Below are 72,089 nucleotides of genomic sequence, written 5' to 3' on the forward strand. Positions count from 1 at the left end.
GCTCCTGGCCTGTGATATAACAAATATCTCAGCTTTATATCTACCTGTTCACCTGTTCTACTGTGTGACATTATTTCAGAAACTTGTTCAGAGATGTTGAGCCAAATGTGATATATGAACAAACAAAATATTTTTGAGAATATTATTTCAAATATAAAGTTATCACAGCTACAAAAACACTGATGTGTCCTTATAACTCTAGTCTTGCTATCTGCTCTATCTTCATTATAAACCAGGTTTCAACTAGATGTTAATTTCACAATTACTTATTTTAATTTAAAAAAAATAGAGAAAGCCAAAAGAGTTCCAAGCAGTCTGCTTTCCATCAAATTCCTTCTTTTCAAAAGGATGTATCTACTTGAATACATAATGGATTAAATAAAAGAATTCCCCAAATTATTTTGGCTGAAACTGTCCGAAGTGATTCAGTCTGAAGCAAATATTTATATGGATGCTTTCAGTCTGAAAATATAGAGTCAAGAAACTTAAAGAGACTTAATATCTGGAAGGCTTTTTCTCTCAGCCTATATTAATAGGCAGTGATACACTTGTCTTTGTATTAACTAGGACTTGACTATCATGAAAAATTAACCAATTCAAAATTTAGGGTTTATAAATGAATGCAATCTCAAAACTTTGTTCAGAAATCCCTCAAAAGGGAAGTGGAACTGAACTTTCTAGTGCTCCATTTTTCCTAGTCCCAAGGTGAACATCATAATTTTATGTTTAGCTGTGATCTATGGCTTCATCGAGAGCACTTACTGTTTATCTGTTTTCACTTGTCAGTGGGAGCATGCAGCAGGCAGGCACTAGACACGGGTTATTTGGTTACTCACAGACATACTTGCCATTCCTAAAATATTCTTCAATGGAAGTTTTGTTTCCATTTTTTCCTGAGGCTTTAACTCTTGTGTCTCTTACTACCTTCAGTTTGGAGTGGCTCCTTCTCCCAGGAATGTTTAGTATTGGTTCAGAATCTGATATGTTTACAGTTTTAACGTGCCCCCCACTTCATGACATCCTTGTTTTTAGCAGGTGTGTCTCCCAAAAACAATGAAGCAACACATTTCAGCGCTGCCTGTTAATTCCCATATTCAGCTTCACCCTCCTGCATTTCAACACAGCTGTCCCAGAGACCTAGGGGCAAAGCAGGTAGACTCCATTTCTCATTTCTTTCTATGCTTTCATGTGTATGCTTTGGTTTAAGTCTCTAAATATAGACCCAGAAAAGTTACATCCACAGGAGCTTTAGCATGAGGTTCTGAAATACAGTGCTGTATTCTTTTTCACTTCTTTCCAAGGAGAAATACGAGCCATTGTCTCTAGAACCATGATAGCGTTCTAAAAATAATAGCCACTTCCAGACATGTGCTTGAGTCCTAAGGAAGGAGACAATGACACCCTGACATAAATCTTTATATCTCTTATCACGCTTACAGCATCATCTTCACAAACCCCGTTCCTGTAGCCTGACTACCCAAAGGTGACAGAGCCATTTTGTATCAGTAGGGGGTTGCACAATGGAGGACACTTCACTTGAGTAATGAGTCAGTTTTAAGGATGCGGGCAGTGTTCTGTTTTATTAAGACCAAAATATTATTCTGAGTTTTATATTTCCTTCCTTTACAGATGAAAATTATAATTCATTCCTTATACACGTGAATTTTAGGTTCAAAGCAATTGCTTTTGAAATAGCTACAACTAATTTTCTTTGTCTCCCTGTTTGCAACTTTCAGGATACACAGAGTTATCTTCAGGGAAGGGACTGTGAGTCAGCGAGAATTTTGAGGTAGATATTGTTCTTACAGCAAGCATGCCAAAAAACATCCAACTAACTCTGAAATTCTAGTTTATTTTAGCTCAGACTAAAACAATGAACCTTTATAAAGAGACAAGTGAGGCCTGCTTAAGTAAGGCAATAAAAGTAAGATAATACAAAAATAAATCTTCCTTTGCCCACTGTATCCTTGCTTTTTTGAGCGTTGCTCTGAATCCAATAACTTTCAAGGACTTCTTGAACCAAACACAATGCAAACCTCTCTTGAGAAAAAGGGAGTTTTCTTTGTTTTTTCTTTCTTTTTTTTCCTCTTTTTTCTTCTTTCTTTCTATTTTTTTTCCCTTTCCCTATGCATCTTTAACCCTGATGTCCTCAGGAAGCACTGCTCTTGCTGAAGACTTTGCTTGTTGGGTTTCTCGCACTGCTTGCCCCACAGGTTTCATCACAGTTTTTTTCTTTTTTTTCACAGACACTCATTGCTCTCAGGTAAGACACAGAAGGCAGCCCCTTGACCCAGAGCATGCCCTCTGATTCATGTGAGTTACTGAAGACCAGATGAATTTCAGCTTGCCCCTGCTGCCAGTCATTGTGCTTTCTAGAGAGAATACACAAATTAAATCATGAACAAACATGGTACATGGTTGCATCTCTCCTCTTCCTCTTCTCATTCCATGCATAAGGTTCAATTTTATGCTGTCATCAGGGGCCTACTTACAGCAGGCACAAAATTCGCATTTCCCATAATGAATTAATACAAACCTCAAAGAGAAATTAAGTTCTTTCCATTTTCTGTCACTGAGGGACATAAGATACGTCAGAAGAAGGCCAAAACAAGTGCTTTGGAGGACATTTTAAGAGTGAAGCTGTAGACATGACAGAGTACTCTTGTATAAGAGCTAGAGGGTGTATTATTTTGCACTGATATTTCTGGGGTCTAAATTACTTCACTGCCAATGGTTATTTGTAAAGAAATGAGGTTAAATAATATTAGGTATGGTTTCTTGAAGAGTTTGATCTGACAATGAATGATTGATTCACTCAGTCTGTAATAATTGTAAACAGCTATATAGATGTGGCTAAAAGAGTGTAGAAAGTACTAAAAAAGTACTAAAAAAGTACAGTCCTCATTTGAGAATGTGCATGTATTATAGAATATGTTTATGTAGAAGTATAAATGCATGTAAACTCCTGCTAATTAGAGCTGGACTGCACTATTGTCTATTCTGAGCACCTGAGAATAAGGAGTCACATCATTAGATGCCAGAGCACAAAAATCAGAAACCATCTTAGATATTTAATATTATATATTGTCTTTGGTCTGGTGAGGTGAGACAAAATCTGAAGATACTGCCTAAATGTGGAAACCCAGACTTGAGGTTTAAAAGGCACCACATTAAAAATGTCAGGTAACTGAATAACAGCACAGTTGCTATGCACCTGGACTGAAAGGTAATAGGGCAAGACCTCACCCAAAGGCCATGGCATAGAAGAAACCTGAGAGTAAGGCTTAACACTATCACAGAGTCAGTACTCATAGGTATAACAAGATCTAAGACTGGCAGGCTGCTTACAGCCTAAAGGATTGCAACATTCCCAGAGGAAAGGAAGGAAGGAGTGAAATATATTGGTTGGGCAGCCTGAGAGGAGAGTTAATCATGATAAGTGGGCCTCTCTGAGATTCATGGGAATTGTGTGACTATTTTGGTGATGTGATCAGGGCATTCATAAGTTCAATGGTTCCTAAAACCAACTTATCTCCAAAATGCTTGTATACTAATCACTTTTGACCTAGCTTCCAGAAGGACTTGAAGATCCTTTGACCCAGTCTACCCACTTTGGACTACATCAAGTTTGACCTTGCTTTGATGATGGCTGTACTTTGTGGGGACTAATCCGAGTACAGCAGTCTGTAATGCTGTATGTTTGTGTGTATGAGCACTCACACACGTGCACATCTGGTAAAGAAGAGCCTACATGCAGGTGGATATAATGCAGAGGACGGGTAAGGTACCTCACATGGTGATCTAATATGACATGTTATATTCAGATCACTTTTGAAAGCCAAAACTAAACAATCAGGTTATTGTATAGAAATGTCAATGAGCTACTCTGCCTGTGTCTAGTTTGCTATCATTTTTTCATTATGGAGTCATAACTGCTAGCATACATGAAACCATAGATGTAACTTTTGATTATTCAAATTATTCCAAAGATAAAGACACTGGTACATGGAGCCAACACTTAGGCTTATATTTATTACTCTAATAAGGAGAATGTCAATCTCATAGCTCACAATTTAATGTGTAATACCAACATCTTAATGTACCATCAATTGGAACCCAAACCAAACTTCTTGAAATAGATCTCATGATGCATGTTTCCCATGTGTTTCTTCTCTCTTTTAACAAAAGCAAAAAGAAAACTGATCAAGAAAAGTCACAATTAAAAAACAAAACAAAACCAGGATTATTCTTGGAAAGAATGTCTCATTTTCTTCCTTCCTTTTGGCTGTTTTCTAGGCTGCTGTAGATTGAAGAAAATAGGAATAAGCATCTTTCGACCACAAACAGATGTGCTTGATAAAGAAAATGTCAGCAAAAATACTAAAGCAATGTGTCACAGCAGCTTTCTGACAGATAGAGGGAAAAGGTAAAAAATGTTCTATCATGTCCGACAAGGTGTTCTTTTTGAGATTTAAAGATCACTGTGCAACTTTAAACATGTTTGTCACTTTGGCTCTGACTGGAGCTATCTGGAGCTTCACAAGAACTTTATCAGCTCAGCATAGGGGGGAAGAAAGAAGCCCATTCCCATTTATCTCAGCCAGGTTCCCTTCAAAGCCAACAAATAAATTACAGTGTACATTTGATACAAATTGATTTCTTAACTCAAATAACAATGTTGTCCTCCCAGTCAGGCCATGTGTCACTCATTCGCGAGCCTGAGTGAAAGGCTCAATCTGTCTGCGTGACAGAAATAGGCCTGACGCATCTCGCCGAGGAATGCTAATAACCCCGGCCTGGCCCGGGCCTTTGTGGGCCAGCCGCGATAAGGAAAATCAGCCCGTCCTGTCAAACGCCGCGAAGGCCTGATCACTGTTTGTTCCAACAAGCTGCATGGGCCTCGGAGTCGCCATCCTATTTCATGTGGTAAATGAGAGGAAAATAAGATCCGGCTACCACAGTTAAGATGCCGGTGACTGTGATGAAGCTGAAGTGAAAGGAAACCCCATTGAATATCTTGAACTGATCTTATCAGCTGCTGGAGAAATGAGATATTGGCAGGGGCTGTTGAGTTTCTCACAGCTGAGCAGGTTAATAAGGTTGGGAGGTAGGCCACAGGCTAATTGGATTTGCCTTGGTTTGATAAACAGTGGCAGGCCCATTGCCAGAAAAACATACACAATGTGGCTTTTTCCCTTTGTTTCTCTTTAAGCCATACAGGAGGGGGAAAAATAACCTGAAAAAAGAAGCTGTTTTCTTCCCTGTTTTTTGAAGCTAAAGGTGTCTTCCTGAATTCCCAGATGAAGAGGCCAACAAAGTCACACTGTGAAACAGTAGTTGTTGGGTGTTCTGATTTTAATCAAAGACCATTTAACCTGCCTGACCTCACAAAGTCAGCTCACATCAAAACAGCACAACTGTAAGGGCTAACTAGAAGCAGAAGGAAATAACAACCTATTGAAGCTTTCCAAAGGCTTAAAATATTCAAAAGGAAACAATTTTGCAGCCTGATCTCCGGGCAGATGCAGCCTGGGCAAAGCTTACAGCCCGCACAGCCATCTCCACGCTGTGCCCAGTGCGGGCACCCACACTGCGCCCATGGCTGATGGGCAAGGTGCCAGCACCCCTTCAGAACTCTCTGAAGTTTGAACTCATGGTCCCTCAGCTCCTGCCATACCCCTGCTTCTTTTCCATGCTGTTACTTGGCAGGATCTGGGCTGGGATTTGCAAGAAGTTGAGGAGCCTTTTGATTAAACACTGTAAAACTGTGCACTGCTGGGCTGACAGAAGGCTGCTCCATTACCCCTGTGTTGCTGCATGGGCTGCTGCGAGCTTCCACCCACACTGCCCAACAAAACCTGCCCAAATGCCAAGACCTTTGCATGACCTTGGAAATATGATGCTTTGAAAAATGTTTAGGTGTTGAAGTTGCTACTGAATCCCACTGATAAAATCCGCTCATTACTTTTAGTTTCACGAGGTTTGGCTTGTATTTTCTCCACTGACTCTTCTAAATCTTGGGTCTATTTTCACTTTGGATTGGCATTGGCAGGGCTGGTGAAAGGAGGAATAACCAGATGCGAATGGTGTTGCCTTATTCACTGCAGATACAACTATAGCACCAGAGCGAGGTAGGAATTACTTAGAGAAACAGAGAAATACACATACTTTAAATATGAATGTAAGAACATGAATACATGTTCAGTGTGTACAATGCTCCATACTGTGGCATCTGAACATCAAAAACTTTTTACGAACATCTATGATTATATCTATAAAAGTTATCAATGGAATCAATAACGAATGAGAAATGCATGCGTTCCCAGTGGAGAGCTTCTAAGTATCTTAATATTTTTTCTCTTATGTAGTTTCTGGTGCCTTAAGGAAATATGTTTGCAAGTCATCAGATTCAGTGAGTCAGACAAGATGAGGAACTAGAAGGAAACACATCTAAGCTTATTTTGTATTTTATTTATCTCCATTCAGAATAAGAACTTCTTTGTAATTTTTTAAAAGAGATTAATTTCTCTGAGAAAATATTGTTTCTCCATTATATGAGAAACATAAGTAATGTTTGAAGTCTTTGTTTAAATATGACCACAACAAAGAATTTCCACACTCTTCATCTCCATTCTTTAGAAAAATAGTTGTATTTATGGCTTTATTATTTACTCTAATTTGTATTTCACTACTTAAAACATAAAACTTTACATTAACACAATATATTTTACCAGACTTTTCAGAAAACTATGTCAAAATGAATAATATTGTACATTTCACTTTTTTGATACATGAGCAGGTATTTCCTGAACAACTCTTTCCTGCTTAAAATTTACACGTTTCTGAAAGCAAAGCACACCACTTTCAAGAAACATTGCCTGTGCAGATAGCTTAAAATTTTAGCAGGTTCAGAAGTATCCTTTTTTGTGGCAGTTTAGATTAGTCTCCTAGGCTGATTACTCCTCTTTGTCCTTTGAGTTTTCTTTATACATTTACTAGAATAGAATCAGAATATAACTTGCCCAGTAAAGGAGATATATTTGTTTAGAAATAATATTTAACTTTCTAGGAAACAATGCCAGTCCTCACCTGAAATGTGTGATGCTGACAAACCTAAGACTACCTCTCCCATCTGCTAGCTGAACTCTGCCTTACTGAAGATGAAATTCCCTTTCATTCTCTGATCCAAAGAATATCTAATTTGTAGGAAGTGAATTGGTTTGAACAGAACAGAAAGTAGATTTTTTTTTCCCCAACAAAATGCAGCTAAGGACTGGTCTCCCACCTGCTTACCACATGTCACAACCGTGGGACTAGCAACTTCTCTAGAGCAGAGAAGGTCCAGACAGTTCAGAACTTACCACGTCCTTTGGCTCTGGAAGAAAACATAAGAGAAAGGGAATGATTTGCCAGCAGAAGAGTTTCTCAGATCAAGATAATCAAAGAGATTTTCTTTATTTTTTTTTTTCTTTTAGTTTTGGGCCTGGAAACATTTAAAAGAAATTTTGTTTCATGGTAAATAAGAACAAAACCTGTAAATAGAATTGTAACTTAAAAAAAATGAAACAAAACCCGATCCCTGTATCATGACGGAAATGAAACCATTCAAGGAAAATAAAGAAAATAATTTGATCTAAACATTGCTTAAATTAAGCTGCAGGTTTGTTTTAAAAGAAAGAAAACTCTTTCCTCACTTGGAGTATGTTTCTGGACACCATCCCATGATACAAAATTGTCTTTGTACTTGCAATGACTTATGCATAATAGTTTCTTCCTTTCACATTTTGAGTGTTTTATTATTTTTGGATACACATCAATACAACATGTAGCACATGTATAAGGCAGACTGGGATAATGGAAGAATATTTTCTGTGGTATAAATACTGGTTAGAATTAAGCTCACAAAACCTCTTGCCCAAAATCCAGGTTCACTACTGTTAAAATTAATAAAATTTGCACCTTTCAATAATAGTAGGATCAATCCTCAACAGTTTTCCAACCTTACATAAAGCTTGGAATAATGTTCCTATATTTGCTGTAAGTACTATTTGGAATCATTACTTGGTCTAGTTTCCTGATATACCAAAATAGCAATGAACAGATGAATATGAAATAATATCTTTCTAAAATAATTAAATACAGCAAATGAACTACATTTGGGCTACTGATTTTAAAATTTCATCAAGCTCAAGTACTTAACATAGTACTAATTTTATTAGTTTGCTATATTTCAGGAATTATTTAAATAACTTGTGAACTAATGTTTTCTATTAAGACTCAAAATTTATGCTCAAAGTTTATCTTTTATTCAATTTTAATTTTTAAAAAATAGACAATACATAAATCAGAGCTAATAATAGCAGTTCCAAAGATATCTCATAAAGACTAACATGTGCTTTTACCTTTAATCTCAGTGAGAAGCCCCTCGCCTTTAATGGAAGAATTCACAGAATATAAAATTGAGCAGATGATCACATCTTTGAAAGATGAGGGCCTAAAGAAGCACCTGGTGATTAGTACTGAGTGATACAATATGTATAGAGCTCATAATAAAGGACTAAGGTTTTAATGGAATCATTGTACTACTATTTTTGGAAGGAAATAGATGAATCCAGAACTTGGAAAAAGTAACTGACTCAAAGCACAACCAAGATATTAATAATTAGCAAGTACTGTGGAGCAATCTGACTGAAGAATATTTTCTACTCATATGTGGCAAAATTTCTATGATATTTACTATGATATTATTGCATTTTAGTCTTGGAAAATATGTTCTTCAGCTTCTAGTATAAAGGCATTAATATTACGTTATTATGATTTGTACATCAATCTTAAAAAATGCTGACTCATGCACACTTCTTTTTCCACAGTCACATCACTTCATTTTCTTATACTATTCCGTGATGAAATAACATAACCAAAGTTTCTACTTCCACTGATTGCCAACTGATAAATCTCCTTCCTACAATGTAAACCTCTGCTATTCCAGCTCCAAGTGTTTCAAAGACTGTTCCTGCTTCACAAGATACAACTACACAGTGCTGGTGGATCTGTATCACAGAGATTTGGTGCTCAGACTCCACTGTCTACCCAAGACACATAGCAGAGGCTTTAGTTCAGACTTGGCTAGTCTGATCCTTTGTAGTGACCACCAGGCTTAAGATATATACTGTCTTAGGCCCTAGGTTTCAGTGTAATTTTATCTAATAGGAGTAGAAAACATCATTTATAACTCCCTAGTGAAAATAAATAAATAAATAGTTATTGAGTCTACCTCTACATTATAAGTCTACATTGTTGAACAGCGTGGATTAGTACAGGCGGATCTGTAGAGTAGAGTAGCTGGTGCTAAGGACATGATGTCCACACATTTTGGGGCAAGAGTTTTTTTTAACTTTGGTCTGGTACAGTGAAGCTATTCGTGATTAAAGAGCTTCAGGTACATTTCCTGATAGAGCAGGAAACATCTTCCAGCTGCTCTTTGAGACACTTGTGCTCTGAGACACAGGTGAATAGGTGGGGAAAATCAGCAGACTGAAGTCACAAGTCCCCTCCTTCCCTGAAATAAAATGCTAATGCAGACACATTCAATTTCATTCAATTCTTTTTTTTCTGTTGATAGCATCGCCATATGTTATGTCAGAAAGATTTTCATCATCAGGGTCTAACTTTTAGCACTGACTTCTTCAATGAAAACATTGGCAAGCATCTTTGTGCCAGACCATTATTTCCCCTTTCAGGACAGTCTGGTTTACCTGTTAGAAAGTTGATTGCTCATTTTAGGATTTAGTTATCATCCCTATCATCTTAATGAGCAGCTTCCTATTTAGCATTACATCAGATTGTCTCTATGATTCTTGACTAATAATTCTTTTCCAGGAGAATATCTGAACTGTCCTTACATGTTATTTCTATGACATCTATGATATTTTTCTAGTGTAGAAAGACAATTATTTAATCAATGGAAGAAAAATTAGTTTGGAACAATCTGCCTTCTCTTAATATGTATTTTTTTTCTCCAATTTTTGATTTACATCTATGTATTATCATACTTTCCTTAAAATGTGTTCTGATATTTTCTGCATTACTTAGATCTAGTTGATAAGTCAGTTGATTTTTTCTCTTAGTCTAAAACTATATATATATATATATATCCATATATAGATATACAAATATTCATTATCCTACATTTATTTTGATGCTTATCAATAGACTTGCATTGCAATATGAGAATTTCAACTGGATATAAGGATAGCAAAATAGGGGAACAGGAAGGATTTCAGCCTTGGAGACACAGCTGGATGCAGTTTTGAAGAAGTTGATCCGATCTCATTGCTGACTCTTCTGAACCCCCGGCTGAACAGAAAGTTGGGCTAGATTACCTCTTGAAGTCCTTTTCAATTTGAATTATTTTGTGGTTCTATGGTGATGCAAATGAATATTTAAATTATGTTCACAGGATCTAATCCAAGGATACTCTAGAGACAATAGACAGTTCTAGGACTACAAATATTCCCATAAAACTAGAGATGTCTTATTATATAGACAGATTCCATGTCCTAAGTGAAAAAAATCTCAACATACTAGACATTTATTTCCACATACTTTCACAGCGACAGTATGACATACTTCATCAAAAATCATTAGGCTACTTATCATCAACATTTTCATTTTCCTGACTGTTGTTCTCATCAATACTAAGCTTATTTCTTCTGATCATCAATCTATCCTTTATTGGTCAATAACAACAGAGGCATCATAATGTATTGCTTATTCAAAACAATTCTGAACTTTTATTACATTTTCAAAGATCACATTATATACCATTTTTTGACAATCTTCTAAAAATTGTCACAACCATCCTTGATCTGTGGTGTCTGCAGTGATGTTTACCCATCAGTCATAAGATATTGCTTGCTTTCTTAGGATTCCTCTGAGACTTAGATGTAAAGCTCTACTTTTGGCAGACGGCATAGAACTCTGCTCTGCATTTTTTATCAATGAAATATTACTTGTGTTTAACAAGGGGACAAACATCCCTTTTCAGTGCTACGAAGCTGCAGCCCCTTCTGAGATTTACTTCTTTCTGTGTACCAATGATCCTATTCTTTGTTCTACTTCCCAGTCCAAAACTCTTACGGCCTGAGCTAATTATAGTAATTTTATTTAATTGCTCTTTTTGAACTTTTACTGCTGTGCTTGCAAGAGGTAGTGGAAAACTCAGGAGAGTTGGGTAGCATGTCAGTAATAACTTTATTAATCTGCTTATGAATAAAAGCAAATCTGTTTTCCAAAGAATTCCAGCCCTATCAAAAAGGATATCAACTGGCTAAACAGGCCAGTTTTGCTACTACATTATTAATACAAACTCTTACTGCATATTCTAGTTTGAGGTAAAGTCACTATTTCCAAAAAGATCTGAAAGCTTCTTTTGTCTGTGCACATCAATAAATAAATGTTAATTGGTATAGGCAGCAGATTCAAATTATAGTTTCAAATGAGATACAGTAAGTATGTAAATTGGAAAAGGCGTGAGAAAAACACATCAAGTAAATTAGGTGGATACTCAACCACAAATATTGCAAATTAATATGAGAGAAATAGTGGCATTTAAGTGAAAATTAGAAAGCAATTTCTTTCTTCAGCAAAGTTTTCAATTCTCCACCTCCAAATTCCATGTGATGCGATTAAAACACACCAGATTGCTCATCATATTTCAATCCAGACATTCAGGGTGATAAAATATCTGCTTCACTAATTGTTCTCCACAGACTTTAACCATCCAACCATTCTGCCATACTTTCAAGTTCCAACACCAATTTTAAACCTGCCTTGGGTAGATTTAACTCAAGTTCAAAACATCAAAACCCATAGTCTTCACTACGTGACACATGAATATACCTCAGGATATGTGAGGATATGTGGGGAGAAAAAATTTGAGTTGCTCCAGAAATTCCTTCATACTCCCTGGCTGTGAATCTTCAACTGATCATTCTAGATAATTCATAACCTTAATGTTGGAGGTGAAGGAGTTCATGAATTTGATAGTCAAAGGTGTTAATGAACAATAAATTAATTCAGTCTTTTTTCTCATTAACTCACGTTCATTTCAGAGAAAAAGCCTCAAACCATGGAAGTAAAGTATTCCCCATTTTCACGCTGCATGCTTCAAGTATTGTAAGACATTGCCACAATGCTAGGTTAACACAGTTCAAGACACAAGGTCAAATATGCATACAGAATGTGTTTTCCAGAGCTGTACCATATAAATTGCATCAAGTTTTCATTTGATTCCAAATCTGGGCTGATATTTGAGATGTTGCATTGAAACAGAACAAGATTTGAAAGCAAATTTCCTGATTTTTTTTCTATTAATTGCCTATTGAGTGACTCTTGGGGCCAATTTTGAGACATGCAAACTACCTTTTTGAGAAAACAGAGTCAGAAGCTTCACTCCAAAATCACTCCAAATACTTGACATGACATTTGATTTATGTAATTCATAAAAAATTCAGAATCAATGTGGATGGCTCTTCCTGCAGATCCATGGTACATACTTAGAGTGCAATGGTTCTTTTTGCAGTAATCTATATGTGCAGCAGAGACTGCATTTGTTCAACAACCCACTTGAAAACAGACATAAGGGAAATACAAGAGCCTATTGATGCACTTCCCTTGCTGTAAGTAGACTTGTAGCAGAAGTCTAGTTCTTAGTGAAATATTGTTCTAAAATGGTTGCAGTACTTCAGTGACAGCATCTAATGTATCTTGCCAAGCACTAACCTGAGATATTCCCAAGTGGCATGAAAGTATGCAAATATTTTTATAAAATGCTTAAGGAAAAATAAAGTTTGGAAATTCATAGTAATTTATTGAATATTAAGTAATAGGTTTCTTTGCAGTGATAGGAGGACAAGAGCTTCTGCCTCTTTCAAAATATTTCTGGTGGTAGTAAAATTTTGTTCTGGTTCCGTGACATTTTCTTTCAGAGCTCTGCAAAAGGCTGGGTGGCAGCAGTTCCAAAATTAAGCAGATTTTTCCAGGCTCTCATACCACTGAGGAGAAAAGGAGAACTCTCAAGCAACTATCAAGGTACTTGGCAAGTACCTTGGTATAAGCAAGGCATATTAGCAAAAAATGAGGTGTGAAATGAACAAACTTACCTAGAGATCTTGCTTTCTTAGTCAACAGTCGCTGTTAATTAATAGATAACAGGTAAATAAATATTTAGGCAATAACATGCCCTCTCCTTTATGTTGGGTGTTGAAACTGTAATACAGTGATAAGCTTTATTGCTGTCTGTATGGTCTCATCTTGTACAGCATCTGGAGTGAGAGGTAGGAGCATAGTGTGAAGCTGTGATGTGGCCTCCAGCCAGCTGTACACCAGTCAAGTATCATGTCTCAACACAGAATGAGAGAGGCTGTGTAGTATGGTTCAAATAGAGTAAACTACCCCATTCCCTCACCTGAATCTCTGACCCTATTTCAAAACACTGAAGTTGTCATGGAAGTTTGGAAAATAAGAAAAAGGTGTTTTATTTGCCATGCCTTATTTTATGAATGCCCTAATTTTGTAATTCCAAATATAAGTGATGGTGTGATGTTCTCTTGTGCTTGTAAGCAGACAGAAATGGTTGTTAGGGGGGAGCTCAAACTGCTCTCTTTGATGCTGATTTGCTCATCAATCAGTTTTGACTAACCATTTCTCAGAAAGTCTGTCCATATTTCTACTGAATATATCTTACTCTTATTCTGGTACTCTCTTCCTTCAGATATTTTGCTATTACTAATATAACTGATAACCTAAAACTTTACTATGGATACTTGCTTCCAAATGGCACCATCCGAGAAACATCGTAGCTGTCATGAAGGAACAAACACTTAACCTGTTGTGGAGAGAAAGTAAGCAATTGAGTATTGCCAGAAGGAAAAAGGATATTGTAGCCCCTGTATTAATTGTACGAAGACAACCAGAAAAGGAAATTATCTGTTGAAACATGATAACCCAATTCTAGCCAAATATGCCAGTTTTCATAAAATGAACTCCGCACATTTTGTGTCTGTGAAGAACTTTGGCATTATTGCAAAAAAAACCAAACCAAACCAAACCAAACCAAACCAAACCAAACCAAACCAAACCAAACCAAACTAGCAAACAAACCCAAAAAACCCCCCAAAAACCCCCAAAAACCAAAAAAAACAAAACCCAGGAGGAAAAAAAGGTATAATTCAGCCTAAAATGCTAATTTCTCAACATGAAACACATTTAGAACAGATAGTATATTTTTACCCAAGAAAGAAGAAATCATAGGAAATATCTACAATTGAGAAAAGGTGTAAAATAGTGTTAGAGTGTTCAGGAATATCACTAATGGGAAAAAGAATGAATTTTGTGTTTGTGGGTGAGTATGTCTATGTATGTGTGTGTGTGTGAGGTTGGTATTTAATCTATTCTTCTTTAATACACTAATGTGATCTTTATGGATAATCAGTTATCCAGTTCAACTCCCTGTGACCCAAACTAGTGGAAACCTCTGGAAAACATTCACTAACAGCTTACACATCAATTAACTATTATCAATCAGTACAGTTTTACTTTCTAGCTGCAGCTATGAAAAATGCATGAAGGCAGAGATGAACTCTGGTTTGTGGCATTTGTTGTGAAGCCCAGAAGCAGCAGTAACTCGCAACCCATCATGCATAAAAGCAGAAATAACTTTTATGAGCCCAGTCATGTAAAGCTTGAATAGTCAGATTCATGAAATTCACTGAGATTTGGATTAAATTTAAACCATTCTATACAGTTCTACTTTTGATCAGAGTTCTGTGTGCAGTGAAAAAACTCCCATTTGAATGGAACTTATATTTTTAAGAAGTTTGAATGTGCTAGAATTTAAATTGAGTTCTAAGCTTGATCTTAAAATGCACAGTAGTTCAATTTAAATTCAGCATTATGAGGTGGGGGGGAAGATAGTACTACATTTTAAAATATTTTAGCTATGAATCAAAGTTTAGAAATATAAGGATCAAAACATAATGAGTTTTACCATCTTCTTTTATGAAATTATGAATCTTGAAGTGGACAAATGAAGAATCCAAGCTAAATAATAGAAACTCTACAATGTTCATTATTTTTACTTTTGAAGAAACAACAATAAAAAGTATTTTCCATTTGCATTTCTCTTTGCTTCACATTAAAAATTATTTGCATTGTATTATATATATTCCACTCATTTACCTTTTCACTTTTCACATGTTGTTCATAAACTATACCACAGATTTAGCAATTAGGGGAAGAAAAAAAAAAGCATTTTGTAGATCAATTCACATCACAAACTAGTAGCATTTCATGTTTTGTATGTTTAAATTCTATATAAGTATCAGCTACTGTGGTTTTCATATATTTTCCGTAGATGCAGAATAAGAATCACTGAGGCTTAGAATTTATTTCAATATCTAAATAAACTCTCAGCTCATCATTCAGGTGACTTGTGGACTGCAAATAAAGTCATACAATGCATGAAGAGATTAAATCACACATCTGGACTCCTGCAACGTATAAATATAAATACATACATACACACACACACTCCCCAATACATACAGCTAAGGCTCAAATCCAAATACTTTGATCTGAGCCTCTCCTTTGGCTGTAGTACAGACTAGATTAGAATAGCTTGGCTTCTCTTCCCCAGATTTGCAAGCTTAAATCTCAAATTTGTAGGAAGACAAAAGCAGATATTCTCATAAATCTATTTAAAGAAGAAATGTCTGGCAAGGTTCTAAAATTTGGGGCCAAACCCTTGCAAAATAGATAGCATAATGTTAATTTTACAGCCTAGGCTTACAGTTTAGAAGTCTACTTGCATAATGGAAATTGGTTTTTTTGCAGGATCAGCACCCAGCTGGGAAACACAAATCCTAAAAAGATCCTGTCAAGTGTTTAATTCATACGTCTACAATTTTTTTTACAGTGTAAGTTTATACATTTTTCTATTTTTTTATGTAAAAACCTATTAAAAATTATTATTATTATTATTGTTATTATTGTTATTATTGTTATCATTACTGTTACTGCTATTGTTATTATTATCATTATCAGAAAATGCAGTCTTTTAAAAGAGCAACATTAATGTTAACTTACTTTTAAAAATAGTGTTTCAAAGTAAAGGCTTAGACCTTTTCATATCTTTATGATCACTCATTTGTTAGAATACATCATTAGGTATGATTTGATTGGAGTGAATACAGGAATTCATAACTTATGGAATTCTGAAATACTAAACAAAAAGCCCCTCAACCCCTAGTCTTTTAAAATAGAAGTACATAAATTTCTTTCCTGGCATTTGTAAACTTTTCAATTAATGTTCTACTTTTCAATAATATCAACTTTTCAAAAATTTTAATATATTAAATATGGACATTATCTGCTAATGAAATTAAATCTGTAGGAATTACAGAGGAAACTTTCTAAAGACAATTTTGGTGCTATTTTTGAAAAGTTCAAAATTATTTTGCAACTGTTTGTAAAGAAGGATTTCTTTTTCTTAATGAAATTTAGATCACCCAGAGATAGTCCACATAAAAATCCCTCTGAATTTAGTATTTAGAATTTTCTGCAGTTACCAATAAACGAATTTATTTTATTGTCATATTTGTCTTTGTTTTCAAACGTGCCTGAAAGCCCAATTTGTATTACTTTTCTTTCAGTAGTTGGGGTACATGGATCTACATACGAAGTTTTCTGCTTAGGATATTTTTCCATAGGTATGTTTTTGTTTTTGTTTGTTTGGTTTTTGTTTTTGTTTTTGTTTTTTTTTTTTACCTAGATTTTATACCTTTGACACAGGATTCCAAAGAAAATGTTCATGATAATATTTTATTTTAAAATTTAATGCACATATAATAAGCAGTTTAGATGGTGTATAAAAGTTGAATAATATATACCTTTTCTCTACAATATGGTCTTTCTCTCAAACCAAAAGCTTGCTAGAGACACAAGGGGGATAGTTGTAATTACAGTAATTTCACGATTATAAGCCGCACCATTTTGACTAAAGTTTTGCTCCGTACCGGAAGTGCAGCTTGTATTCCGGAGCCGCCAATATATGAAAAAATGTTCAGAAATTTGTCAACTGGAAATGCGAGCACACAGCAGCCCTGAGCCAAGCTTATCCTGCGTGGCACCGAGCAGGGCCAGGGCTGCCCCCAACGGCCACGGGCGAGCGGGGCCGAGGCCGGGGCTGGCAGGGGAGGGGAGAGCCATACCGGGCTGGGGCCGTTCTCTGGTGGGGGAGGGGCAGCCGTGCAGGGCTGGGGCAGCTCCGCGGCAGTGGCGGGGGGGCCGGGCCGAGCACACATGGCCCCAAGCCAGTAAACCCCGCATTCCCGTGATTCTGTTACTAATTGGCCACTTTTTGAAAGTTGCACGCGGATCCTTGCTGCGAATGAAAGTGCAGCTTACAATCCGGTGCCGCTTGTATATGGAGGAAAAACGAAACATTGTTGACACCCTGGAAATGCGGCTTATAATCGGTGTGGCTTGTAATCGTGAAATTACTGTACTGCAAAACTGTTTATCTAGTGGTCATTGAAGGTTTGTATTCCTACAGAAAGAAGACATACTTTGCAACATTCAAGCAACAAGGTTGCTATATTTATGTCTACTGGTACTGAGGATGAAAGTGTCTCATTAACAGCAAAATACCTGAAATTTGAAAAGAATCAATATGTTTGTATGTTAAAATTTAACATGTTTTTATAGAGAACATCCTTTCTACCCAAATATACAATGTATAATGCAATGGGATTTGGGGAGAATTTTGACACATTCTAAGAAATCTCAGTAACTTAGAGAAAGTATAAGACAAATTACAGTAATTTCACGATTATAAGCTGCACTGAGTATAAGCCCACTTCTGGGTGCCAGCAACTTTTCATTCTTTGTCCATACATAAGCCGCACCTGATTATAAGCCACACATTACAATACAGAGTGTGATAAAAAGTATCTATTCTATCACCATCTGTTGAGGGTGGGGACAGTGATCCTTATCTCTGAGGGAGATATTCTGCTAATGGGCCATTGAGTCCCACTGTGTGACTGATAAAATTACTGCATCCCATTGGAAGTTGCTCCAGACAGGGGGAAGAGCCCAACATTTCTTACCAAGATAAAAACAGAGGTTTTGGGACACTAAGGGAGCCCCTTTCTCCACTGGACTCCAGAGGAAAACTGGATTTCTTCACATCACCACTGGACCTCCGGAGGGAAACTGCACCTTCTACAGGAGCACTGCTTCAATTGAATCACATCTGTCACTGCAGGAGGATGCAGTCACCATTTAATGGGACTGCTACCAACACCCTGCCTGACGAGGTGTCAGGTTGTACTCTGACTTTGTCAGGGTTTGGAGTTTGTTTCGTTATAGCACTGTATATCTATTTTAATTTCCCTAGAGAAGAACTATTATTCCTAATTCCCATATCTTTGCCTGAAAGCCCCTTGATTTCAAAATTATAATAATTTGGAGAGAGGGGGTTTACATTCTCCATTTCAAAGAGAAGCTCCTGCCTTTCTCAGCAGACACCTGTCCTCCAAACTAAAACAGCAACTTTTCATTCTTTGTCCGTATATAAGCCGCACAGGATTATAAGCTGCACTTTGGGTTCAGACCAAAATTTTAGTCAAAATGGTGTGGCTTATAATCGTGAAATTACTGTAGTAGATCTTCTTTCTGTAAAAATGAATTACAGGACCTTTATACATTCTGCAGCTTAATTTCTTCAAAAGTCCATTGTCAGTTTTAATGAATCCTGTGAAAAAAGTCTGTTTCCCAATGCTTTTTACTTTTCCCGAAGATTTAGTGATGAAAAGTATACCAATATTTTGTATGTGCCAGCAATGAATGAAAGAAATCCGATTAATTGAGCTAATCATATCATCCAATGTGTGATTCCTGCTCTTGTCAATGATAGCATGTGTTTTCTAGTCAGATTCTTATGAGACTGCCTTAATTGCGTCTGCTTTCTTTCTTAGATTTTGTTTGGTGTGTTTTTTTGGATCCTCTTTTTTGTTTTTGTTTTCTTTGTTGTTGTGGAGGACTTTAAGTTGAACCTGGAACACAGGAACAGTGATTTAGTTGTCATTCATACAAAACTGGTACGTGAAATATATGTCTGCATTTTCTACATTTTGTCAGTGTAGGAGCTGATGAAGAAGTTAAGGAAGTGTGGACTCTGCTGTCTGAAGAAACTAGTAGGAGCTCATAGCTGCACCAGGGATTACAGGCAAGATATAAGGGAGATTTAGGGCTCTACTGTACCATAGTAGAAATATTTGGACAAGGAATGTGCATGAAGGGAAAGACAAAACAGCAGTTGCACAGGGAGTCCTAAAAATTGTGAATGTCCACAGCTGAGAAATTACAGGGATATAGCAAGACAAAAACTGGCATAAGGAAGAGAAAGGGGTGCTGGCACAGAGGCAGATTGAAATGTTTATCAAAATGAGGCAAAAGATTAGCAAAATTATATAGGAAGAGAAAGGGTCTTCAGTGACATGGGATGTTCAAAAGTGGGACATCTACCTACCTTTCCAGCTACTAAAGTTACAGCTGGAGTAAATTCTTACCTTCTCCAAGTCAAGAAAAGTCCTTACCCATATGAAGAGAGGCTGAAGTAATTCAGCTTGTTCACCCTGGAGAAGAGCAAACTGAAATAGAAAAGCTCCAGACATCTCCCACTACATTCATGATACTAATTTTGGACAACCAACCTGCAACTGTCTAATTCCCTCCTGTAACTTTCCTTGACCTCCTTTGAAAATCATGCTATATAACACTTTAAATACTTACCAGAAAGTGTGGGATAGTACAAAGGTCAAGCCACATTCAAACATACTGTTTAGTAGCATTTTAATTTAATAACAAATAGCAGAAATAATAACAAAATGCAATTTTAATATCAAGTAATAACAGCAAAAACTGCAGCAATCTTCCAGCGTGTTCTTAACTGGCATCTTTGTTATCTAGACAGGACAGAGAGTATGAGACTATAATAAATTACATGAATCAAAGTCTGATTGTTTTCACCAGCTAATATTTCTGTGAAGTAATATTTAATCTCTTCAGTGTAGATTCTCCATTGATTTATTGCATTATAGGCATCCAAGAGAAGTTATTCCAGGGATGTAACTAAGAAAATGTGTTTTTAAATTTAATAATTAAGGTTGCTAGATGGCAGAGTACCAAGAAGTAAATGGGTGGAAATATTTTGGAAGCAATGCACCTCATGGATATCAAGAAATCATGGAATTCCACTATGAGGATGACACACTCTAAGACTACAGTAATTTCACGAATACAAGCCGCAGCAATTTGACAAAAATTTTGGTGGAAACCCGGAAGTGCGGCTAATAGTCGGGTGCGGCTAATATATTAATAATTTTCTGACATTTACAACCCCAGACGTGCCAGCCAGAGTGCCGAGTTAAGCACCGGCCAGTAAAAGCCGGCATTTCGCAATTGTTACAGTGTTACCGTGTTGCCCTGGCTCCCTGCAGGCTGCACGGGGGGCGGGGAGAGAGGCGGGAGAGCTCTCTTTCCTCCTCTGCTGCAGCCCAGGGGAGGGGGGGGGGGTGCCGCCATTGCCGCGGCCCGGGGAGGAGAGGTGGGGGGGGGGGGGGGGGGGGGGGGGGGGGGGCGGGGGGCGCCGCCATTGCCGCGGCCCGGGAGCCGACGGGGGGGGGCGCCGCCATTGCCGCGGCCCGGGGAGGACGCGGGGGGGTCGCGCCGCCATTGCCGCGGCCCGGGGAGCCGACGGGGGGGGGCGCCGCCATTGCCGCGGCCCGGGGAGGACACGGGGGGGCCGCGCCGCCATTGCCGCGGCTCAGGGAGGACGCGGGGGGGCCGCGCCGCCATTGCCACGGCCCGGGGAGCCGACGGGGGGGGGGCGCCGCCATTGCCGCGGCTCCGGGAGCCGACGGGAGCCCTGCGCAGCCATTGCTGCGGCCCGGGGAGGGGGGGGGAAGTGCGCGCCGCCATTGCCGCGGCTCGGGGAGGAGGCGGGGTGCTTTGTCCGCGCCCGCCGCCGGCGCCACGGGCGCGGGAAAGCTCCGTCCCCGCCCGCCGCCGCTGCCGTAGGAGCGGGGGAAGCTCCGTCCCTGCCTGCCACCGCGGGGCAGCGCCGACCCGGGGTGACCGAGCCCAGGGGCAGCGGCGGCCGGCCCCGAGCGGCAGCACCGGGCTGGGCCACCTGGCGCCGTCAGCGGCCCCTAGCGGGCCGAGCCTGCACAGCCTTAGCTCAGCCAGTAAACCCCGCCCTCCCGCGGTTCTGTTACTAATTGCACGCGGGTCCTCGCTGCGAACGACAGAGCGGTTTATATTTGTGTGTGGCTTATCTATGGACAAAAACCGAAATATTTGCCAACACCCAGAGATGCGGCTTATACTCAGTGCGGCTTGTATTCGTGAATTTACTGTACTCATTTTCAAGTAAACTTTACATGTATATCAAAGTCTATGAGATTCATTCTGTTTGAGGACACTCTTGAAATTATTTACCAGAATGTAATTCCTATTATGTTATCATCCTGCCCTAAATTCAACAAAGCTTACACAAGAAAAAACATGCTTGAGTCCAAAGCTTTGGAGTTCAACCACATGGCAGGGAGATGAATTAAGTAATTGCTGCGCTTGCCTGTCTTTTTCATCCTTTTGCCAGACACTGCCAGCCTTACATCAATAAATCTCTGATTAACCTGCACTGGTTTTAGTTCTTTTTTGGGGGGATTTATTTAGTCTGATAGGGCGAAAAAAAACCAACCTGAAACCAAGCCAAAGTAACCTGAATTCAGCAGTGGCTGTCTTAATGGTCTAGACCTCAACCCTGCACATAAATGGGTTGTTAGCAGTTCAGTAATTACTGCTGGAACCCTGGGCACATCTTTGGATACAGAAAAGCTGGGCATCTGCTACTTTCTCTCATGTCATCACTCAGGAATGAATATCTTCATTTGAATTGATTGTGTCTTCCCTGTTGAATCCTAAAATTTATGGACCATTTCTCACACAGACTTAGGGAAAAAAGGGAAGGAGAAATTATTATAAAAGTTGATGACCTTCTAGTACAGACTACCATTTATGCATGGTAAAGTCAATTTATTAAGGTATCATCAGAGACACAAAATATTTCCACAAAAATATGACTCTATCTCATAATATTAATAAGTATTTCTGAGAACACATAAAAATGGAATTTTTTGAATTAGAATTACTTTAAAGGTGTAGATAACACTTGGATCTTGAATCAGCCCATCTACAATCATAAATAGGCACATATCTACTATAGAGCACCTTACTATGCTCCTGACTCCCTCAAGCAGGACAACTTGCTTACAAACGATTTCCACAAACTGACTGAAATTTTTGTAAATAATTTGTTGTTAACAAGGCAATAAACAAATTTTAAATAAAAGAATTTTATAAAAATATTAATTTAAATACAAAAATTCAAAGAAAAAGATGTCTGACAAAGAAAATGGCTCTTGTCCCTCCCTCCCTTCCTTCACTCATTTGAACAACTAAATCTAAAATGCCTGCCAAATGAAAAAGAACTGAATCCACAACTTCGTCTTATGTGGGAAAATGGAACTGTCTTATTCAAACAGCTAACTTAGATACTAATATCAGTGGTTCAAAGGAAAAAATGTAATATGACTTATTAAGAAAATAATACCTATTATATGTCCTTAGAATTTATTTTGCTGGAGAAAAGTGGTTTTTTACTGGTAGAAAGATGCCAATCTTTATTGAACTTTAGGCATGAGGATCCTTGTAAATTGAAGTATTGTCATATATGGAGTAAATGTAAGTACTCAAGCCGATTTCAGGCAAAGGAGAATCAGAGATGGAAACCAAACACTTAAAACAAGCCAGTCAGCTTAAATACTAACAAGAAAACTTCCACTAAGTTACATATAACAAAAGGCTTTTGCCAGAATAAACTAGAAACAGTGCTATGCATCCTAACTTTTTCACCAATTCACAGAATATTCTGAGTTTGTGTCTTTGCATATTACAGTTATATCTGTAGTTTATAGTATCATCTGTGGTGATGTAAGTAGGACTTTGATATGCCTTGTTCATAGCTGCTACCTTTAGAAAAGTAAAAAGGGCAGAAAATGTGTAGGAGTCAACACATTCTACCCAGGATTTATTAATTTTAGAGTATTTGGCCTACAGATCTGTGGGTCTATGCTAGATAAAAAGAAAAACCACAGGCCTTTGGCAAAGTTTTCCTTCAGTGTGGTAATCACGCTTAGAGGATTTCTATTAGTGCTCCCCCAGGTATTTGTACTGCATCACACTTAACACAGTATCATGGATTGTTTGAATCATTGTTTGAATCTGATCATGGATCAGAACTGATTTCATGCAGTGAACAGTTCTTAACCCTTCCATTGTTTTGGGTTGTTCCTTTAAAATTGACAGCTGTTTCAGAAAACTGACTCATGAGATGTGCCATTCTAATGAGAAATTGAAATACATTTTTTTCCATTCTTTTCCCTTTTCTTCCCTCTGCAAGTACCAAGAATTCATGTAAACAGCTGTTTTCTTGTTGGAAAAGGACAATGAGGAAGGAAAATCAACTTTAAAATGTTATTTTTCTGTAAGTTGCAGAGCTTCTTGGTATTTAAAGGCAGAAAGCAGGCAGCTGCATTCTGTCCCAGCTTGAATTCATAAACCTAACTTGATCACCTTCTGAAGAATTTACGAATCATGGTTAATAATCAGCTTTAGGCCCTTCTGAGGAAAGAATCACATTTTGAAGCTACAAAGGTCCACTAAATAGCCCACGGGAAATGACCCTGCATCCCATTAAATATAAAATCTCACTATTGTAGGACTCTGTGTCAAAGGGAAAACATTTCAGCCTCTGGTCCCTTCAAGCATCAGAGAGCTCCCTCTACCTAAATTAAGATTGACGATACATACCAGATCCCTGCTTCTCCAGGAAAACTGTTTTCTTCTTCTTGAAAAAGTGTTTTCCCTTTTACTTTAGGCGAAAGAAAACAAACCATTTCCTTTCTTCATTCCCAAATATTCATTATGGTCCACCTTTTTTAAAGCCCTTATCTTTCTTTTATCTATTTCATATGCCTGTGGCAAACACCATAGTTGTCTTCTTTCTATTCCAGGAATCTGCTATAATGTATTCTTTATCTTAGTTAAACCAGGTTGCTATTTTCCTATTTAAATGGAAGATATAGATTGAAAGTCAGATGTGAAGGTCAGAGAAGTGGTTCTTAGTTTATTGTGATTTAAGTATTTGCAGTCCACTTTTTGCTTGATGGAAGGCAAAATCACAGGTAAATTATTGAGAAATAAAGTGAAATTCACATTTCCTTTAATAATATATTTAAGCTTCCCAGGCATAAGTGACCCCCCATCTGGTTTGCTGTCTCTTCAATTGCAATAATGATACTGGCCACAACTTCTACAGAAAAAGTAATTTAAAAGTCCTTCCTCAAGTCTTTTTAGGGAACATACATATAAGGTATGTGAAAGTGAAAAGAAGACAAATAGAACAGGTAGACCAGTGCCTGGTGATTCCCCTTGTGTGATTTAAGAAGTAATAGCAACAAGTTATGATAGATAGGATTATGTTGTCTTTCTCCACTTATGAAGGGGAAAGTTTAACCAAATTATTTTCTGATGCAACCATTCTGACTTAAGTCAACTTCCCACAACCTATAAGACCTTTGTTATAAAATTTCTTGGCATAACTGGTGATTGCTCAGAAGTTCCTTAGGCTTTGTGTATTTGACACAATGTGAATAGCACCCAAGAAGTTATAATGATTAGAAAAGTCAGTAGTGCTAGTAAGTTATCACCACCACCAAAAGACATAAAGTCTAATATCAATATAAAAAACCGTTACCTTCAATCACTTGAGGTATGACAAAGAATCTTCATTATGAGGAAAGGAAAATGGAATGAAAAAAGAGGAATGCCAATATTGCACACTCCGGAAAAGAATATAATTACATTCTGATTCCTTTATCTGAAAAATCCAAAAGAAGAAAGATCTCTGGAAAGTAATCAGAGTGTGAGAGTCTTCAACAAATTTGACATGATCTTACAGTATTTTAGCTACAAAAACCAGTGAAACAAATTTCAATTGCCCACACAGAGATTTCATTTGTGAAAGCGGAGGAGTATCTTTTTATAGCTGCCATGCAGCCTTACTTGGAATATTCCCTGCATTTCTGGGTATGAAATTTTAAGAAAAATGATAAAAATTTCCATGAACTTTGAAAAAAAAAAGAAAAAAAAGAAAAAAAGTCTTACGAAAACCCATAAAGGAAATAAAGATAACTGAGATGGAGAAAAAAAAAATCTCAATGGCTTTTCAGCTGATAAAGAGTTAAGCACCACATTCTGGCCTGTCAATAAATCACTTATACAAAATAAAAAATAGGAAGATGAATTGTCTTATGACAATGTTGAATGTTTGAATGTTTGTCTTCCATCACAGAATGAAGGATCTGTCTGCTCTGGAGATGTGCAGGTTTCTGAGAATCTCATAAATCTCATAAAATATGCAAACAAAAATGCTTGTTTGTAAAGCACTTCTCTCCATGCATCAGCTTCATGTGATTTTTTTTTACACAAAGTTGAGTTTCAACTATTTTTGAATGACCTGTTGGTCTTGCTCCAGTGAACAGTCACCTATTTTTCCAGCCTGCAGGAATAATGTATTATTTTTAAAAGGTCCAGATGGTATATGTTTGGTGAATAAATCCAAAGCCTGTTTTGTTTTGTTCTATTAATATTTCTTATATTAAAAATATTTTGCATTGAAATTATAGACTAGATTGTAAGAGTGTCACACTCTTGACAAGTGGAACATGCAAAAGTGGGAATTCACTGTTAGAATAATCCGGTGGTAATATTTAAAATGCTAAAATATTAAAAAATGAAGTCTACTGAAACAAATATTAGTGTAGTTGCAATGATTATACTTCCAAATATATTACAGCTAAAATATTATATATACAAAACTTTCAAGTGTATTTCAATGGTGTTGAATGGCATTATTCTCATCTTTTTTGGCATTATTCTCACCCTTTGTTCCTCTGATTTCCTAAGGCCAATGGCTAAAATTCTGGGAGGGGCAATTGTTACAGCAAGCCATCAGCATGGCAGGAGCAGTTTGATGGTGATGTTGACAGTGTCATCCTCCTGATAATAGCATGCTTAGAGCAACTTTATGTGCTTAATAACAAGCTCTACACCTTGTTCTATCCTAGTCGTTCTGAAAGTCCAGGTTGCATCCAATCTTTTTACGTACATATGGGTTTTACGTACAATGGATATTTGTCCTGTGCATCCTGCTTCCTTTTTTACGATTAAACCAGGTTTCATTCAGGTGACATTCCTGTGAGGAACAGTATTTGGGCATAGGTCAGTAGCTTAAAACTCTGGAGTCTTCAGTCTCCATCTCTCAATTTTCAGGAAGTTCTTGATCATTCCTTATCTTTAGTCATTTATGCTGCATTTTATTCCATGACAATGGATCCCTTCCACAGTCCTCATTCCACATAAATATTTGTTACTATTTTGTATTAATTACAAAATGTACAGAACTAAAACATCTGTTCAAAGTTGACCAAAAGCTAAATCAATGCAAGCAACTGTTACCTGATCATTAAATCAGCTAAAAGCTTCACAAGCGAAAACCTTAATCCAGGCAGGCTAAGACAAGTCCAAGTCCTGAGGTCTAAAAGAAGCCTGTGGCTTCAAGGAGTAACAATTCTGAATTTATGGGGCTAGAAGGTTACACTGAATAGTAAAGAGGGACCAGCTCATGAGCATTGAGCACGAGAGTTCACAGTAGATATTGGCCAACAGTGCAACCACTACTTACACCTCTTAGAGCATTCAGTAAATCACAATATCCACTTAGGAGAGGAGAAAAAGTATGGGATAGATTCTGGAGTCTCTCCAGCTCCTTCTGGAGTATGATTTCTTGGAGACAAATCTGGTTTGAGACAAGCAGCACAAAAACTGAATAAACTCACAAGCTTTTAAACTATGTCCTCACCAAAAGCTCTTAGTTTCTTCTTCTGTTCATTTATTTAGGTCATCAGCCTATCCTGTGGATTTAGCTTGTACAAAGAAAAAAAGTGATTTGTTACTGCCCAGTAATTACTCCAGAGAGATTCTGTTTTCTCATAACACAAGGCTGCAATCATTATTAGCCTTCTGTGTTATGTACAAAATGGTTGAATCCTATCTCGTTGTACCTTATGCCCCTCCTGTAGTGAGGACAACCTCACAAATATGTCATGTACTCTGCAGGACAGGGCAGAAGTGTCATTAAAACTTCATGGAAACAGACATTGTGATTTCGTGTGCAAAATTCTTAAGTGCTTTCCTGGTGCCATATATATTCCATTATAAACTATTAAAGACATAGCTAACTATTGAACAACATGTACTGTATAGTAAGTGTATAATACAGAATCGATGCATAGATTTAAAACAGAACTGGAAATAAAGTTAATTTTATAACTTGTGTTTAGCTTCTTTGATTAAAGCCAAGCTGTTCTTCAGTTTCTGTGTCCACACATTTATGTTTGGACCAGGGAGGATGCACTGGTGTGCAGAACAGGTTTGCCAGGACTCTGATAAAATATGTACTTGCTTGTTCAGTTCCTCGGCTGCTGGTTCAATGTCTTTGGAAACTCCTTCTGACAGTAAACATCTTATTAAACATATTTAAACTATCTTGTGGATACAGTCGGGGCCAGTGTATCCAACAACAGCAGAAAATCAAAGCCATATACTGAGAATGGGTCACATAACTTGAACACGAATATTTAGTTGTTATTCAATTATTTACACCTCGAGACCTCATGATGCTTTCTGACAAAAGAAACTGAATCGCAAAATGATGGAAAAGTTGTACAGCATGAATGCATTTTAAGATTTAATAAAGTTTTTGGAGCAAACACCAGGTTTTACTTCCGGCTATAAGGATCCAATAAGACAAAAAGTATAACAAAAATGCCTGTTATTGTTTTCTCTGATAGAGAAAAATGAAATAGAAATTATATTTTATTTCATCCAGGAGAATACCTGAAAGTGCTACCTTTGGTTCATAACACTTGCGCAGATTTCTTCTTCCTATATTTTGAGTTCAACAAGCACAAAAGCTTTAAGAAGAAAACTGGAAAACTCTTAACTATTAAAATCAAAAAGTATTGGTTTAAGCATGTCTACAGTGAAAACATTTTTAAGACTCATGAGTCCTTTTCTACATCAAAATAAGTTTTTCAAACATTTCTCTGTGTAAAATCATAATATTTTATGATTTATTCCCAAACACTTTGAAGTGAAAAGAAGGACCCTCAAATTTCCCACACGTGAGGAGGAGGTGAAAGATTTTTCTTCAATCTGTAAAACTATCTCCTTGAAAGACATACAGCTTATTTGCTTAGACAAACACCTGAATGCAACTCTAAGAATAAACTGAAGCTACTGAAAAGAAAAAAATATTTTCTACATAAAAGGTTATTTATAGATCTCACCTGGGATTAGCCAATAATTTCTTTCAAATGTGAATCAACTGCAAGAAGAATGGAAAGTAATTAAAATACGATATATTACATCAAAAGACAGACGTTTAGAAGCACATCTGCAGCCTACCTATGGGAAAGACACAGAGAAAACTGACACAAAAAATGCCTCTAAATGTGAACGGAGCAAGTAGACACATGTTACTAGTTCAAAATGTAACTTTCATTTGACATCTGGATTTTGTGAACTGCATTAAAAATGAAAACAAAATAAAAATATGAAGTGATGGAGTATAGTTTGGAGCTGCAATTCTATATCTCATTTTGCTTAACTTATCTTAGGTGTTACAAGAAGATGCTCATCATTGCACTCCTGACAATGTCATCGAAGTGAATTGTGCAAATATGTCTTCCTATGGGAGTGAATCCTGTTGAAAAATCAGCATGTTTTTAAACTTATTCAGCGCTTTTGTATGAACAATTCTGGACATACAGAAAAGATTCTTTCGGAGAAGAGAGTAAACAACAAAGACTACTGGATTTTACAGTGACTGAAATGATCAAGTCCCAGTTAGAGGAAACATTTAAAAATACATAAAATGATGGTGGTGCACGGTACCGCCATGGCTCGTTTGGCCTCTGACAGCTCTCACATTTCTCTACACAATGAATTTGCAGTATATAACTGGACTGCTCTAGTCAAGATCATGGGAATCCTGTCTGCAAGTGGAAGCCACTCATACTTGTAAGACAAGTTACATGTGAGACATGATTCTATTTCGTCAGAAGATTAAATAATGCAGTATCACACAATGCCAAACTATGTGAGCCCTCCAGCACACTGCAAACAGAGAGATATAAATGGTTTTTTTTGATCAGATGTCCATTCTGTGCTAAGGTTGCCATTTGGAAGCAGACTAAACAACAAGAAAGCTCCAGAGTGAAAAATTGAAAGAAAAAATTAATCTAGAAATACTGGATGTTCAGTGGGTAGGTAGTTTGGTACATTTTGTCATGAAATACACAAAGTTAAGAAAACAATGGGTTTTCTCTTTCAGGTAAAGATCCATAGTTTTCATACACTGTGTCTTTATTCTTTGTTTGTTTGTTTTGTTCGGGTGGGGGGTTTTTTTGTTTTGTTTTTTGTTTTCTTCATAGATATATTATCTGATACAGGAATGGAAACTGAGAAGAAAAAAAAAGTTATATACTGTTATTTCCCCTTTTTTTATAGCTGCAAATTTAAATAATAGGATGCCCTTTATGGCCATATCTAATGTGTAGCTTTTCTACAATGGCAAGATTCAAAAGATTTGGCAATCTTCTGTATAGTAGTTTAGGAATTCTGTTAATATGAAAAAGACAGAAAATGTGTTTTATATCAAGTACACTATACACATTTGATATTTTTAGATTAATCTGTACATAATTGAATAAGAATCTGTTTTAGAATAATAATTTCTTCATTGTTCCTTAACTTCACAACAAGAAAACATCTAATCTGAGAGAAAAAGTAAACCACATTAAGTTGGTAAGATTTTTTTCATCAGAACATTTAAAATTTCTTTTCACACTACACATTAATGAGACAGATTTAGAAACCTTCTGTCACAAAGTGCCATATCTTGTTCTGTGGCTGTACCAGTAGTAGCACCAGTAATAAAAATACTATATCATATTAAATCTTTATTGCTTCTATGAGAGATCTGTTCCTCCTTTCCAAGCCATTTCCCATGTCTAAACCAAAATGTTAACTTTGTGGAGGTCTCTGGATCTCCTGGCTCCACCCAAGTTCTGAGACATTGTATTTACCCACCCATCCCCCTCTAAAAAGGTGGAAAACAAAGATTTTAAGAGGACCCAGCCTATCCAGAAGGTAGGCAGTAGAATTCATAAAGCATTTTTAGCAGAGGGTCCCTTAAGCTGGCAGCAAATAATCTCCAGTTAAATATGCATTAATAAAGACAGAAACCTACAGTGATATTTGCACCATCTTCTAAAAGAAGTAAAATTATATATATCTATATATAATAATACTAAAACAGAGAAAATTTGAAGTATATAAATGTTCATATACAATAGACAGAATATACCTCTTCATTGTGCTGAACTCATGCAAGAATGAGCTGATCCATGACAAAGTATCCATGCTCATTGAGGAAAGAGAGGTTTCACCCTTCAGGAGATCCAAAAGTCTAATTTATTTTTTTTATTTATTTCATTCTCACAAGTTCAAAACATATTTTTGAGCCAGAAGAATACTGGCTGCAGTATTTATGCTACCATCTAGACATAGAAATAATAGTCTAATTTTCACTGTACCAATTGTGAGTGTCTGCTAGGTTGATCCTGTCTGGACTCCAGGCATCCACTAAACCAGACTTATCATTCCCCTCCTCATCTGGACAGAGGAGAGAAGATATAATGAAAGGCTTGTGGGTCAAGGTAAGGACAGGAAGAGTTGCCTCACTGGTTACCATCATGGGCAAGCAGAATCAGCTTAGGGATAGTTAATTTAATTTATTGCCAATCAAATCCAAATAGAATAATGAAAAAAAATGGGGAAAAAAAAGGCAAAGAAATAACTTTTCTTCACCCCTACCTTCATCCCCAGTTAAACTTCACTCCTGATTTTCTCAGCTTTCTCTCCAGCAGCACTGCAGGAGGATGGAGAATGGGGGCTGCATCACACTTGGTTTCTGCTGCTGCTTCCTCCTCAGAGGAAAATCTCCTTACATTCTTCCCCTGCTACAGCATCGGGTCCCTCCTATGGGAGACAAACCTTCATGACACAATGTGGGTCACTTCCATGGGGTGGAAGGAACAGGAACAGACTGCTCCAGCATGGATCGCTGACAGAGTCACAAATCCTGTCAGCAAACTTACTCCAGCTTGGGCTCCTCTCTTCACAGGGACAGAGGTGCCTCCAGGAGCCTGCTCCAGAGGAGACTTCCCATCAAAGCCTCCTTTGGACATCCACCTGCTGTGGTGGTCCTCTCCACTGGCTCCAGGTGGATTTCTGCTCCCTTGCGGACCTCTGTAGCCTGCAGGGGCACAGCTGCCTCACCATGGTCTGCAGGGGAATCCCAGCTCCTGCACCTGCAGCACCTCCTGCTCCTCCTTCTTCACTGACCTGGGTGTCTGCAGAGATGTTTCCTTCAGATATTCACACTCCACTGCCCATCTCAAGGTGCTTGTTTCCCCTGCCCTCTCAGCCTTTTATAAATCTGCCCTCTGCCGCTGTTGCTGATGAGCTCATCCTTGGCCAGAATCAGGTTCACCTTGGAGTCAGCTGTCATTGGTTCGCTGGGATACATGGGGGGCTTCAAGCAGCTCCTGGCTTCAGCCACCCCTGAGGTTAGAGAACACTTGCAACATTTATAAATGACCATAAAGGCATTCATTGTATAATGACATTATTATACAAGCAAGTGGTTGATAGACATTGATTTACATTCTTATAATTTTTCTATAGCACGAAAGGATACTTCAGTTGAGGAGAGGTATTGAAATCATATAGAAAGCCTTGATTGAAACAGGAACATTGTTCCATTTAGCAGGGCCATGCCTGTAAATTTCAGAAGGAAATAGCCATTCATATTGTTTAATGCAAATCTATCAATATTTATCTTTATAAAGAATATGAAAGACACAAATAAAAGGCTGTTATTTACTATTATTAGCATAATATTATGAAGAACAACATGTAGTCGGACTGATCATAGTCTTTTTATTAGCACACATTTCAGAGATATCCCAAATTATCTTTTAGTTGGTTTCCTTATTAATTCAGCTAGACAAGGCACATCATTACAAGATTAAAATGGCATTATTATTGCTGGGTAAATATGAAGCTTACTGGAAACAATAGTTGTTGTGACAACAATCACTGAAAAAGAAAATTAAATATGTCTAAAAGTACTACGGATAAGGCTGTAGTCAGAACTCTCTTTTTAATCTACTTTACAACAAGTAAGTATTTTTTCTTTTATGTCGCTAAATTATATATATAATAGACTAAATTGCACCAACATTTGTACATTATTGCAATTCTTCACTTACTTGAAGGTAGGAAATATTTACAAATTTTCCAAATATGATATACCATGACTTGGAAATACTCATCTACATGATTCATGAAAAAGTTGTTTCCAGCAGGTAAGAACAATAAAGACAAAGAAATATTTTGCAATGCAAATAAAAGAAGATGAAAAAACCAAGCACTTCCATCAGTCTGACTGTAAAATCATAAGACTGCAGAGTATGATATGCATTAAGCATAATTATATACAAATGCATACTTTGAAAATGAACATCAAAAGTGTGTTTATATTGCAGTGAAATTAAGCACATGTCCCAGTTAATATTAATAACTTCCTTGTTATATGAGTGTGTTTTCATTTTAAGAGCATTTTACTTGTAGTCTTTGCCACTGAGTTGGATTCTCTGTTGCAGTTCTTACACAAAAACTACATCAGTAGACCGTTGCTGTGGGCAAAGAGGTTTTTTAGCTTGTCCGCCACTGCCACTTCCAAATGGGGTATTAGAGAATCATATATGTGATCCTATCTAAAGTCCTCTTGTATGCACTCTTACAGCTGACAGGCACCTGTACAATTGGAGGAAAAGATGCATCAGAAAATACAGTAAAATAAATCAGTGGGAGAGTTAGCATAAGTTAAAAAATAGGGGGAAATGATGCAGAAATATTGCTCTGTGATATAGAAAGCTTGGAGTTCAGTGCTAACAAAATTTTTTTTCCCCAATGATTTCTGGACAACCAATGATTTCTGGGCCAAGCCATACAAGAAACCTCCAAGGAGAAATAATTCTCCTGATCCTGAGTCAGTCTATATGAAATTGTCATAACACTCTTGTCAAGGAGACACTCTAGAACATACTTCATCTCAACACTTTTGTGTGAATACTGAGATGAAAAGCCTCAACTGTCTTGCAATATTTACAAAAGAGAACAACATGAAAGTAAGATAGATACTTAAAAAGAGACTAAAAGGAGCCCCTGTAAAAGCAAAATCTTCAGCGGAAATTTGGGAATGATTTGGTTTGAGTCACAACACAAATGCATACATTTTCAAAGAAGGTTAGAAAAAGAACAAAAGAAAGTCAACGTGGGCCTACACCAGAGTAAAGAAGTCAATTAAAGTTTAAAATTAATCCTTAAAATACGTGGAGTTCAATCTGAATAAAGACCAGAAGAGAATATGTACTTTGGTAGCTTGTATGTAAAACCATATTAATGCCAGACAAAAACAAAAACCTAAAATCTTATCAGGAAAATGAGTGCTTGGATGAGATGACAACAAAGATTACAACATAGCAAAAGAACTAAATATTTTGAATCTCCCTGCATCAGGTAGGTGTTTGAAGACTTTTTGTTTGTTTGTTTGTTTGTTTGTTTGTTTGAAGCCAGAACTGTTTTTCACAAAGAGCACAAGAGACTAAAAATATCACATTTAAATGTCAGGAGCACAGCTCGTAGGAGAACTTGACAAAATGAATGATTATACATCATCAAAGCCAAACACATGCTTTCAAGAGCTTTGCTGAAATTCAAGGAATAGGTGTCTGAATTATGGACTGAAGTATGTACCTCCACACTTAAAACTGGCTTTACACCAGAGGACTAGAAGGAGACTTACTCTGGAAACTCACTGATCAATAACCTGTACTGTGAATGAAATAGAAAATAAGACAAAGTCTAGGCATCCACAGAGACTCTTAAGAAAACTAAGTAGCCATGGTATAAGAGAAGACTCTACCCTGCATAAATAACTCACTATAAATTAGGATGCAGTGGAAAAAATGTGGTTTTTTTCATACAGAAGAGAATTGACCAGTGAAGTTCTGAATAAACTGTCATGTAAAGATCAATAACTTTATAAAAATTGCTGATCATGATGATTTATTTGGGATCTTAAAAGGAAGAGTTGTCTGTAGAGTTGCGAAAGGATTACATAGCCCTGAGATGCAGGATGATAAACTGGAAGATGGGATTTAATACAAAAAAATATGATGTGCATATGGAAAAACAAATACAGTTTTGTGACTGGTTCTATAATGATGGGTTGTAAGATGAGTGTTAGTCAGGAATGAGGTCATAGATTATAATATGTATCTTCACGTAATTATCACTTCAGTGTTCACTAAAAGAAAAAAAATAAAAAAACCCCAATTGTTAAGGCTTAACAGGTAAGGAACAGAAGACGAGACAGAAAATACTATTATTTGACAATATAAATTGTCAGTACACCTGTGTACGTGTGACTCTCTTATCCAGAAGGAGATAAGATGGAAAGTCAGAAATATGCACAAAAATAGTTTCCAAGGAGGAAATGTTAAATAAACTAGCATGGTTTTGAGGATGACAGAAAAAAGGGAGGTATGATGGCATCCTTAAGTTCAGAAATGGTGTGGTGTAGAGACCACATTCCCTTCAGTCTTAGAACTATCTGCATTCAAACAGAACCACAAGGTGGCAGGTTCAAATTTCCAAACAATATGGAACATTAGCAGTGGTAATATCCAGTGTGAAAGGCAGTGGGACATAACTACTTATGTGGATTCTAAAAAACCTTGGAAGAAAATATAAAAAATGTCACTGGAGTCTGTAAGGAATGGAGATAACACATCTACCTCTAAAAGTTTCCTAAATGTGCAACTGCTGGGTTCAGGGGAATTTCACAATACGCTTGTCATCTTCTTCCACTTTTTTCCAGGCATCTGCTTTTGCCTACTGTCAAAGACAGGATACGGGACCAGACAGGCTTTTGGTCTGATCTGACACAGCTGCTCAGATGCTCTTAGTGATAAAACTCACTGTTCTTCATTATGAAAAGGAAAAATATTTGATTTTTTTTTTTCTGTTAAACATTCCACATAATAGTTATGAGTGAGTGCTCTATTTCTTTGCAAGTGTGTTTGAAAGCCTGTCTCTTGATCATCATATACTGAATGCAAAAGAATACTGTAGTTTGTGACTCAACTACACAGTGCTGTTATTTATTAAGAGTACTATAAGACCTTAAAAGTGTGTTCATTGTTGTGGAAATCTTTAAAACTTAGGAAGAATTTCCAGTGCAGTTCTAAGGGATTTCTGTTTTAATGCATTTGCAAATGTGTTTTGGTGAACACTCAGTACATCAAAGAAAAAAAAAAGAAAAAAAGTAAAAAAAGTAAAAAAAAAGAAATCTTTGCAGGACCTATATATTTAGCTTTACAGAACAGTGAAATGTTTTTTTGAACCTTAATACTCAACTGTACGTGTGCTCCTGGTCTGGGAAAATTGTAAGGCCCAGTGTTTTCACTTAGTTCTTCCCATATAGGTGTTAGCTGTGTGACATTTACTCCATTCAAGTCAAAATCCATTTTTATTTATATAGAAAGCTTCAGAAAATATAAAATTTCTGCAACCAATGATTATAAACACTTCTGAAATAATTCCTTGTTTTAGTAATTCATTCTTCCTTTCATCTTTTGTGTTTGGGGAGATGACATCTCCCTGATGGAATGTAGTAGCTCCCTTAGTTTTAAGGAGACGCAATGCGCAAGAAGATAAAAACGCCACTCAGTGCTCTTACTCTTATTAGGAAAACATTTCAAGGCAACAGATTTATCACTCGTATGAAACTCTTCATATACAGATCAAAATTTTCAAATTTTGAATGAATTTTCTAGCATTTTCTAGTTGCATTATTGTCTGCTTTTAAGTGACATCATTGAGGAAGACTGTATGTGGAAAAGAGGGGACTGTAATGAGGACAGAATATATGATATTGGAGGGGTTTTAATTGCATGGTTATTGAGTGTGTAAAATGGATATGCAAAACCCAAAGGTATGAAATTATAGTGCACAACTGGATACTAATGAGCTTACGGAAGTGTCTGTGTGGGAATCATTGTCATAATGTCAGGGAATGAAATTCACACAAAATTGCATAGAAAATTTGTAACATATTTTTAAAAATTTGCTTACTATGGGAAAGTCTTTGCAATTATTCAGGTTTGGATGGATAATATTCTTCTGGAGAAGATTGTAACTGCCTGTCACTGGCTGAAATTTCCTGGAAAGCATCTTAACTTTCAGATAATATCTTTAATGTCTTTACCAGATATGCCCAGCAAAGGTAGTGGCTTTCAAGTAATATTCTCTGAGGCACTTGCAATTTGGACAGCAATAAAGTCCACAAGTTTTGCTTCACCACCTGATGAGAAAGTGAGTAAGAAAACTGCTCTATAAGGAAGCAATGTAAGCATCTTGGGTGACCCATAAACTCCATTCTGCACTACACCTCTTCTCAGCCATAGAAAACACTACTTTCAAGAGAAAACAAAACAAAACAAAATTTGAGAGGCTGGAAAAAATATCAAATAGAAAATTCAGGGTTCCTATATGTTATATGGAATCAAGACTACCTTAAATAGTAGATTAGCATGAATCATTCTGCTACCAACCACTGTCAACCACTATACCCAGAGCTCAGATTTGAGAGCAGAAGGTACTCTTTATTCTGTTATGAGGATTGTCATAGAGATAGATGGAGTATAATGTCCAATAAAGAAGGGGGAAGAGGAGAAACTCCAATTTATAGAACAGGAATACTGTCATGACTTGCTCAAGTTGACATGCTTAAGACTTGGCATGAATTCTGCCTAATTTTTCTTTATTTTTTATAATTCTGTGCACCCAAACAGCCTGAAAGCAGTAATCATCTCACCATTGGGAGCTGGAAAACTTCTCTCTAGGTTTGATTTTTCATACCTATACTGAAATAAACCGACATGTTTCAGATGTTTCTGGATTGGGACTTTGTTTTCACTACTAGAAAGTCTGCTGTTGTATAACATTTCCAAAGAGATTTTTTTTTTTTGTTGTTCTCCAATGCAGAGATGAGCACTATGGATGAGCAGTGGGAAACAATTTAAGAAATTGTTGCAGACCTTGCAACTGAAATTCATTTTGGCTAAATCTAAACAAGGAGGAGGGTTACAGAGGTCAAATGTATTTATGTAGTATGTAAAGAGTAGAATGAGCAAATAATTGAAAGGCTTTTGAAAAATATATAAACAGTCTGTAGAAAGACAGACTGAAGAGAGTTTATACAAATAAGCAGAAGAAAGTTAAAAGGATAATTAAAGGAGCAAAGAAATAATATTGGATGTCAAGTTGTATGGAATATTTCAATTAAAAGCTCTTCAACTATATCTGTAATAGAGACATAAGTTCAAAGGTTAAATTGTCCCATTAAAAACAATGATGGGGGATTGAAGACAGGGCATAAGGAAGCGGCAATTTGTTAAATGTTATTTAACTTCTGTTATTACAGCTGAAGAAGAAGAAGAAGATGGAAAACTACTTGGTAGAAGAATTTTGTTTCCCAGAGAAATAGGCCACATCTTAATAAAGTGCAGGTAAAATTGGAAGCAAATGAGTTATTTATCTACAAATGCACATAATCCTGGTGTCATAAACACAAGAGATGTATGAGATTTAGGAAATACACTCTAATTTGCTATAATTTAGGGAGGTTCTAGCTTATTGTCAACATTTTTTGTGTATAACCTTTGTGCAATGTCTCAGATAGCACTGGAGTATCTTGAATGCCTTTACAATTATTTTCCTCAACGCAGTTCATCCTGGGCTTTTAGAAAGTAAAGTAATAGAAATTACCCTGGTTAGTGGCAGATTATATACCAAGGCACACCAATCAAATATAGAGGTAGGAACATACAATAAAAGAGCAGAACAAACCTAGACCTTCACTAAAGAACCATATGAAAATAAATGTTGGGAAAACCTAAGAAGATTTTTGCAAAATATACAGAAATATATTTCCTCACATCAGATACCAGCACTGCAATGAAATATTAAAGCTTTGAGGTGGAAGACTATCACAGCATATAAATGAATACATTAACCAGCTCAGTTTATAAACTGTGACTAAAATTCAAGTAGACTATCGTATTCAAAAGAACCGGAAATGTTCATATGGCATAAGTTTTAAAATCACACTACAGAACAAAAGAAGCATATACTGTATAATGAGATGAATTACAATATTTTTACAAGAGAGACAAATAGGAATAATACACAACACACAGTGACTATAAAGACTTAAATACGAGATGAGTTCTCTGTCATTAAATAAATCTTGAAAACAGAACTTCAGCATCTTTTATTTCTAAAATTCAGCATTCAGTATAGTCCTAAAGATGACTGCTCATTCAAAAGTGTTTCCTATTAAACCAGACAGAATGGAGAGTTTCTAGGAGTTTTGAATACCTGGCAGTTTGAGTGCATCACCTTTCTTAACACTATTTTTTACAGTGAAGAGTCAGATCTATGTTGCCTTCGACAGCCCTGTTTTGGCATTTCCACCTTTTATTGCTTACAGGCAAGATTGACTTCATCAGCCTCTTCTCCATGACAGCTAATATCAGCTAAAAGAGTTTTCTTTGGTGAATCCCATCTCCTCTTTATATTTTTGCACCACTGGAAGCTATGAGCTTCCATAGAAGGGAGGAAACTTTAGGATGCAAAATAGAAAGTGGATAGCCGGAAAGCTGTCCAAAAACCAATCTTTCCCTAATTATAGGGGTCTAGACAGGTAGAATAGCAGATACAGCTGTGAATCAAAGAAGTGGAAACAGTCTCATAGACACTATGGGAAAACTTTCCATTAACCAGCTCTGGGCCTTTAGGGAAGCACTAGAGGAAAGTAGAGAGCTCTTTTGTAATTTGATTTTTCCTTCTGTGAAAGTAAGATGTAGAAGATTCACATTAAGAATCTCAAGCTTCATTTTTGACTAAAACTCTTCACATCTCAGATGCAATACCGACAGATTTATTTCTGCTTCAGTCCTCACAGACTATATATCCCCTATATATTCCTTGCCAGTTTTACACAAAATGTACCTGTTTCATCATGAGAGCTGATTATTGTAATTTCCTCTTTAAAAATTTCTCGGGTTTGTCACATCAGATCTGAATATAAGAACTCAACTGCTATATTGCTATTCAGATGAATTGAGCATATTATGCTATTCCTCTCTTTTGTACAGTAACTGCTTCTTAAAAAGCTGATTTACTATCAAATGCCACTATTTTTTAAAGCTGTTACTAATGTGGGCCCTGGTTCTGTTCTTTAATCTCATTTTGACAGGCATCTGTGCCATGTGTATCTCCTATTATTTAAATACCATACTGTCACCTCTTTGGAAGGTAAATGTCTTTTGCTTTGTTTGCTTCAAATTTATGATGGTTCTAAATTATGTCAGAATGTATATTTTTATATTTTTATGGTGTATTAAATTAAAAATGTTCCCATAGAATGAGAGGGACAATATGAAATTGTTACTACCATCATAGCAATCATGTATTTCAGTGCTTTAGATGCAAAGAGAATACATATCAACAATATCCTGTTATAATTATTACACCTATGCAAAAAGTTTCTGTATTTCAACAAAATTCTCAATAGGAACAATATATGCTAAAAGGTAAGTCTTGAGACTTAAATCAGATTAGTGCACAAATCTGCTTTTATCATAAAGGAGAGGGAAAAAAAGACCCTGAATTATTTTCCTTTTTCTTGCTACATATCTCAAGCCATTACTGCCAACCCATCAAATGAAAACTGCATCTTCTAGAAGCTAAAATTGCGAACACTACAAGTCATGTTGCAGTTGACATGAAAACAACCATTGCTGGCATATCTTGTATTTTTACAGCTGACTATTCTCTCCCTGACATTTTTAGTAAAGTTGAGCAATATCCAGATTCCAGCCTTGATACCAGTCGGCACAGCAACATTCATCTTAAGATGACATCTGTTGAGAATTTTTCAATAACTTAATGGTTATAAAGCATGTGAGGAGGGGGATAATAGAGGGATTATGACATAAAAATGCTAAAGCCCTTGTGGGGGAACTGCTGCACATAAAGTTTTGATTTGGTAATTCAAACTAATGCAGTTTGTAGTCCTCTAGAGAGAGGGCAATAATGGTGCACAATATGCTCTTAAACACTGATGCATAACACATTGTGCTAGAGCCAAAAGGCACTGTACAATATCATTATGGTGCAGAGAGAAGTAGCAACTTTGGGAGCTGCTTTTACAAAGATCTGAATGCAAAGGTAACAAACAGCATTATTCCTCTCCTTTCTATGCTCCTTAATCTATTCATTTGGGCTTCTTAGGAAATCATGGCATTTATTGTTAATAGAACAAAGGTATAAAATTAAAAATACAAAGATTGTGTCATGCAGTACATATAGGCTTACCTTCTTTAGTTTTATTTTTTTTTAAGGTGAATTAGGCAGGATTCAAATTTTTCATTGTTTGTCTTTGAATGTGCTGAAATACGGAATGGACATATTTGGACAAATCTAGAAAACAGACAAAATTAAAGATCTGTCTGTGTAATGGACTCAAATTAAGCAACAATGATATTTTGAGGGGATAAAAAGCATGCAGAAATTCTTAAAATGGAATAGAGAATTATTAAAAAATGTATTAAAATCTCATGGATTGTACAAATAATATGATTTTTTATTATTTTTGCCTATTTTATTATTGTTAAAATTGATTTATTTAATTTACATTGCATGTGCTGCTGGATGTAATGTCAAACATAACATTTAAATGAGAACAGAGTTTTTTGATTACTTCTCCAGGACTTCTGGCAGCATGAATTTAAGGAGACAAAACCAATATGCTTGAATGGTAAATTACCTATACTAGGACGAAGCAAAATAAATAAAAAAGCTCCATATTAGCTGATTTTCTAGAAAATAGATATACAGATGACATTCTGGTTCATGAGGACCCTATCAAGGTTGAACAACTGCATCATACCCTACATGTAAACATGATGATAGCTTTTTTTGATTTTTTAATCTGAGTCAAAAGTTTAAGAAAATGGTCTTGTGTCATTCAAAACACTTTTTATTTTGAGGAGTCCTGTAAGATAAGTATTTTTGTGACTTTTGCATAAATGGTGATTCATCCCATCTTCCTTTTGTATCCTCAAAATGAGTTTTCCAGTGGAGTTTGGTTGATTTGTCTAGTCAATACTTAATGCCATCAATCAATCACATCCCAATGTGCTTGTCCAATTGGATGGGACTAGTCAGCTTCCTTGAACTGTCTCTGCAGAAGCAGCCCAGACAACTGGCTCACCTCATTCTGTGTGACTAAAGTAGACAGAAATTCTGTGTTAGGGACTGAGTACAGAAGTTGTGGGGAAAAAAACCCAAAAAAACAAAAAACAGAGAAAAAGATTTGCACTCCTGCATGCAGGTGTCAAGTACCATTTCAGGTAGTGAGATTACATCTCCTGGCTACCTGCTGCTGCTCCAGACAGCTGTTTCTTTTCTGTAAATCCCAGGTCATAACTGACCTCTCTCAAAGCTGATGTGCCAGGCAACTGAGGGTATGTCAAATGAGTTGGAGGCTGCTGTTGGTCCCTCTTTCACTCATCCCAGATCTGTGGGTCCTCTGCTACAAAGGAAAAACCAATCTGTCCTCACCAAGGGATCAAGCTCTGAGGTGCTGCCAATTTTGAGTGTCATATCTGGTACTACAGGTTCTATCTCATACTTCACTGCCGGTCTTCCAGATCTCTGCCTCACAAAACCTTGTTTCTCTCCAGTGGGCTCCACAACCACAGGAGTCTCTGTAACAGTACATCATTGGCTTATTGGGCTCAAGAGGCTTGTGCCTTATGTGCAGAGCTTGTGACAACAGGAAGCTTTGCAAAGGGGCCCAGATTTTCTCAGAGAGAGTTATTTATGTGCCATGTGATTGAACTTAATTTAAATTAATATCTTTTTGGTATCCTAGTGAATATAGTGGCCAACATCTTCTCTTTTTCATTCAGCTTCACTCTGGCATTTTTTTCTCACACATTACTGATGACACTAATAAGTTTTTAATCTCCTTTCCTTTCCAGTTCTTTCCATATTTCCCATGAGTCTGATCCCAAAGATTTTAAGCAAATGGAAGATCTTTTTAATTTAAAGGCAAAATATTTAGTGGGAATTTTCAGCTGAGGTGTCTTTAAGTTTAATCATGCCTCAATGAATTAGAAGCTAGCACACAGTGGATACCCAGAAATGAAGACATGGTTCGGTAAGGTATTACAAAACAATAGAGCAAGCAGGACTCTGGGGCTCCCAAAATCAGTATTATAAGGCAGGTGCATGATTTAAATAGGGGTTGATTTGGAGTAAATTATTTTTGGGCTGAAATGTGGTGATTTGAATGTGTCTCACACAGCTTTTTCCTATCAGGTTCATTGTTGGATTTGGTACTGCCCATCACAGTGTTCTGTTATCAGATGTTTACTTCTCAGATAGAGAAGAGCACTACTAGCACATTTGTCTGATGAAGCGTAGATCTTTGTGACTGAGAATCTATGACATTAGAGACTTTTCTCAGTGGTACAGTTCCCCCTCTTCTATCTTGAAATGCCTGGAAAGGCATAGGCATATAAGTGTTGCAGATCTGTTGGTGCACAGTAGTTCTTCACTCATGACTGGTCCACGACTGGCAAAGGTCAGGTTTCATTCCCATTGCTCCCTCTCATTCATGAGGGTGGAATGCTGGGCAGCAATAACTGTGATCCTTCTCTAGGCCATCTACAGTGTGCATGAAAACTAAGGGGTGGGTTTGGGAGTGTATAGGCACTACTCAAATGATGCAGCAAGGTAAGTAATTTAGCCTCAAAAGGATAGCTTGAATTTTATCCTTTTACCCAGCCTGCAGATTCTGGGGCATCTATTGAGAGTGATATATGAGATGCACATCATAATTGAAAATAAAATGCTGGGATATAAAATTACCATTAAAATAATATTTAGTGACTCATCTACCAATTAAAAGACTCAAAATTATGCTCCATGCTTAATATATAATGGGGGAAATTACATGGAATATATGTAAATCTTTTTATGTTTTCTTTATATATAGTATCATAATCCCTCGAATGAGAATTTGCTGCATTGTTCCATTGCCAAAGTGATGTCTACAAATGAGGGCTCAGGGAATTGCTGCAGGCTTTCTGATGAACTGAGCCAGCAAGTCACTGTGGACACAAGCCTGAGTTTTTGAATGAAGAAGGGGATTTACACATGCAAAGATATTTGTCTCTTTTCCCTTTCAGATTTCCAACAAACTGCTCCTCCTTTCATTTACTGGCAATAATTGGAAACAAAATGCAAAATCTAAATGTACTTGTGTGCTCCAAGTCTTCTCCATCTTTTTCAGCTATATAATTTGTTCTGTTAAAAGATGCAACTCTTCTTTACAGTTGTCACTGATGAGAAAATTAATGCAATAACTTGAAAATCATTATTTTAACCATCTTCTAAACACTTCTAAAAATACTTAAATGTCATTTTTCAGACAAATTAGTTGTGAAACTATCTATCTATTGAGGAGACTTTCATTTAAAAGTTTGTGCAAATAAATATATTCTATATGTTATTCTTTTCAAAGAGTGTTTGATCTAATAGCTTCTGAAGATGGAATTTTGCTTGATTTCCTCGTTGTTTAATACCTAAAAGAACAGTCTGAAAAAGACGAAAGATGTATTAGTTTGCTTAGCTACTTAGCATTAGAAGACTCAGTATTTTGTGAATTACAGAACAAGATTCAGTTTAAAGGATGATTTTTTTTCCTACTGATTGCCTCCCTTCTTGAAAATACTAAGTGGCCTTAAAGTGCCAAGGAGCCATAAGAAGTTTAAATTAATATTAAATATATTAAGCCTTTTTTTTTTTCCAATGGAAAAAAAGGAATAAATTCAGTATACTCGCACATTCAAACCCCATCTATTTAATGATTTTTGTAAGATATCTTATGTACATTAGTGGTATATAGTGACTTAAAATACATATTAAACTGAGCAAAAAAAGAAAAATAAGACTGTCCCTGTACCCTTTGTGTCAGTGCATGGCCATCTCATGTGCTGGGATATGAAGTGTGTGACTCCATGAAACTTTTCACCCCTTGCCTTTCCTTATGTTTTGGATATTTAGATGCTCTGATATCAGTGCAGAGGAGAAAACTTTCCTGAAAACATTTTTATAAACATTTGTATACATAAGGCCATGGTATCTACAGATTTGGGGAAATTATTATTAAATTTTAAGACAAAGCAGCTAGCAATAACTAGGGAAATTTCAAGGTCATGGATGCTGAAGTAATTTCTTGTACACTAAAAGCAGTATTCAGTCACTTCTGAAAGAACAAAAGATAAAACATCCATTGCAGTTTTTCATCACTTTCATGGGTTTTCTTTTGAAAAGCAGTGCTACATTCTAGACTCCTTCCAGTCAATCAGAATGCATAATTCTTTTTCAGAAATTCTTAGTTTATTATACAAGAAAGCCCTATTCCCTCAGAAATCATTTGTTAACAGCAGTTGAGCTTTGCTAGTCCACTGTCTGAGGTGAATCCAAGATCAGCTATGGTTTTAACATAATTGGGAGGTGTACAAATAACTGTTTTTAAAGGCAGTATTCTCACCCTAGTTTATATTCAAGGTTTTATAAATGAGGTGGTGCAGTAAGAAAAGTTTGTAGTTAAAACTCTGCAATGGAAAATGTCCCCCAAGTCAGAAGGCAGGACCCACTCTATCGAGTTTATAATTAAGCAATAATCTCAAGAAACGCAGTCATTACCAGCCTTTAATGACTACTTTGTTGGTTAACAGCTCAATGTGAAGTTGAGGATTGTTAACACTCTATCAAACTTCTTGTTAAGTGTGCTAAGTTTTTATTTAAACACACTTGGATCGCAGCTGGAAAGCTGTGGGGGGAATCGGACATTCCCAAGTGGCTAATGACCAGTTTTTTTCCATCACTCAGAACACAGGGCACATTCCTTTATGTTTATATAATAGCTGTTAACTACAGATGGCTGGTGCCACCCGATTTTGGTACTTTGTGTGACCTTAGTCATCTACTGTATCTGCAACTAGTTGATGCTCTTTTGCTGCTGATCTTTTGCAGAATAACAGAAGTTTGTCTTAGAGCCTTTTGGAGAATCCAGCCAAGAAGACCATAATAATTACCACAGAAACCAATAGTAACACAAAAACAAAAAGTACCTTTCCAAATTCTATGACAGCCTCTGCTGAATCAGATTTAATCTGGTGGGCCGGAAAAGGAACCATTTTCCCTTTTTGGTGAGGTGACTGGAAATTAATCTTACAAAGAAGTCTACTGAACTAATTCAGCCTAGGAATATCAGCTGGAAAGTAAAGTCATACCTCTGAGTTAATGGCAATTTTTCTTCAGAACTGCAGCCATTTTCCTTTGTTTCGTGTTCTAGTGAAGATGCTGATATTTTGTGGTTTACGATACCTTTTTGTCAGATAGCAGAATTTACACCACAACTGAAGTACCCTTAAATTAGCAGCATGGGTCAGACTTGCTGAAAAGCAACACGGGTAGAGGGTGACTGAAGTGATGTCATACATGGGTTTGTTGACTTTGTTGAAATACCCACAACAGTCGTGGAGTCAGACAAATTCCGCCTAATCAAGCCGATAACTTATTATCAAAAGGATCTATTTCTTTGTCACGTCTGTCAGGGTAATCCGGAATTCATTATCATATTAATGTCCTGACTGGGCTCCTCTGGACCTCTGAGTTTTGTTTGTTGAAGAGCTTCCTGGGGCGTTTGGAGAAACAAAGCGCACTCTCTGGAACATGAGGCATTCAGAGCCGCGTACAGATGGGCCCGGGCTCTTTGTTCCTCTCTGCCTGGGAGGCTGTTATGGGAAGCAACCAACCTGCAGTCTGTCACAGTGAACATTGTCAAGTCATTGTGTACTTTTAATTGTTACTATGTACATGGAATCTGAAAGGTCGCTCTGGATATATAGTACAAGTGCACAGAGCCCTTTGCCAGACCAAACAGCTGTCCTGTGGTGTTCCCATATTCAGCTCCAGTCACCTTTCCCTCATTGAAGGATTCTTCTGACAGAGCAATTAAAACATACGATTTATTACTAAACAGTCAATAAGGAAATCTTAGAAGTGCACTCTTTCACCACTTCACTGTTTCCCATGTGGCTGTCTTAACAGGTCCTTTTATATTTAAGCAATTATTTCTGCCCCAATGATATTACAGACCCGGCAAGATTAATTAAAGAGCCGACAGCAAATTACAATAACAACCTCAAAACACAATCAGAGAGGTCAAACTGTATACCAAATTCTGTTCTTAGACACTTCTAGATATAATAAAACTCCCTAAGTTTGGCTGGCCTGCAAGAGATGAACTACATTCTTTTCTTTATTGAAGATACGTGAATATTTCTTTAGAAGACTTTGTGTAGCTTCTTATTTTTATCTGCAACATAAAAGATTCAGTCTTAAAGGAAAACGTAATTGTATATGGTGTGAATAATCCTTGGCTGTAGAAGCACTACTCACCAGGGAGTCTACAAGCCGTGTTAAGTCTAGATATGCTAATATTTGTTTTCCCATCATACACTTCAGCTTTTGTTTAGAAAAATATGAATACTTGCTAAGTACACTAATATAGGGGTGTTTCTAAATTTTTGTCAAGTAAATTAGGTTTATCAATATTGTTATACATGTAAATACAATAATTAATAAATAATTAAAATTTTTTATGTTCAAGACACAAATGCACAGAGATTTCCAGTTCCTGCCCACTCTGCTTACCCCAGATGTGCTAAATATGAAGAAACCATACAAAAGGTATTGTGAAGAACACAGCCTTTCTCATAAAATTTTCTTGTATTCAACTTGATAATGAATAATTTTCATGCTGCAGATATGTAAAAATCAATAAATATGTATAAAAATTCATATTTATACATGTGACTGCGTGGGGAAAATACTGCATTTAAGATTTTTAAAAAGAAAATTTAGCAAACAAAACTCATGCTCATAATGAACATGAATAAACTATAATCCAGGTCCTAAAGTTTTAGATACAGAGCTCTTCATGATTAACAGCACAATGTAATCCTGAGGGCCTTGCACTTCTCAAAATGTACATCTAATTGTATACAGAACCAGATATTCTTTAACATGGTACTGATTTCCAGCTTTTTAGAGGGGATGGGGTCCTTTTTCTCTTTCCTTTCCTTTTTTTTTTTCCCTTGTGATTTTTCCTGTTTGTTTTCCCTGTTTCATTTTCCTACCGAATCAAAGAATAGATAAGGTTGGAAGGGTCATCTGGTCCAGCCTCCCTGCTCAAGAGAGGGTCAATCTAGACCAAATTGCAGAGAAGTATCCTTACCCTTATCTATATTTTATCCCTTTTTTATATTTTTTGTTGTATTGACTGCAGAACAAAAAAAATCTGGTTTAGTATGGTAACAATGTATGATAATGAAAATAACCTTCAGAATTTTTCAATACCCATTTCAGAAATCCATTTATGACAATGAGATATATTTTTATGATACCATTGTTGTCATTTTTGTTATTAGTATTATTGTTATTCTTCAGTGCTTCCTAATGATCCCGTTTATAGAAATGAAAACAGTGAGACTTATACAATTAAATTTGAGAAATTTATTATGATGAAAGCCTTTCCAGCTAACACTGCTAACATCCCTTTAGCTAACTGCATTTCTCACTCACTCTTAGTTTATATGAATAGTTATATATATATATATATATATATATATATATATATGTAGTTTGCTTAGGTATTAGTAACAGTTCAGCTTCCATCATCTCCTACATCTCTTGGATGAAGATAACTAGCGGATCACCTCAGGTTGCAAACCCTTTCCAACGCCCTGGAAAAGTCTGAAACCCCTTGTTTTTCTGACACTGCATTTAAACCGATTTTTCTGTTACTCGGATCACTGTGGAAAACTTAACAATATCACAGAGAAAGAATTAAAAACACCTGTAGAAGCTTCAGTACTAACTGCTACAACGATTACTGCTCAAACTGGAGTTTAGACATTAGTTTATAGCAATTCTTACTCCAGTTTCATTAAAACTTCTTTTGAATAAAAAAATTGTATACTCCTCCAACTGGGATAGTGTCTGAGTACTCCAGTGAAATCACTAGGTCACCATAAATAAACCTATTGTGAACTCTTGTTTAGAAGTCCTCAGTGCTGATCAATGAACCTCAGAAGGCACAGAAATACACAAAGTACAAGGTGAAGCAGAACCCTATGTAATGGCTGTAAGAGTAGGTTTTAGTAATGTATTTCTACTCAAGACACTTTTCATAGAATTTCACCTCAGAGTATTTACTTAACATTTTGCTTTTTCACAAAAGAGAAACAGAGAGAAGTTTGGCAAAGAGCAAACACATTCATCATGAGAAATTTTTCCATACTGTGGACTGGTTTATTTCACCTTACCTGTCCCCTGGAAAACTCCATGGAGTGAAAACTCAGTAAGTTCATGCTGAGGTTGATGAACCCAGGGCTCACTCCATAGGAGATCGACACTCAGTGGAAATAAGAAATTTCTCTTCTGTGAAAAGCTCCTCACAGACTTAAATGACATTTATAATTTTTTTGAATATTATTTGTGTCAGTCTAGAACCATTTCAAATAACCCATATTGTTTCAGAGACTTGATAAAAAACAATAATGAGCACTTACAATATCTAGGGTTATACCCAATACAATACTTTGCTTATAGCTTACCATAGCCTTAAATTCCCACTGGGACTGCCCTGCTCTTGACAGTTCATAAATCTGGTTTTCTTCCACATTTTTCTTCTATGAGGCTTTTTAAATTTTAAATAACTCTACAAATAGTGAACACCATAAGACAGGTACCAGGGGGTCAGCAGTGGCACTGCTGATGCGCTGTACTTCTTCCTGACCAGATGTGGGTACAGAAGAGGAATCCTGGAGTGTGCTGCTGACCACAGGTGTCCTTTGCTTCTCTCTTCTGCCTGGCCCAGAAGAAACTGGTGTTCACCCAGCCCTCCTTGGAGCCAGTCTGGGGGCCAGACAAGATGCCAAAAAAAGAGAAAGGAATATTTTTCTGTCATTTTACTCCACTGAGCCATCCCTCTGGGGACTTAGAAGGCGTACCACTGCCAGGACACGAGAGCAGGCAGACACACATAGCCAGGGCCAGGAGGAAAGGCAGGGAAGAGGGAAGACTGCTCTGTCTGGTGGCAGTTAGCTGTCAGATCAGATTAGCTGTATCATAAAACAGTGTATTATGGCACAGCTCCAACATAAACCTAAGGCTGCAGCACTTGAGTGGGATGAGGAAGCTTATTTGTGTGCTCCCGCATTCAAGACATGATTCCACTGTGCAGTGGATTAGTGAGCTGATCTATGTAAAAAGAAATAAAAAGCAAATGAAAAAAAAACCTAACCCAAAACACAACCCCCAACCAAACATACAAAAAGGATTATTATTTAGAACACTTTGGGGTTTTTATCTATTTTCAACCATTTCATGCAGTATCATCATGCCACAAGGGAAGAGAAAATGGGAATAGGGCTGTCTTCAACCAGTGCTGACACCTGAAATCCATTACTGTAAAAATAAAGTCTGAGTACATCTGCCCTTATAACTAAACAGCAGTTAAGTTCCCTGATTAGGAGTGTCAATCATGCACTAGTGAGTTTATTTCTGTGGTGATTATTACATCTAGGAATAGTTAACTTTATCTAAAATTATACTACAATTGAAAGCAATGCATGAAATGGACTGAAATTTTAAAATTGAAAATCACTTCTAAAACTATTCCAGTTGAGGACAAATTATTTGTGTGAACAATGATGGATGCTGACTGAATTTCCCTAATTTGCCATCTAAATGATAGTTACCTATATGGATACACTATAACTCAATGGCACAGATATCATTCTATAATTTATAATAAATCATATGATGTGAAAGATAAAATTATGAGTTAACTAAAATAATTGCACAAAATATATTTTAAATATCATCTGATATAATACCATTGAAAGAATCCACACAAAATTTGGTTTTTTCCTTTCTCATTCTCACTCTGATTTTAATAATTAAGGTCCCATATTAGTCTAAAATTAACTGTTTTACAAGTATATAAAAATTTCATAGCAATGCATTTGTCTTAAAAATTGAGGAATAATGTCTTAAAATAAATAAGCAATAAGCAGAGAATATGCTGGATTTTTGTAATGCTGATACAAAGATTAACAAAGGAGTTAATGACTATTTTATTCTAGTGATGTGGCTTTGAGACACCAAAAATCCCACCAGAAAATAGCATTTCCCCAAAATTTTTACAACTGCTTGGAACAATGTCTAGAAGTTCTTCCACTGTTATTTCTCGAGCTTTCAAAATATACGGTTGTTTTCTTCTCTGTTCATGCTCAACCCACTTTTCAAAATGCCCAGCCTCTATTGCTGTCACTTCAGTTCCACTGGTTTTCTCTCCATTAATGTAAGTCTATATCCCAAATCTTCATTTTCCCCTGTTCATCCCTCTGTTCATTCCCCTGTTCACCCCCGCTGTTCATCCCCCCTCGCCCCCCGTGAAGTAGTTTGATTTTCCTTCTCCTTTTGCAAATAGTACACATCAAGTGCTCATCACTCTGGTTTAGCTTTCCAAATTCCCTCAGATGTAGCTGGATGTCCTTCCACATGTGCATCTGCTTCGCATGGAATTGGTGCTGTTCACACAGCAAGGCCACGGAGGGTCAAGGGTGTTCCTGCTTGGTACTGCAAGGAAAGACAGACATCAGCTGTGATGTGCATGAACTTCTGGGGAAAAAAAATTTCCTTCTCAAGGAAGCAGAAGAGGAGAGGGAGCTCTGTATTTTTCTGTCAAAGGAAAGGGAATTAACCAATTTGTGGCCTAAGAGTGACTGGCAAAGAGCAGACAATATAAGGTATCTTTCCCATGGTAAATATTCCTCTTGCAGATATTGAGGAGAGACGGAACACACCAAACTCATGAACAGTGAGCTCTGGAACTCATTTTCTGAATTTTTCTTTTGTCAAATTAGCCTCTTGTAATTTTGTTTTTAAGAGTTTGTAATACAATGTATTAAAAATTAGGAGGGAAGCTTTGTGTAGTCAGCATACAGATCCTTGTATTTTTATTCTAAACCATATTTTAATTCTAAATCATGTTTTAGATCCACAGGGCTGTATACACATATATGTTTTCAGTTCAAGATCAACAGCTATACCTGATGCAAAAACCCAAGGTTAAATTATCATACAGAAATGGACCAATCAAATGTTTTAAAGTTACATTTAATACATGTGTTGTGGACAAGTATGAAAGATTCTGATATTCAAACCAATTTCTGTTGAATATTGTTGAATCATATTACTTCACAAATATTTCTTGCTAGAATCACAGAGTTAAAATGTATCATTGTGACCCCTTTCCAGAAGACATTTTAAGCTATTGTATAATATAATATATTGCACCATCCAAAGTATAAATAAATAAACAAGATTTGTTATGCTAGTCACAATGCTAATGCATAATAGTCCCCACTTTTCAATTTCCTGATTATTACTTTTTCAATTTATCTAATCTTTAAATCAAAGGCGAATTCTTTGCTGAGCATCCACCCTCTCATATTTTATTTAACTTCATCCTTGTTTCTGCTTTGTGTCGGCCAGCTAGTGCAGTTTCATTTCACTTCAATCCATTTTCTGTCTCAGAAAAAAAAAAAAAAAAAGAAAGGAAAAGTTGATAGATATAAAGACACAGAGAGAGAGAGAGAGAGAGTGGAGAGAAAAAGGAAATAAAAGAGAAAGAGAGAGAAAAAACTTTCAGTGGACAAAATATATCAATTAAAAATTAGGTTAAAAATAGTCTTTCATGTGCAGTGCATGTCCCTGAGCTAGATTAACATTGTTGTGAGCATGTTTCACTAGTCAGTTCATTGCCTGAGGAAAGTTTGCAGGCAAAATTCATCTGCACAACCAGCACACTTGAAAGACTCAGGCACAAGGCTGTGTTCATGGTCTGGCAACAACAAAACACCTGCTTGAAGTAGAGACAAAACAGCAAGCTGGATGGAGTTCAAAAGAATTAAATGATAATCACACCCTGATTAACAGAAAAGTGAATTACTGTAGTCCTTTGTCAATAGCTGATCTATTTGCATACTATCTTGCAATGCCCAACAGGTTAGAACTTTTTAGTTACACATGGTCAAACATTAAAAAATGGAAGGAAAAAACTTTATGCCTGTGTAAGTCAGACACATTGGATGCATATTGTGTGTGTTACATCTTCTTAATGCTATCTAGTCTGATGTTGGCAAGTGCACAGATAATTCCACCCACTGTCTTTCCTCCTTTTCCCATTCCCCCACCTACCAAATATACCAGGCAAACAAGAAACACAGCCTATAATTTGGTTTGGCACAAGTTTTTTTTAGTATATTTGACAGCAAACAACTGTATATTAAACCAATTTGTTTCAGCAGATGAAAGTGAGTAATTTTTGATTCAGTCCATTAGAGCTGCTCTTGGCTATGTGAGCTTTTGGAGGTTTATCAGCAAAAAAAACCCCTGTAACAAACTACAATGCCAGAACATAAAACATGGAATGTACTACTTTAATTTCATACTGGATGCCTTTTGTTTCATAATTGAGTTTCCTGTGCATACCCTGGGTTTTATTTTAGATTAGTTTCAAAACTGAATGTTGTCATGATAAAATGAGCACTTCTGTATTCATATCTTTACATTGCTAATAAGGTAGTGAGGCATGTCAAAATGGAAATAGAAAACATAATAAAGCCAAATTAATACTGTTGCTTGTTGTTTTCCTTTATATTATAAATTTAGTCTTGCTTCATAAGTATTTATAGAAAAATATCTTATTTTGCTGCAGCATAAGGAAAGGCATAAGCATAAGGTCCTGCTAGACCCCATCTTTCATTTATTCAAAGAATAGGCGAAGCACTGGTGGCCACTTTCCGTGGCAGTGTCTCTCCTTAGTAGGAAAGAATATGAGGGGAAGCGACCTCATGGGATCATTTCCCTACTGTAGTTGAGATATCAAATATGTCATGGCAAATATGCCACTTGTCTATAGTGTTCTTAAAAATGTTCAAAGCTTAATACTCTAGCCATTAGTTTTTGATATTTTGGAAAACCCTACCTACATCTCAGTTATTCCAGTTTAAATGTAAGAATGCTTTCTATTGCATCTGTGACTTCTTATGTTGCTTATCTTGATCAGAGAAAAGAGATTAATCAGTTTCTCAGTTCAATAACCTTCCATTTATTAGAAAATTAGAGATTTATCTCCACTTTCTTCTGCAGCTTGATGAAGACTAGGAACTTCATCCCCCCCATTAATAAAACTTCCTAAGTCTCTAAATTCCATATTAGTTTCTGGCACATGACATTCAGCTGGTCCTCTCAGGGTTTAGAAGTGACACAGCAGGAGGATGAGTTCATGTGTCTTATGGGTCTCCTCTTCCCTTTCCTTGTTTAGTGAGAATACTGAAATTACACTAATGTTTGTCTTGTGACACCAAATGTCTTTCTGCAAAGTTTTTGTATGACCAGTTTTCTCCCAATATTGATTTTACAGTGGATAATTATCTCCCATGTTCAATAAATATGAATCTATTCTGTCTTTATTCTGGATAGTTTTTCTAGTGTTTTGTGACAATTTTACATTGTCTTCCTGTTCTCTAAACATTTTGTGGTTGTGTTGTTTCCCACTCACTTTATGCATATTCCATCATCTATGTCACAAAAGGAAATCTTGAACAGGACAACAACAAATGATATGTTTCATTTCATCAGCGAACCATAATCTTTTCTATCTTTTCTTCTCTGATACTGTAGCTTTTCTTTTTAAACATTTCTTTCTACATTGCTTTGGAAAATGCTGTGTACACAATGTTAAAAGATTTCTATATTAAAAATATATCTACTGCTTATGCTTTGTCCGCAGGGCCTACTGCTCTATAATAGAATGAAATCATTTGCTATTGACAAATCCAAGTTGGCTGATAGTCAGTTTTCCATTACCTTCCAGGTTACAAATATTTTGTTGGATCTCTTTTTGGTCCAGTAGTTTTCTGAGTACTGAAATTAAACTGGTTGATCTGTAATTCTCTTGTGCCTCCTTTAAGAATTCATATCCTGTTTCAGAGATGAGCAGTCCACCTGCACTATTCCAGTCTTTCATATTGTTCCCACCTTTTGTGTTTTCTGAGATCATTGCTAACAGCTCTTAAGTCACTATAGCACTTTCAGTAATTTAGGATGAGGTACATGGTCCTGATGTGTTAGATGTCCTACACACCTTAAATGGCAAGTATTCCTTGAGAACATGGGCAAGTGAATATAACGCAGTAAAAGGAAGGCAGAGATGAGTGTCACACTTGATTACTAAAAATGCAGAGATTGCTCAGGCTTTAGAAATTGTGAAGGTGTGTTGTTAAGGACGGGTCGTGGGGAAGAGATATTAATAAAGTGTTAATGCCTTCTTTCAAAAAACCATTAATGTAATGCTGACATTATTTAATGTCTTTAAGTGTAATTTATTTTGTCATCATTACTGCAGTTTTAAATAATGGGTTGAAGGAGAATAAAGATGTGTCTACAAATCTGTGTTGCCTGAGTGACAAGCTGATCAAAGGAAAGGGTGCTTGGAAATACCTAGTAGATATGTTAGTGCTTTTATATTGATTGTAGAGAACTGTGTTTTAAAAATTAGTATATGAGACCATTTTAAAATCAATGGTGTTGCACTGTGACATAGACTTCCAGACCAGCTACCTAGGCTAAGAAGAAATATTTGTGCCACATCACACTGGCTTCATAACAGGTAGAAAAACCACCAGATATCTAGCTATTGTCTTTATATTGGCATTGTAGATTGTGTTTATAAAAGAAAATTGTACTGCATTTCACATTTTGAGATGAATGCATAAAAAGAGTTTTTCAAAGTTACAGAAGTTACACTTTTGCAGCCTTTGAGCAATTCCCTCTAGCTCTTGAGCTGTTGTTTCATTTTTAGGAACTCAAGTCACAACATTCATCAGCTTTGGTCATTTTCCACAAATTTTCTACAATTTTTGAAACAAAATAAAACAGAATGGGCTTTTAAAGTAAGACATGGCTTGAATGTTCCTGATTAGCTCCAAAATAAGATTTTTCTCCTCCATTATAAATTCACCTTATTAATATTGCTTTCCTTGTCCTTACTTTTGAACTTTTGGACCAATGGATTTACAGGCAGTTAAATGTGTCTAAAATTGGTTATATTTATTGGTGACAACTTTTTTTTAATGAAATACAGTACTGGAAAAGTTATGTGCAAAAAAATGCCTCAGGTCAAGAGGAGCTTCTCTTTCTTGAAAACCTGTTTTGGGAGCTGAACTGCTGCTATAGCACATTTTTGTTGCCCCTCTGTGTTTTGTGATATAACATTTTTTGCCCAATCCTTTCAAGTGTTCAAGGACTGGTTAGATGGGGCCCTGTGCAACATGATCCAATGGCTGGCAGCTCTGCCCATGGCAGGGTGTTGGAACCAGAAAATCTTTAAGGTCTCTCCCAACCCAACCCATTCTATGATTCTGTAATAACTACTGACAACCCCCACAAAACCATGATAGTAGAAAGTTCTGGAGCACATATGGCTACTACTAAGTAGTACTGCCATCACTATTACAACAGGTATTATTGCCAAGCATTGCAAGACCTAGAGAAAAGGAAGAAAACTGTAGACACTTTGGCATGCACTCTCCCTTGTAGTTATCTCACTGTATTGTTTCCAGATTGCTTTCCTGGCCTGATTTATTTCCAGTAAATATTAAAACTCAAGTATTCAGGTGTGATGGCTTGCTTTGTAACATCTATTATTGGATTTTACTTGGAGCTGTGGCTGTGTTTATTCAAATGGGTTGAAATTATCCTAATGGATGTGACCTCTACTACTGGCATTATCAGATTCCGGTGTACACTACTTTTCCATCACTTGAAGCAAGTAATCCTTGTTTCCCCCGCCTTAAAAAGGTTTTGATTTACAACCAGGCAGGCTTTTGCAGACATGATGGGTTTGCAGTACAATATCTGGATAATGTAATTTTTTATTAAATGGCTTGGCTGAGAGCACAGTGGAATGATTCAAACAGTGCAAGCTGAAAATGAAGTTTTCAACAGATCAGCTTTTCCTCAGCTCTGTAAAAGACTCATATGTGGGTCATACAAACCATTACCTTGCTCTTGTTAATTAAATATTGTTGCTGCTTATTCCAGATTTCACCTGTACTCTGCTGCTTAACTTCTGCATTTGACTTGAGGAGGAAGTGATAGTCTAACCATGAAAACTCATGCTCAAGCCACTGGCCATGGGTGTTGTTCAGACTGCACAGCTGATTTTTTCATTTCTGCATCTGAATTACATTCACTATTAGACTCCTCTTTTAGATATCTTAATTGTGAACTTCTTGTTCCATGAAAGGACTAATCAGTTCCTGGTGTAGCAATATCTACAATAAGAAGGGGAGAGCTCCTCTGAAGACCTTTACTCAGCCTGACTTTGTAGGTATCTGTGTACTGCCTTGTCAAATTGAAGTTCAAGATCAATTTCATAGAGTCCAGAGTAAGTTTGGTCCATGCTTTTGAAGAGCCAGACCCATTTTCTTCCAAGGTCCTTGCCCAGAAACACAGATGCAGAGGCTTGTATGGATAGTGGAATACCAAGGAAACAGGAGTAATGAAGAGGCTGTTTTGGGAATGCAAAGTCTGACTGGGAGATGGAATTCTACTATCTTCTGCATCATGCCAGAGGCCACAGCACAAGCCTCCTGCTGCCACAGCAAATATTCCACCATGTCAGGTATACCTGACTTACTTGGGAATGCTGGATTACTGTAGCTATATGAACACAGAGCCTGAATTTCTCTGACATAATGTAGACTTACCTCATTTGAGTCCAGCCTGATAACTCATTTATTTAATGCCCCAGCTGTTCCCCCTAACACAGAAAGACTTGAAATGGTCTTATTCATTCTTCTGGAATAACACCAGAAGAGAATAAATAAAGAGCTTCACTTTTGAGCGACTCATAGTTCTATCTGATTACAGATTAATTTCTTTTAAAATGTGACCCAATCTTCTTCCTCAGCAGATATTTAATGTAACTAGTATTCAAATCTGTATGTTGGACTCCTGTTGGTTCATTAGCCAAAAAATAAATGTATTTTGTTGCTATCTCAGCATGCATAAAAGGATCAGAATTATGACTGTGATATCAATGAAAATGCATAGAGGCATGTAAGACAGCCTACAGCTGTTTAAGTATTAATGGAGTATAAGTGTATGTTAATTCAGCAGTATTTCTTAGCTCTAGCATGGACATGAATCCAGTTCCATATAAGTCCATTCATTTCCTCTCTAAGTCCAAAAGATTCCCCCTTTTTCCCTCCTGCATCTTCTTATCTAGTTAAAGATAATCCCTATGAAGATTTCTGCAATTCAGAAGGGTACCTGGAAAAACAAATGCAAGTTTTGAGGGTATCTAGTTCAGCAGAGATGACACTCAGGTTTTTCTAACCAATTGCAGACTTTTTTGATGATTTTTTTTTTATATTAGAATTGTAAGTAAGGCATTTCCAGGTATTTTAGAGCTAGTGCTGCATACTTTCTAGACATAATACCCTTATTGGAACAGAATTATTCTAATAATGGAGAAATTAATGACTAATTTAAATATTCTTTAAATTCCTCTATGAGAATTATACACACAAATGAAGAAAATAAGCTCAATTTTGTTATATTCAAACTAAATTTACATTGCGAAACTTCCTCTATTTATGCCATGACTGAATTTTGACCTTTTCATGTGAAAACACTGTAGCAGTCCAAGTAACCATAGGAATTTCCTGTCATCACATAGCAATAAAGTACAAATGGTACTGTGGAAATTTCTTCTTAGCATGGTCATATTTACATGAATTCAAGAGTCCAAATTTTGTCACTACTCATCCATACTATTTTTTTAGCTATGTCTTTACACCTGAGTGAAGAATAAACATTTTAAACTAACCAATTAGCAAAAAGCCCTCTTTTAAAATTTTTTTTTTCATTTTTGTTGGGTTTTTTGACAAATGTAAGACATAGGAGCTATGCAGTCAGGTTCTTGGTTCTAATAGGGCAGAGTGAGTGAGTTCATTCTTGACACTTGTTATTCTAGACATGCAAAAGCTCTTAAGTTAACAACCAAAATGAATCAAGGTAGCATGACTGCAGTTGCTCACAGATGTAATATTTCATAAGGAAACTAATTGTTCTTCATTCTAATTTCTGTAGAAGAAAATAGGCTTAAGAAATGCAGGCAGTAGCACCAGATGATCATTTAAAAAAAAAAGAGTCAAGTGAAAAGGAAATTTTTCTCTCAGATCAATCAGTGCACTTGGCAACCCATGCAATAAACAAGAAAAGCTGTAAAGAATGGGTATCACTCCTGCCAGGAAAAGTAGTACTTTGTAGTAATACAAGAAAAAGTTCCTTGCTGTTAGTCCTGCAGCAGAGGGAATTTTATATTAATTTGTTTCACAGCTAATATTCAGACAGTTGCAAAAGGTGCCACTTGACCACCAGCACATACCTTTCACTTTACAAAAACAATTGTAAAGGAAAGCTGATTGATCACCTTTCTTCCTAAAGGTACTAAATTGAACGACAACAATGAAAATATAAGTAAATTAACCTTGTTCTCCTGGGATTAACAGAAATAAATAATTAATTTTTTGTTGTTGTTGTTTTTCTACTTCACATGTTACCTACCTATTTCCTTAAGAGGTTTGCGCAGTCTATTTTCATTTTCATTTTATTTGGCTTTAGAAACCACTAACCAATCTAGGAAGAAAACCTTTTAAAAGAGATATTTATACTCAAACTTCAGAGGGTAAAGACAATAGGAAGTGCAAAAATCAACTGAAATATTTTCAGAAATAATTTAATTCTCATGTCACTGCTGACTGACAGCTCTAATAAATTCCTACATTTTAAGCAGACTTACATTTCACATGCATTTGCTCTCCACTGCTGAGCAGAGTGGAACATCTATTGTCAAATGCATAAAATAACATTAGAAATGCAAACTTAATGTAGCCAATGGTAATGTGTTATTTAAAACTTATGAGCCTGAATAAGGGCTTATTTTCTCTAAATTGAAATTTATAGTTTCATTTTAAAGTACTAACTTGAATATTGATGGGCTTCAGGCATGCTGTTATAAAATGGGAAAGAAAAACAAAGCAAGTAACTATGAGGCATAAAGCTGCTATTATGGTAATATATGGAAACTTATATAAAAAGTGGATCCTAGTTACCTGTACTAATAGCAAAAAACATACGGTAGAATTTGTGCAACTGGTATAGGGAAGTCATACTTTCCTGCAATATATGTCAAATCTAGGTTTAGAATCACAATATTTAAACACAAATGGCTAGAGAATACTTTTGAAATAGCGCCAGAAAGCAGGTGATAGTTTCATCTCTCCCTTTAAAGCTTTTTTCTTGGCATTTTTTTCCCCAGTTCCACTCTGATCAGTGAAAATAAAGAACAAAGACAGTGTTTCTCTGATGCATTTTGGCTGGAGATTTTCTTGACACTGGATGGCTATACTATACCTGGCTATGGGAAAGCTAATTAAATTTACATGAAACACAAATCTTCTTCAATTTCAAAATAAAAAATACCTTTCCACCATATTTTGATTTTGCAGATATTCTAAATCATTGTTTTTCCCCACCTCATCTGTTCAAATATATTATTGAACCATATATACGTACTTCAGAAACAACGCAGTATAGTTCAGAGATTACAAAAATACTTATTTGAAAGTCTATAGCCCTTGTAATCTCTTGATGCAAATATTTTACAAAGTAGTAAATAGTTTTCAAAATACTCCTGGAAGAAGTGTTTATGATCCAAAAAATTTATGATGATTAAGAAAATAATATTAGGAATTACCTATTTTTTCTAAAAATGACAGGTTTTGGTCAGTTGCTGAATTAAGAAAGGAATTCAGTCTCCCAAATCAGATGCTTGTAATTCAGTCCTGCAGATGGGATTATGCACATTTAAAAATGCCAATCTCCATAGATCAAAAGAAGTAGATTTCATTAAATTCAGGTAAGTACTCAGGAGAGAAACATATTTTTAAATAGCCCAGACCAAACAAAACCAATACTAGAATGACAGAATTGTTTGGGTTGGTACGGACCTTAGAGATCATCGAGTCTGAGCACCCTTGCCATGAGCATGGACACCTTCCACAATCCCAGGCCGCTCAGGGCCCCACCCAACCCGGCCCTGAACACTTCCAGGGGTGGGGCATCCAAAACTTCTCTGGGCAATCTGTTCCAGTGCCTCACCTTCACAGTAAATATTTTTTCTCTAGAATGAAGACCATTCTTTAATTGTGATTTTGGTGTAGCGAGGCACCAGGGCTGTTTTGCTTGTATGCCTTCTCTGTTCACTTGAATCATTAATCAGTCACATGTATAGTTGAGATAACATATTGAGTTTTGACTTGGGGTCTATTTGAAACTAGGTGATAGGTGGAACATTTGTAATTAATTATTCTACTGTTACAGAAACCCAGGTGATAATTTTTGGTCATTTTCAAAATTCCTCAAGGCAGCTCTTGCTGTTTCATATCTGATTATTGCGCTTAAATGTGTTGATTATCCATGTGAGTGGAATCTCCCAAAAGCTGCTCTCTGTGATTTCTGCTGCAGAAGTGATCAAACTGTACACAGATAAGACATTAGAAACTAAATCTTCAATGAAAGCTATTATTCTGTGAACAAGTCCTTTCCATGCAGTTAACATATTTGACAGCTGTTCTGTTATGTAGTTAAAACTATAAGCAAATTTAAGATTGTAGCTAGTTGAATAAAAAGAATAATTTGAGGTACTCTCCCAATCCAGCCAAAGATGCTGCTGTAAGAGTCCTTGTAATGGAGAGTCCTTTTGCCACAGGACAGCTATCAAACATCCTGTTTAATATTTGGTTCCTTATATGAATAGTACCCTATATCAGGGTTTATAATCCACTAGCTGTCATGTACTATTCTAGTAACACAGATTAAGAACAAAGGTGTATTATTATTTTCTTTTTAATAATATACTTTATCGGTGCACAAAAACTCCTAAAGTAATGTAACTTAGAGACTGTAAGAGTTGCCGTATATTTCCTCAGTGCACAGCACAGATTCAAGGTCTCTCTGTGGCTTAGAATAAGACTTTTACCAAATGTGAACACACCTAAGTTTGCCTCATTAATGGTCAAATTTATTCCATCTAATGGTAACCTGAACTGTTTCTTAACATTAAATTTTTTTTATAAGTGATTCTCGAATTATTTTAGAAGAAGCATTTCACTAAAGGAAAAGCTTGTGCAGTAATTTTATGCCTCTGAAAATTCTGAAAATCCTTAATTTACAGGCATATCCTTTACAATATGCCAAATCTATTAGGTTCTATAGGTGTCAAATCTATTAAGTTCTGCTCAAAATTTACATTTGTTCCCAGTGATCACATTTAAAAATAGAAAAATACAGGCAGAAGGATACACCAAGAAAGGACATGTTCAGGAAAGTAGTGATGACTGATTATTATTTTCACGACTTAGATCTACTCCAAGAATTGCAGACTACATCTAGTCTCCTGTCTTGTTTTCTGAGCACTGCCAGCTCAACTGAGCACCTTATAGGAAGTTCTCAGACAATGGTGAAGGTAAGTTACTATATTAATTTTTGGTCGTCCATGTCAATTAATTAGGTTCCTATCTGGAGGACAGAGAGAACATTATTGTTTTCAATTTTCTCATTATTTTCTGGAGAACAGAATGTTCAGAAAGATTTTATTGAAACAGTTCAAGGTATAACATAGACATGTAAGATTGAGAGAGACTTTCTACCAAAGCCTTCTGTCAACCAAGATCAGGAAAAAGGGCAATAGTTTTAAAATGAAAGAAGGCAGACTGGACATAAGTAACAATTTTTCTTATGATGCAGGTTTTAAGACACTGGATCAAGTTGCCTAGAGTAGTTGTCAATGTCTCATTATTTGAGGTATTTCAAGTCAGGTTGGCTCTGAGTAACCTGGTCTAGCAGAAGGTGTCCAATGGAGGGTGGGTTAGATGCGATGGCCATGGAAATATGAGGTTCACTATTAACAGACAGTGCAAATACAAGTGCTTATCTTGCCTCTCATAGTTCTGCAGAGTATTCACAGATACAGAAGGTTCCAGAGCTCTAAGGGGCCAGTCTGGTAAACAGAGAGAACCTGGCTGTGTGAAGTTTGTAGAATAAAATACTTTCTGATAAACATTTGCAGAGTGTAGTAGAAAATAGTAAAAAATTGTTGGAAGGGTCTAAGGATTGCATGGAATAATTTGAGTTTATTGTTACTTTTCAAATTAATTATTTTAGCACCATGATATGTCTAATTTTTGGCCTACTCTAACCTAAATTTGATAGCAAATACAATGTCATCACTTGGCTTTGGTTTGCATTGATCTGACTACTGTTGCTGGGAAAGTTTAATCACAAACTGTATCTGATAGAATTCAGTAGAAATCTAGAGTTTATTTTCAGATGAGAAATCTAATATTTTTTGTTTCTGTCTACCCTTCCTAGATTGCTGTTTTTTTATTAGGACTGCACAGGCACTGTCAGAAATTCTGAAATTTTGCAATGATCTCCAGAAGCACAGGGAATTGTCTGCTATCACCTTGATTTGATCCCTGCTTACTGTAGTTTCAAAAACAAGAATTTAGTCTTGTGTCAGAGCCAGTACTTCTGGTTTTGATGCAGAACATCTCTTAAAGTACCACTAACAATCTGATTCCTAGATCTTGAAGAGCATAGCTCACTTGTGCTGCAGTATGTGAGAAATGTTTGGTTTTAATACAGAGACAGATTCTGGAAATATGAACAGATTCTACGTGGGAATGCCAATCTTACTAAAATTTGCAGCATTTTCAATTTTTAATGCTAGTTCATTTATAACTAGAAAAAATAAAGAAAATCCTTTTTAAAAAGTATTTTGAAAAGTATGTTCTTTAAATAGCTAAAATGCATGTAATGCATCATAACAATGAATTTTAAAGAAGTATTGGTTTATGCTAGGCCAATGGAAAGCAAGCTAACTTCAATACACTGTAATTGTGATTTGTGTAGCTGGCTTCTTTTGTGACCTACTGAAATATTTATAGTGGACAGAGAAAAGAGGCAGTCACAACTGCAAATTCCTGCAACTGGGGAGATCTCTGTCACTGTGGGCTTCACTGAGACAGCTCTGTCCTAATTTAATCTGACTTTGAATATGTGCAAATCACAAGAAAATGTGAGTTGACTACAGACTGAGAAAATCAGCAAAGACAGAAAAATATTTCAGAACTTAGTCAGGATTAAATAAACTCTTCAGAAATTTGCAACTCTAATTTCAAGAAATGTATACTATTTCATTAAAGCAGTGATGAATAAAGAAAATCCAAGGTTGCTGTTTTTTCATGTTGATTCACGTGGCACAAAAGAAAAAAATTGTCTAAATCTATCGTAGGTGGACAACATAAAGCTTTATTCTGAATTGTTATAAATAATGTCTAAAAGCATTTATAATATGCTCTGCTTCCTATGTTCTGTATACTAATATCTTCAGAAATCATACTTGGAATTCATTAACTCTGACATGACTGTGACCTTGAATTCAATGATCAATGTCGTGATACCATTAAAGTCCTTCCTGATACCCAGAAGCAAAAGGGTAAGCTTTGTTTCAGCCTCAATCATCTTCTAAATCCCCATGGTGATGGCTTAAAAGTTTGGGATCTTTTAATGTTTCTTTTCGTTTTAAAGGAAACAGGAAGTAGTTAGCAACCTTCACCTTTGTCAGTCTGGGTTCCCAATTTGATTAGCTCAAGCACAAATGAGGCCTCTTCATATCAAAATCTATTCTGGTTATATTACTCTGTAATAAATTTTCACTTAACTAGAGGAAAGCAAAATATCAAAAGCAAGCAAACAAAAATATCAGTTAGCCTTCATCTTAATGGGGTAGGGTAGCTGGCTGAGTGCTAATCTATTGTGCTGGATCACTTTGATTGTGGATGTCAGCAATACCTGAGATGGCAGGGGTAATACAGGAAAATATGTTAAAGAAATGTCAAAAGGTTTTGATCAAATTAAAATGTCTAAGGCATACTCAAGGCAATCAGCTTCAACACAGAAGTTCAAAATACAGAAGAGGAACATGCTGGAGGGTGGATTTTCTGTTGTTTATTTTTTTCCTTTTTCTCAGAATGATTGCTTACCTACTTAGCAAAAACTATCATTGTTTATCTTGTCATCTCTGCACACAAGGCCTGCTGAATCTCCTAATACAAAATACCATAAATTAATAGGGAATTTTGCCATCAGTCTTAGACATCTGCCAGTTTTTATGAATTTTTTATAAGAGGTTGCATAGTTTTTCTCTCACAGCTTACTTTTACTAGGGAATTTTTATTCTGCAGTAATATTTATTCTTTTCAATATTCTCTGTAAAAAGGCCAAAGAAATCTACCTATATTTGTCAAGGAATAAGCTAGTGTTAAAGCAATGCTATGTATGCATCTGAGTTACCTTTGCTCTTTCTGTGTCTTAGAAAAAATATTCTGCGAAAGGATACACAGAAATTTTGCTTAAAGAAAGCAATAGCTGTTTCCAGAAAACACTGCTCTGTTAAACCTTATATTAACTGAATGCAAAATTTTGATAAGTCAGAATTAATAGTTTCCAGTCAACTTTCAAAGAGATAGTACCACATAAGACTTCCAATTAAAAAGAAAATTAATGCATACAGAAACCATTATAAATAGCATCAAATATAGCAAACCATATTTGGAATACTTTGATTAAATTTTAAACTAAATCTGTTGGTAGGATTTACTGATGATAATATGTCCCTCAAAGTTTCTCTCTTCATCGTGATTACATATATTCAAATATAAAGTATTAACATTATATTTACATTGTCGTATTTTTAGTACATCACACTTAAACACATTCTCCTCTGATCTGGTCTGGGAGTTGAAGTCTTAGGCTTTGTGTATGGTAGGTCACTATTGCTTTAGAAATTGAGGCAAAATCCCAGCTGAAAAGCTCAAAAAATCTCTCACCAAACAGCAGGGCAGCAATCTCCACTGCTCTGAGAGATCTCAAGTTTGCCCTTCACTTGCAGGCAAAAACCAAACATAACCAGAATTGTATGGTATGTAAGGGAGGCTCCGTGCTCACAAGAACAACTCTTTTGACCCCAAGTGGAGCCACAGAGATTGACAGACCTGCCTTTTATTGCTGTGATTGAAACCTTCCCTCCTTCCAAGAATTGGGACCAGGCAGGTCCTGTCAGATGGTTCATCTGCAATGAAATTTTCTTTTATGATCTCAGAAGCAGCTACTGAGCCAGTCCAGTAGCCACCACAGAGCTGTTTCTGTGTCTGCCTGGGCTCTCCAAACAGAGGAGAGCAGAGCAAAGCAGGACAGCACTGCACACCACATGTGGGTAAAGACATAGAACATCCCAGCTGAATTCTATATCTCTGCCCAGTGCTTCACTCACTCTCTTTCTTTGGGCTCAGGCATATGGTGTACATTTCCATGCAATACCTTTCCTTATAATAATGCTGCAAAACAAGTCACAACGCCAATGACGGGGGTTCCTTTTGAAATGCAAGAAGCAATCTTTAACCAACAGCATAAACCAATTTAAGAGCTCTCTCACTCTTTCCTGTTAAATGGAACAAATAACAGAACAGATTATTTCCAGACCATTTTATTACCTTTTGAGGCTGAGAAATACAGCTTCTATCATCACCTGTTATTTTAATTTGTGACTTTGCTGTTTTTCATGATGACCCTTCTTTATGGGCTTAAGAGCCACAGATGGCATGAAGAGATTTGGTGAGGGAATGTCAATTAACACAAATATAATTATTAGTTGAGAGACATCACTACAAACCTATTTGATACCCAGAAGCAAGAGGCATTGCAAATAATATATTCATCATAAATATTGCCATGTGCAGAACAGAGGAAAGGCAAACTAATCTCTGACTTGCCTCAGCAGCATACTATATTTTTTCCTAAATCAGTGCTCCCTGTGGCATCCTCTCTGTATTCCATGTTGATTTGTTCAGCTTACACTGTTTGAATTTCCTAATAATGACTGAATAGTGGATGAGTGTTTTTGATAACTTGGTTGAGAGCTATCTTGCTGGTTAGAAGTGTAGCAGCATTCTGAGCTGCCCAACTTCTGAGTTCTGCGCAAGATTTAGGATGATGATTGTGATGGTGACTATTTCTCAGCTAATCTTTAAAGCTTTCTTGAAAAAAATAGAAATAAAAAATAAAATAAAAAGAAATAAATAATTAAATTACTAGTGGGAGGGAGGTGGGAAAAATAACAGCAGTGTTCAGGCCTGTAATCACAGCAGTGGCTGCCCCTGTCCGTGTCTAATGTAAGGGTTATGGAATATCATAATCCCTTCTCTGAGCTGCTTTACAGCAGCAATGATGACTAAATTTCTTGTGTCTTATCACACTGTCACAGACTGGAACTAGGAGAAGGAACTCTGAAGAAAACACAGCATGAAAACTGGAGAGCAGATGATCAGATTAGCTGCTATTGGATTTGTTAGCAGGGCCACAATCTGACTGAAACAGGCTCGATTCCGAGGCCCATGGAGATTTAAACCATCAGCTCCCCCCATTGCCCCTTATCCCTATCACGCCATTATTTATTTTTTTTAATATATATCCCCCTTCTCCACAAAACACACATCCTTTTACCTATTTTAAGTCATCTTCCAAAAGGATGAGGTTAAGAGTTTAACACTTCACAGGTTCCAGTGGTATCAGATGAGTTGATGGATTTTGAGTAAGAGGATCCATCAAAAATACCACACAAAAAAATCCCCAAATAAGACTGAAAAGCAACATTCCTTTACTATTTAGTGAGATTCCCTCCGTTTTACAAGGCTTCTGCAATGGCACTTTACAGAGGTCTGCTCTAATGTGTCCACTTGTGCTGCCTGCATGATCCTTAATGTAGATTACATACCACCCACAGTCATAGAGGGTGGGAGGAGCACAGTGAGTGTAGCCCAGTCATGATGGGCTAGATGCAGTCCTCATGATAGTAGGCACACACCTCACTGCATAAGGTAAAAATTTATTTTGATGATGTGTGGCAGTTACCAGTTTATAAAAAACAATTGAATGCTATATTGCCTAAAAGAGCAGTCCTTTTGTTCATGATGTATAGTAAATGTAGTACACATTCAACTTTATATATCAAATCAAGTTGCAGAGTAAACCAAGTGCAGTATTGTAGGGCATCCACTATAACAGAGGAAACATGACATAAAAAGAGGAGTTTAAGGAAATCTGATAGAGGATACACTTCTTAATGGGTTTGAAGACTTGTACAAAAGAAGCCCAACCGTACAGTAAAGTGCAAAGTTTTGTGTAGAACAACAACAACAAAAGTAAGTAAAGCACTGAAGTCTTGAATTCTGCAAAGAGATATTCATAATGTGCAAAAATGAACACCTACATAAATTTTTACACTATTGGGGTTTTAGCTTTCAGTTTAAGATGCAATGCAGATTTCTATTCTTACCAGTGCCTAATGCAATTCTTTCCAAACAAATCATCATAACAGAATTAAAGACATATTGAAGCCAGCTCTGTAATTATCTTGATGAAATGCTGCATTCACTAGAGTGATAGTTACATACAGAAAAGAACTGCTGGGCCAGGATAATATTATACTTAAGTGATAACTCCACTGTGTTTTAAATTTAGAATATTTGGACACCTGCAACTCCAAAACCTGTATTTCACTCTCCTTCAAAAATCTACTTCCATGGTAGAATCTGTGGTTCTAATTTAAGGTCAATGCAGTGAGGGTTCTCAAGTTGCAGAGATTCTATAAACTTCATGAGATATTCATTTATATACATATGGATTTATTGCAAAGGTATTTCAAGAGTTTTATTCTTTGAAGCTATGATAGAAATAGATCCTTCATTTACTTCCTGTCCTCTACCAAATATTCTTCCAACTAACACTCAAAACACCAAAGAAGTTTATGTGCATGACCTACAGCCTTCTTACCATCTGTATTGATCTATGTAAAACTGTTAAATAATCCATTCAAGACAATGCAATATTTTTAAGAGGACATGTTGATGTGCTAATAAGACCTCACCCAGTCAGTCTTTGCCATGATCCATCTTTAAGGATACAACCAGCACCTCCAGATACTGTGATCTGATTAGTCATTATTTACCCAATGACAAATAGGTAGGATAAAAACATTTTTAGATATTATAATGAGTCATATTCATTCAACCTAGCTGAAGTTCTTTTGAATAGATAGGTGCTATTGAGCAAACTCAAACACTCACTCACTGTATGAAAACACTCACTGTTTTGCATTTCTGTAACAGCTGCTGTAATTACTTGTAAATGTATAACCTTTTGTCTTGGGAGGTTTTTTTGAGACCAAGTAGTACTCATGAGATCTTACACTACAAGATGGTCTGAAGAAATGGTTGGATCCAATTACTCAGAAATTTTGCTGGACCATTAGTCATCATATTTACTGAGATAAAAAAATTGGCTTTCTTCACATATCTTTAGCTTATTCTGGTACCTTCTTTAGCCAAGTAATAGGGTCAGCACAGCATCTGAAGGACTTGGGGTTTGGGGTTCTTTAGTTTGGTTTTGATTTTTTGTTTGTTTGATTGATTGATTTTTAATATAGATCTTTTCAGAAACTATCATGCAACCTTTCTGGAAGAAAGCTCTTGTTTGGATGTAAATTATGTTTGTGAAAACTTCTTCCAAAGTCCATTTGAAAACTCAAATAGTGTGTTACAGCAAAGTCCTCCATGACCCAAAGACCTATATTTATAGGTCCTTGCATCTTAATAAAAATTGAGAGTCATAGAAATTTTCATGTTTTAAAGACTTATCTTGTCAGCAGAGTTCTCTGAAATTTATGATTTATATATAAAAGTTCTCATGCATTTCAAAATTGTGTATTTTACACAGGTGCTAATTTTTGCTTTTCCCAGAAAGGATCTTTCTTGTTTGTAATTGCCTCTACCATATCAAAAGAGAAAAAAGGAAGTGAGAAGTTGGATTTAAAAAAGAATAATCAAACTTTTTGAGAAGGAAAAAAGGAAAAATACCTTTTTTCAGCCTTCCCTGTTAAGCTATCAATTTAAAAAATCCTAGGATTCTTCAGGTTTCATTCTATACCAAACCCAGAATTTTATTAATAATTTTATTTGTTATGTTAGAATGAAATTATGCAAGGAACAGTTGCTTGATTTCTGCAACATTCTTTTAACTTATGTGATAAATGTAACAATAAATGCATAGTTGCCTAAAAGGATATGTGAACCATAAAGAAGAGATCCTTAAAACCTTATGATGAAGGGTCATCATAGCAGAATCCAAAATCCTAAAGAGCTCTGAAAACGACACAGCCCCATATTTCAATCGATAAGACCAGAAAACACATCCAAATCACTGATTGCTCAGAGAAAACAAGATACTAAGATACTGCCTTTGTAATTAATCTACTCCTCTCATTTTATGCAGAATAAGATGTGGCCAAGTATAATAAGAAGTTTTGACCTCATAATGTCTGTCACTCTGATCAATAGATGTGCAAAGCAAGGAAGTACATGTACCAGGTACTCTTATTCTAATATTGTGAAGTGCATATGGTTTATATCAAGCTGTCTTCAATCAAAAGAGCAAATTTATTTGTCAGGGGAAAAGATGGATGAAACAATATTTAACTCTATCCAATTGTTCATCCAAACTACAGAAGCTTCATATTTCCACAATATACTGGAAAAATGCAATTTAAATATTACATATTTTAAAAGTTGCCATATAACACCTTTTATGAAGAAGTCATATGAAATATGCACAGCTATTTTTCCTAACAGAAGCAAAGTGAAATTAAGCCCATCTCAAGCCACCTTGAGCATATAAAAATAACTCTATAACATAAAATTCAGAATGTGTAAAGGTTTTTTGCTTTGTTTTTTTTTCCCCCCGCTACTCCAAGAGTGAAGAGTGTTATTATTCTATCACATGTGTCTTCCCTCTCCTTAAGAAGTGGGCTGGAATTAGTTACAGGTCATAGAGCTATTTGGACTTGTAGTACTATCGTCCACATCTGAAAAATAAGAATACCCTGACCACAGAGATAGAGAGTCAACCTCTCTAAGGTTCACTTTCTCTTGAATAAATAAGTAATATTTAATTACTTATAGAGAGTGGAGTGAATTATTTATAGAAATAATTTCTCTAACAATGGAAGTGAGAAGCATCTCACATACCTTTCAGTGTGTTGGAATGACTGAGAAGTCATTACCTGCAGCATACCACAGCCCCTCACAGTCAGTAAGCTAATTCCACATTGGATTTCCTGGACCTCTCTGAGTACAATCCTTCCTGGACCAGTTTAGTTGTTTCCTCTTTTTCAAGACAGGAGCATATAATTCCTCCTTTCTAGGCTAGGTCCTGGATGTCAGACAAGGTAGAGCAGTCAGAGTTCATCTCACAAGCTTTGCAGTCCTTTCCTGGGAGTTACAAGATAACTGTAAAACAGTATTTTTTTCAGGTGAGGAGAAAAACTTTCTTAGAGGAAACCAGCCTTTAAAGACTGAATGAAGCAGTTTTCCTTTTTGGCTCATGCCATACCATCATGTGTATTGGCCAATTGCCAGCAGCTGTTAGGGTGCTTTCAAGTGCCTTATCATCACAAATTTTTTCAGAGTATTTTTCAGCTGATCTGCCTCCTTCAGTTTCTAGAGCTTTACCTTTGATAAAGTAAAGCTTCTAGAAACTTGCAGATGGAATGAACGAGTCTATAGCCAATAAGCTGGTCCACTTCTTTTTAAATATAAGGATATACTTCTTTCAGGATCCATCACAATAGTTTCTTCAATATAGTTTTGATAGTTATTTTCAAATAACAAAGAAAGATAATTTTAAAGTAAAAAAAACCCCTTACTACTGTCTATTTCTATGAGTCTGTGCACAGAGTGAAAGCCAAGGTGCTTCTCAGTACACACTATCCTGTCTCTGCCAATGGTACAAAGAGGCTGGCTAAGGAGGAGCATGAAAACAAAATAAATTTTTAAAGATGCATTGACAGATGATCTCTCAGCCCTCAAAAGCTTGCATTTTAGAGATTTCCTGAACCAGAAGTGGTGTCCGTGTTTTTACTAATCCTCAAAGGATTTCTAGTTTATCAATTTTTCCAGTGACCCCTTGCATTCCACTAAACTTCCAACATCTGCAACATGTAGTATATTGTCAGAGGTCATTACCTTTAAAGTCTTGTAGATACCTATATTGAAAGCAGTAGTTCAAATTCTCTTTCTGGTTTATAAAGAGTGACTGTAAAGAACTGACTTAAA

The sequence above is a fragment of the Catharus ustulatus genome, chromosome 1, assembly GCF_009819885.2.
Source record: "Catharus ustulatus isolate bCatUst1 chromosome 1, bCatUst1.pri.v2, whole genome shotgun sequence".
NCBI lineage: Eukaryota > Metazoa > Chordata > Aves > Passeriformes > Turdidae > Catharus > Catharus ustulatus.